We start from the raw sequence: 72089 nt of genomic DNA, 5'->3' as shown, positions 1-72089 counted from the left end.
AGGCAGCTCACAAGACCCGACAATGAAGCACAATTAGGAGAAGACGACCATCTAGCTACTGCTATGGACCCATAGTCCAGGGGTGAACTACTCACTCATCACTCCGGAGGCGACCATGGCGGTGAAGAGTCCTCCGGGAGATGATTCCCCTCTCCGGCAGGGTGCCGGAGGCGATCTCCTGAATCCCCCGAGATGGGATTGGCGGCGGCGGCGTCTCTGGAAGGTTTTCCGTATCGTGGCTCTCGGTAATGGGGGTTTCGCGACGAAGGCTATAAGTAGGCGGAGGAGATAGGTCAGGGGGCCACACGAGGGCCCCACACGCTAGGCCGGCGCGGCCAAGGGCCAGGCCGCGCCGCCCTAGTGTGTCGCCAGCTCGTGGCCCCACTTCGTAAAATCTTCGGTCTTCTAGAAGCTTCGTGTGAAAATAGGCCCCTGGGCGTTGATTTCGTCCAATTCCGAGAATATTTTCTTACTAGGATTTCTGAAACCAAAAACAGCAATAAAACAAAGAATCGGCTCTTCGGCATCTCGTTAATAGGTTAGTGCCAGAAAATGCATAAATATGACATAAAGTATGCATAAAACATGTAGATATCATCAATAATGTGGCATGGAACATAAGAAATTATCGATACGTCGGAGACGTATCAGCATCCCCAAGCTTAGTTTCTGCTCGTCCCGAGCAGGTAAACGATAACATAGATAATTTCTGGAGTGACATGCCATCATGACCTTGATCATACTATTGTAAGCATATGTAATGAATGCAGTGATCAAAATAATGGTAATGCAATGAGTAAACAAATGAATCATATAGCAAAGACTTTTCATGAATAGTACTTTCAAGACAAGCATCAATGAGTCTTGCATAAGAGTTAACTCATAAAGCAATAATTCAAAGTAAAGGTATTGAAGCAACACAAAGGAAGATTAAGTTTCAGCGGTTGCTTTCAACTTGTAACATGTATATCTCATGGATAGTTGTCAATGTAAAGTAATATAACAAGTGCAATATGCAAGTATGTAGGAATCAATGCACAGTTCACACAAGTGTTTGCTTCTTGGGATGGAGAGAAATAGGTGAACTGACTGACATAGGCATCCCAAATGGGCATGCCGAAGATAGTACCCGGGGTTTACTGAAGGCCCATTACCCGAAGAATAAGAAGATTCGGAAGCCCAAGATATTATTAAGGAAAGCTAGAGTTGTAATAGAAAGTCTTATTTGTAATTTTACGGGATGAGTTAGAAACCTTCCCGGACTTTGTAACTTGTACATCACGAATCCCTCGGCTCCGCCTCCTATATAAGGGGGAGTCGAGGGACGCGGAAATCATCGAACTATTGTTTTACAAACCCTAGTTTTCATAATCGTCGAGTACTTTTCGGCTGAAACCTTCGAGATCTACTTGCCCTCTACTTCCAACTAAACCCTAGCCTACAATCCATAGGCATTGACAAGTTAATACCTTGTCAATTGGCGCCGTCTGTGGGAACTAGAGGCGTAAGGATCTGATCTCGATGGCACGTTCAAGATCTTCGACATCATCAACTGCAAGCAACGCAATGGATCGAGGTAAACAGATCGCTGCTGGTCCTGTCGATTTTGTTCCTCACCCACCCTCCCGTTTGGATGCATATGCGTATCTGGCGGAGCCTATGGAGATGACGTTCGGAAGGTTTCGCTTTCGCGTCGAGAAGGAAGGATCGTATCGTGTCGAAATTCCGATTTCGTCGGGATCGTCGGCGGTCGATTCCGATTTTTCAAGCTATACATCGTCAACCGAATCAGGAGAAGAAGAAACTTCGTCGTCACGCTACATCAGCATCAGGGCAAGAGAGAAACTCGCCAAGATCTTCAGCGACATGTCGTTTGAGTCATCTGCGGACTCATATATAAGCGATGGCTCAAGCAGTGTCCACAGTTACGACTTCATCGACAAATCTACTACAGTGGGCGAGGTCTTCACCAATCTCAACGATGGTATCACCAAACCCAACATAGATCTGAACACAAAATATCATCAGATTTATGTCATTGGAGAGCCAAGCAATGACCAAGAGGAAACATCTGAGGCTTTCGACGATCTGGGAAATCCATACGTCGATCCCTCTGATCTGCGATGAGCCCTGGGCAGTAAATACGTCGGGCCACAGCCGCGACACAGAGTTCGACTCCCGCAAGCAGCGTGGGATAGAGCCGCGAGAGCTATGGATGGATCAGAACCAATGGCCACCACAGCCACGCCAGAGGAATTACAAGCATATCAATATAGGCTCGCACGAGCTGCAAGAGAATTGGAAAAACAGGCAGCTGAGTTAAACAGAAGAAAGGAGGCAGCTTCTGCATCCAGCAGGAGAAGGGCAGAGTTGAGTCGACAATCTAGAACTTCGGGTGATAGCCACAGGGAAGCTCGGAACAGAGCAAGATCAACGTTACAACACATACCCGAAGCAGAAAGAGAGCTCCTGGTCCAAAACCTCGACATGTCCTTTATGTCGATAGACACAAGAGGAAACATCATCCCTAAGACACCAGAGGCTGGGTATATGGCGACACATGCTTTTATCCTCGCATCTAAACCACCTCCAGGAGATCCAAGGGAAACACTGTACAACATGGCGATAGCAGGAGTTGGAGCCATGGGGACGGCGTTTGTATCAACACCTCCCGAAGGAACAGCAAGGCAAAATAGTCCACGACCTGCGGCAGCAGCAGCAGCAGCTCCTGAGGGACCAAGTGGAGCAAGAGATACGGCAGCACAAGCAAGGGTCGACAGAGCGTGACAAAGCAGAAGAGAACATCGGCAGTCCCCAGAGTTAAACGACGAGGATATGTGCGGTTTGCCATGCTTCACGAGGAGAGTGCGAAAAACTCGAGTACCTTCGGGATTCAAGTTGCCTGATAATTTCAAAAAATTCGACGGCCTTCAAGATCCAGAAGATTGGCTAGTTGATTATCTCGAGACGGTGAAACTCATAGGAGGAACCAAAGCAACAGCTATGCAAAGCATCCAGGTGCATTTGAGTGGAGCAGCACGGTCTTGGATAAAGAAACTCCCTCCAGGATCTATCGACAGTTGGGAAAGCTTTGAGGACGTGTTCGTCAAGAACTTCAGGTCCACGTGCAAAAAACCTGCGTCGTTAGAGGAGTTGAGAGCATGTCGACAAAAGCCAGACGAGCCAATGAGAAAATATATCCAAAGGTGGAACATCATCAAAAACTCGGCAGAAAATATATCTGACGAGAGAGCGATAGATGCGTTTGTCGCAGGAATCAGGCGTGGAGATTTTGTCGAGGACTTGGGAAGGACCAACCCAAAGACAGTATCCGCGTTAATGGAAATAGCAAACAGATGGGCAGATGGAGAAGATGCTGTCCACAACAAACGGCACAGGTCGCCAGAGGAGGACCGTGGTCGAAATTATCAACCGAGGCGACGATTTCCTCGGCATTACCCGAACTATGATGCTCCAGGACAAATTTCGGCAGGTTTTCGGGCAAACACAGGAGGAAACATCAGAGATGATTATCAGAGAAGCAATGAGCAGCGAGGCGATAATAGAGACGATTCTCGAAACAACAGGCAAAATAGCGGGGCAAGGTTCCCGAGGCCTTTCGTGTCTCCTGAAGAGATGATGAATGGGCCGTGTCAGATGCACTTTTTCCTCGACAAAGAACGGAAAAAGACAACAGACATCTGCGAAAGATTGTCGCAATTTCCACGCAATGTTAAGGTGGGCGAGCACGCTAACGCTCGGGCAGCACAGAGAAATCCTCGAGAACCCAGGAGCGAGATTCACTTGCCACCTCCTCCCGCGATTACGTAAGATAATCGACATCAGCTCGAGAATAGCGGCAGCACCTCCACCACCACCTTACGTTGATCCTAACTCCAACGGAGCGGTGTCGATGATTCGTAAGGGAAGGCCATCCAATAGAGCTCGAAAGTAATCTCACGACAGTGTTCATGGCAGAAAAAATGCCTCCACCAACAGTCGAGTATCTTAATTGGTCGGGGGCAAGATATTGGCTTCACCATAGCAGATCATCCGCAGCAAGTTCCTCGACCAGGGCAGTCAGCACTTATCTTACCAGCAGTTATTACGGGATTTGATGTCTCTCGAGTGTTCATAGATGGCGGCAGCAGCTTAAACCTTATGTATGCAGATACATTGAGGAAGATGAACATATCCCTAGCAAACTTGAAGCCAACAGACACGAGGTTCCATGGTATCACACCGGAGAAACCAAGTTATTCATTGGGGAAGATCAATCTCGACGTTCAGTTTGGAACCCGAGAGAATTATAGAATCGAGAAGCTGGAATTTGAAGTTGTGGATTTTCCATCGCAGTACCACGCTCTGTTGGGACGACCAGCATATGCTAGATTTATGGCGGTACCACACTATACATACCTGTTGTGGAGGATGCCTGGACCGAAGGGACCAATCACAGTCAAAGGAAGCTTCGCCTTAGCCGATAAGTGCGATAAGGATTTTCATCGGATATCAGAAACTTTCGGGATGCAAGCTGAGTATTTGGCGTCAAGGAGTATGATTGACTACGACGTGCTGCCAGACGTTGGAAGACCAAATAAAGAATCAACTTTCAATACCGAGAAAAATTCTAAGGAGGTGCAGATTCACCCGACAGACCCGAAAAAGACGACGTCCATCGCAAACGACATGGACCTCGCATAGGAAAGCGCGCTCGTCGAGTTCCTCCGTGAGAACTGGAAAATCTTCGCATGGTGTCCAGCTGACATGCCAGGAGTACCCAGGGAACTTGCCGAGCACCACCTAAACTTGGATCCATTAGCGAAACCAATCAAACAACCCTTGCGGCGTTTTTCGGAACCAAACCGCAAGACCATGCTATCAGAAATCGATCGACTACGAGAAGCTGGTTTCATCAAGGAGTTGCACACAGAAGCCACATGGGTAGCAAATCCTATGTTGGTGCCGAAGAAAAACACTAAGGTCCTTCGCATGTACGTCGACTTTACGTGTCTCAATAAACATTGTCCAAAGGATCACTTTCCCCTCCCGAGGATCGATCAAATTATCGACTCCACGGCTGGATGTGAACGTCTTTCCTTCCTGGACGTATATTCTGGTTACAACCAGATCAGATTGAAAGAAGAAGATGAAGTAAAGACAGCGTTCATCACACCTTACGGCGTGTTTTGCTACAGAACAATGCCCTTTGGTCTGAAAAACGCGGGAGCAACATATCAGAGGATGATGCAGAAGTGTTTGGCGACACAGATTGGGAAAAACGTGCAAGTATACATCGACGATGTCGTCATAACGTCAAAAAAGGGGGCAACGCTGATCGAGGATCTCAAGGAAACCTTTGACAACCTCGAAAAATTCTGCCTCAAGCTGAACCCGACGAAGTGTTCTTTCGGCGTACCAGCAGGAGAACTTCTGGGGTTTCTAGTTTCAGCAAGAGGGATTGAAGCAAATCCCGACAAAATACAAGCTATCGTAACAATGAGGAAGCCAACAAAGTTGAAAGAAATACAGCAGCTAATCAAGCGAGTCGCAGCTACGAGCAGATTCGTCGCCAGGCTGGGAGAAAAAGCGTTACCATTTTACGCTCTGATAAAGCAAGGGGAGAAATTCCAGTGGAACGAAGAGGCCGACAGAGCTTTCGAGGATCTGAAGCGCACAATCTCGACACCACCAATCTTGGCGGCGCCGAAGGAAAAAGAACCTCTCCTGCTGTACATTGCAGCCACGCCCCAAGTGGTTAGCACGGTGCTAGTTGTTGAAAGAGAAGAAGAAGGAAAACTCCATGGAATGCAAAGGCCAGTATATTTCATCAGTGAAGTTTTATCGCCTTCCAAACAGCGGTACCCGCAGTACCAGAAACTAGCATATGGAGTAATTGCAACGGCAAGAAAGTTGCGCCACTATTTTTCGGCACACCCGATAATAGTAGTCAACGAAGCACCTCTTTCAAATATACTGAACAATCCAGAAGCTACAGGGCGTGTCTCCCTTTGGGGAATAGAACTTTCCCCTCGGGACATCACGTATGAAAAAAGAAAGGCAATCAAGTCGCAAGTTCTCGCGATTTCATTGCGAGTGGATGGAGCTACAAAACACGGGACCCCAGATTTGTCGAGAACTTGGACCATGAACTTCGATGGGTCCAAGAGAGTAGAAGGAGATGGCGCAGGAGTAGTACTTATATCACCTGAAGGCGACAAGTTGAAATACGTCCTTCGGATGACGTTCCCTAACGCATCCAACAATGAAGCAGAATATGAAGCCCTCATACACGGGATGAAGATGGCGAAAGCTTGCGGTGCAACTCGACTAAAAATCTTTGGCGACTCGCAATTGGTGGCTCAGCAAGTTATGAACCAATGTGACGCAGTCAATGATAGCATGATGGCATACAAGGAGGTGTACAATGAGCTTGAGAAGCTGTTTGATGGGTGTGAGGTAAATCACATCAGTAGATTGAGCAATGATGAGGCCGACGTTCTCGCAAACATCGGATCGCAGTGCCTCCCAATCCCGCCAGGAGTATTTTGGGAAGAAATAGCGGAGAGATCCACAAAGCCGAAAAAGGTGCAGAAAAAAGCAAAGGAAGGAAAAACTTCGGCGCCCCTCAAAGAAACCACGGAGGATGAAGAGGACCAAGAACTTGTGATGATGGTAGAAGTTCCTTGGATGCAAGCGTATATATCATATATCCTCAGGAAAGAAATACCCGACGATCCGATTGAGGCCAGGCGAATTATTCGACGATCCAAAGCTTTCACAGTGATCAAGGGGGAGTTATACAAGCGAAGTATTTCAGGCGTTCTGCAAAGGTGTGTCACACCCGAGGAAGGAAGAATAATTCTGAAGGATGTACACGAAGGAATATGTGGCCACCACGCAAGTAGTCGAGCTATTGCAGCCAAAGTTTTTCGGGCAGGATTCTATTGGTTGACAGCAATCGAGGATGCAAAGGAAATAGTAAGAACTTGCGACGCGTGTCAAAGATTTGCCGCAAAACCTCACTCTCCAGCGGCGGAATTAACACCAATACCATTGTCGTGGCCCTTTGCCCAATGGGGACTTGATATGGTGGGCAAGTTGCACAAAGCTTCGCCAGGAGGGTATGAGTACTTGCTGGTCGCTGTCGACAAATTCACCAAGTGGGTAGAAGCGAAGCCAATAAATTCACCAGATGCAGCATTGGCAATAAAGTTTGTGAAAGGCCTCGTTTTTCGGTTTGGAGTGCCTCATAGCATTGTCACAGATAATGGTTCAAACTTCACATCCAAGGAATTCAAGGAATACTGTGCAGAAGTAGGCATTAAATTGCACTTTGCGTCAGTTGGGCACCCGCAAACTAACGGACAAGTCGAGAAAGCCAATGGAATCATCTGCAACGGCCTCAAAAAGCGCCTGCTAGGACCGCTTGAAAAAGCTCGACATACTTGGCCAGAGGAATTGCCAAGTGTTTTGTGGAGCATCCGAACAACACCAAATACGGCGACACAAGAAACTTCGTTTTTTCTCGTCCACGGAGCCGAAGCAGTATTACCAATTGAAATAGAGCATGATTCGCCAAGAGTAACAGAGTATGACGAAGAAACATCACAAAAAGCTCGGGAGGATGATATGGACGCACTCGACGAAGCTCGAGATGAAGTACTTTCACGAGTCACCAAATACCAGCAAGACCTCAAAAACTACCACAGTCGATGGTTAAGGCCAAGATCTTTTCAAGTTGGAGATTTGGTCTTGCGGTTAAATCAAAAAAGTACTGAGAAGCTCGAATCACCATGGTTGGGGCCTTACGTTGTCACGGAAGTCATCGACGGAGGCGCATACAGGATCAAGGACAAGAAGACAGGGGCTCCCGAGAAAAACCCCTGGAACGTGGCGCAGCTCAGGCGGTTCTACGCCTAGAGCTGAAGTATAGTCCTTCTCTGTAAAAATACAATGTACTGAAACGCCCGCGAGTTTTCAGACGCACTCTTTTCCTTTTCGGGGCACCGAGTGGGGCCGGAAAGGTTTTTAATGAGGCGGGCTCGCGGTGCTGCAATATAATAAAGATAGTGGAGATATACTTCTTATTCTTCGACACGTTCGGGGGCTCAACGCCTTCAAGTCTCAAAATACGTACAATATAGACAAACTAGACTTACCGAAATATTTCGCCTTGGTACACTAATACCTCGCCAAATATAAAAATCGGAAGCTAACAATTATAAATATAGTGTACACGTCAAAAATCTTATTGCTTTGGTCTAAGAACCTCGCAATAAAAATATAGAACTTCGACACTAAGATACTCGGGGGCTTGCAACCTATTTTATGAAAAAATAAAGATATCTTCTTACGGCAAGATGAAAAATCTTCGAGATGGAAAAACAGTACAAACTCTAGCCAGAAGGCTCGGGGGCTCCAACAATATAGAGCACTTTACAATATACAACAAATTTCTTCGGAAATAAAAAAGAAATCAAAAAAGATACAGACACAATGTTTTGCAATATGGTACAAATCAGTCAAAGCCTAAAATACTATCTATGGACAAGCCTCTGGTTGTTTTATGTTCAGCATAGGATCCCTTGACGAAGAATTCTGAGTCCATCCGAAGAAGCTCATCTATCATCGACTCGGCCACAGGAGTTACCATCTCATTGATTGTGTCAATATCATTTTTTCGCCGCGATTTCTTGGCCAGGCGATCAGCAACAATCTTCGTCAGGTCTAATTTTGGATGGCAAATATTTATCATAATCATGGCGAACCTTGCTCCAGCAGTCAATTGAGCTCGCACAAAATTATGAATGCGGGGAGCATCTCTGAATATCTCCAGCAATTCAGGAAGAGTTTTGGTAACTTCATTTCGAGGAAACAAAGTCTTGTAAAGAAGGGTTAATGTTGTCGTGCAAAAATTAAGAAATTCGCGCACTTGGCAAGCACGATCTTGGAACCTGACAATTTGCTGGGTTCGTTCAGGGGTGGCCCAGAATAAACAGCCATGGTTAAGGGAAGGATTGACAAGAAGATTTGTTATCTCGTTTACTCTTCGATCTTCGGCGGTAGCATCAAGAACCGAGCCTATTAAGCGACAAGGCAATAAATTTGAAGGGGGGCACAGCAAAATAAAGAGGAGGCATTGTGAGGTTGGACAAACATACCTAACATATCTGTGCTAGCTTCCAACATTAGCTCGAGCATGCTATTTTCTCGGGTAGTGGCTTCCTTTGCTTCCAATACAGCAGTATCCTTGGCAGCCATAGCCTCTTTGGCTTGTTGGAGAGCAAGTTTTTCTTGTTCGGATGCTTTCCGAGATTGTTCCATCATTGCCAGAGTTTGTTTCTTCATGGATTGAAGTTGTTGTCGAAGTTCTTGCAAATCTTCCGACAAATGTTTGCTCGAAGAACCTTCAAGGGGGTCGTCATCAACTAGCATTTTCTTCGAGAAGGAAGAAGCAGGTGAAGCATCGGCAGAGCAAGGATTGGTCGAATAGTTATCAAATATTAACTGGAAAAGAAAGCGCCAGGATCAATGATAGTGCCAGAAGGAATTTCATTAAAAATTTACATAGACTACCAGGATAATTGTCGCCATAGCTAAATTGGCGACAAGGGCAAAAGAGACAGAGAAAGCAAAAAAAACAAAGAGGCATGCAACTAGACCTCCGGCCTCGATGAGCTAGGAGTTGAAGATGGCTTGATCCCGAGATAGGCCAGAATTTTCTTCGTATTGGGCTTGGCTGCCTTGATCAAAGACCGCCATTTTGTTTGCTCTATCTGCTCGGTGTCGCCAACCTTCATCCAGTCAACAGTTTGTTGGCTGTCAGCGACCAAGGCAACAGTGCTCTCGACAGCAATCTTCATGTTCTCTTGGCGCATTTTCAGCCCAAGGTCCTCTGATGGATTGAAGCTCTGGGCAAGGGCAAGGAAAGTCTTGGGCTCCTCTTTCTTCGGGAAGAAGTAGGGGAATAGCTTCGACAATCCTGCGTCAGCATTCACCACGCCTTCACGAATTTCGGATCCATGAAACTCCAAATAAGAAAGTGCGTCAAGGAGAGGATCATTGTCGGGATTCTCCAGATCAAACTCTTGGTTTGTTTGGCCTGCCACAGGAAATAAACGTTGGTCAAAAGCAAGAAAAAGCAGGTCCTATAAAAAATAGAAAGGATCGATAAAATTACCTTGGAAGCGCCGATTTTGCGAATTCAGGCGCTTGAGGATGCCCTTTTCACGAGTAGCCTGTGCGGCTTTGTGCTCGTTTAAAGCAGTTTCAGTATCCTCAAGTCTCTTCTGCAGTTCCTCGACACTAGCAGCTTTTGCCTTGGCTTCATTAGCCTCTGCTTTGGCTTCGCTAGCAACAAGTTCGGCTTTCTTACGGGCCGCTTCACTTTGCTCCAGCTTTTGAGCAAGAGTGTCGGCAAGCTTGTTGGCCTCTGCAAGTTTCTCTGTCGAAATAGAAAAGAAAGGTCAAAATTGCGACAAAAACAGGAGCAAGAAGTCAGAAACAACGACAGCAAAAAAGTTATTACCTTCAGTTCTGCTGGCATACTCACGGTACCCAATGAATTGGGATCCGATGCGAATAAGCTCTTTGATCATGGGCTGTTAAAGAAGAACAAAGAAAGAGAAACATCGGTATGGAAAAAGAATGAAGGCGTAAAAAAGCAAATATAGGAAATATAGATACTGGCAAGAAAATTAAAAAACTTACATCATCCAAGAGCGGAGTAGAAGAGCTACCCAATTGAGGGGCAGGCTCAATGATCGTTTCAATCCTTGTCCTTTTTGGTGAAGGAGCAAGGGGGCTTGAAGGCGGAGTAGTGGTGACGACGTTTTGTTGAGGAGGCGAGGATTCTTCTCCTTCAACTGGCGTATCCGAGACAAGTAAAGTATGTGACGTGCTCGTCCGAGGAGCCACGTCAAAAGTTGGTACTTCTTCCTCATCATCGCTGTGATTAAAAATCGACAGCATAAAAAGCAAGATAAGACAAAAATTTTGAGTACAGAAATAAGGAGAAATAAAAATGACTTACGAGCTGACGAGGGATTCAAGATAAGGATCATAAATTGCCTTCTGACGTGAAGGATCAACTTCTTCGGCTTTGGAAGTGCCGGAATCTTCGACGTCATTCCTCTTCCTTTTGCCTTTTGGAGAAACAAATGGGAGGAGGAGATAGTGCCGACGCAGTGCCTTCGGAAGATCCCGCAGATTTTCGAGAATCCACGGGTTCATTCACAAAAGATGGAGCTTCTTGATTGTCATCAGTGATAATGGCCCTTTCTTCGACTTCTCCACCTTCAGGAAGAGGAGGAAGCGAGACAAGGTCTGGATGATTCTGTGCAAAATAAAACAGGGAGAGATGTCAGAAAAGAAGTTACAAAAAAGATAGCAAAGCAACAACAAGACAATAGACAAAAATTACCTTGGGAAGTGGATTGGCGGCGCTGAATGGTGTCACACGGCAAGAAGAAGGGATAGCATCTTTTTTGCTGAGAGACGAAATTTTTCGGACAAGTTTTTCTAAATCCTTGACCTCCAAATTCACCGACAGCCGATCTACGTCCTTGTCGCCAGCATATTTCCATAGAGGATATTTGCGAGCCTGAAGCGGCTGCACTCTAGTCCTAAGAAAGTATGCAGTGATTTGGACACCCGATAACTCTTTGCCGCGAGTGTTTTGCAACTCGTGGATACGAGCCATCAAGGTTTCTGTCGACGCCCTTTCTTCTTCGGTGGCCTCCGCGTCCCAGGAGCGGCGGCGAAAGATTTTCTTGGCGCCATCAAAAGGAGGGATGTTGTCCTCCGCACATCCATGGTTCTCCTCCTGAATGTACAACCACTTCTTGCGCCATCCTTGAACTGAGTCAGGAAGCTTGACGTCGAAGTAGTCGACAGTGGGCCGAACAGAAATTACAACGCCGCCTATATTATAGGCGACATTGGGCGAGCCATTACGGCGGCAGAAGAAAATGCGCTTCCATAGCGCCCGCTAGGCCGGGACGCCAAGGAAGGCCTCGCACAAAGTGATGAAAATGGAGATATGGAGGATTGAATTTGGCGTGAGGTGGTGGAGTTGCAGACCGTAGATAAAAAGAAGTCCACGGAGAAAAGGATGAATGGGGGCGGAAAGACCGCGGATGAGGTGGTCGACAAAACTTACCCGGTACCCCATTGGAGGGGTTGGGTAGCTTTCCTCACTGGGGAAGCACAGTGCCTTGGGTTTCTTGCTGATCCCCAACTTCTTGAGCATGTTGATATCTTGAGTGGAAATCTTCGATCTTTCCCACTCCGCCGCCCCAAGATCCACGGCGGCCATGGAGGACTCCGGCGTACTGTGCCTTGTCAATCGACGAGGTGGCATCAACAATGGCGCAGGGTTTGCAGCTCGGAGGCGAGGAGCTTAGGTGGCTGTGGATCGCAGGAGGAAATTTGCAGATGGGAGCAGGAGGACGGCGCGAGCGGAGGTGCTCGAGGAGGAAGAAGAAGACCTTATATAGAGGTGCGCTGAAGCGGCGGACCGTTGGATAAGGAAAATGTGTGACAGATGATAGCCACGTAACAACAAGGGTAAAAAAGTAATTCAACATTGGGGAAGTTACGGTGCGTGCGCCAGAAAAAGCGGAGGACGTGTGTCCCCCACTTGCACGACGTGTCAAGATAGTGGATCAATTGGGCCCGCATGGCAGCAAGAAAAGACTTGTCGCAAATTTCTGACTAGCAATCGTGGCTATCGTCAGCAACAACGTCACCTTAGCAGAAGAAAAAATTCGATTCAACAGCTTCATAAAAGGCGACACGGAAAAATAATGCTGAGCCTTTGATCAAATACAAGTTTTTGATCAAATGCTCGGGGGCTACTTTGGAAAAAAGGAAAAGATCCAGAAGGACAAGATAGAAATGGCGTGAGCCTATGACCAAATACAAATATTTGTTCATAGCCTCGGGGGCTACTCCCATCGGGGGCGCTGTTCGCGCACCCGAGAAATTATAAAACTTCAGGAGATAAAAGAAAATATAGCGGCATAAGGCGTGGAGCCTACACCCAAGTACAAGTCCTTGGCTGTAGCCTCGGGGGCTACTCCCATCGGGAACGCTGCTCGCGTGCCCGATGAAATTATAAAAAAGAAAGAAAGAAAAAAAAGATAGAAGAGCAAAAAAGTATATTTCGAGTTATAATTAACTCTACATATACTCCCATCAGGAGGGCAATATAAGTCATTTTTGACTCGATAAAATGTGCCATTGCAACAGCCGAAAAAGCACTCGACAATATATTCTCAGAACGCCGAAGTTGCGATCAATTTCTGAATGCCGCAAATTTGCGAAGGTAAGACCCCAGATCCGTTCTGCTGGGCGTGGCATCGCCGAAGACTGCGCTCTGCTACTTTTATCCATATCAACAGATACGAAGAAAAATCCTAACGGACGTGTTAGGTACCCGATAAATTTTACTGGGACTCGACAGAATGGTAAGACCTTAAGCGGCACCTGTCGAAGTTTACACCAGTATCCCGAGGTCATGTCCAGGGACGTGATCTTGAAGTAGGTTTTTGCGGATTGCCACTAGAGCAGTTAACTAGTACCTGATCCGTCAGATGAACTAGCCCCAACTACCATCATCCCTATACAATATAGATGTTTATGAGAAGAAATATAGAAAAAGTCGAAGCTGTCGAATAAAAATAAACAGTGGAGATTTTCCTTGACCCTACGATTCAAGCAAAATCTCGGGGGCTACTGACATAGGCATCCCAAATGGGCCTGCCGAAGATAGTACCCGGGGTTTACTGAAGGCCCATTACCCAAAGAATAAGAAGATTCGGAAGCCCAAGATATTATTAAGGAAAGCTAGAGTTGTAATAGAAAGTCTTATTTGTAATTTTACGGGATGAGTTAGAAACCTTCCCGGACTTTGTAACTTGTACAACACGAATCCCTCGGCTCCGCCTCCTATATAAGGGGGAGTCGAGGGACGCGGAAATCATCGAATTATTGTTTTACAAACCCTAGTTTTCATAATCATCGAGTACTTTTCGGCTGAAACCTTCGAGGTCTACTTGCCCTCTACTTCCAACTAAACCGTAGCCTACAATCCATAGGCATTGACAAGTTAATACCTTGTCACTGACTCAACATAAAAGTAAAAGAAAGGCCCTTCGCAGAGGGAAGCATTGATTGCTATATTTGTGCTAGAGCTTTGATTATGAAAACATATAGAGAGCATAAAAGTAAAGTTTTGAGAGGTGTTTGTTGTTGTCAACAAATGGTAGTGGGTACTCTAACCCCCTTGCCAGACAAACCTTCAAAGAGCGGCTCCCATTTTATTTTATTTTTGTGTGGCACTCCTTCCAACCTTTCTTTCACAAACCATGGCTAACCGAATCCTTCGGGTGCTTGCCAATAATCTCATACCATGAAGGAGTGCCTTTTTATTTTAGTTTTATTATGATGACACTCCTCCCCACCTTTGCTTTCTCAAGCCATGGCTAACCGAATCCTTCGGGTGCCGTCCAACAATCACATACCATGGAGGAGTGTCTATTTTTTTGTTAATTAATTTGGGACTGGGAATCCCATTGCCAGCTCTTTTTGCAAAATTATTGGATAAGCGGATGAAGCCACTAGTCCATTGGTGAAAGTTGCACAACAAGATTGAAAGATAAACACCACATACTTCCTCATGAGCTATAAAACATTGACACAAATCAGATGTGATAAATTTTGAATTGTTTAAAGGTAGCACTCAAGCAATTTACTTTGGAATGGCGGAGAAATACCAGGTAGTAGGTAGGTATGGTGGACATAAATGGCATAGTGGTTGGCTCAAGGATTTTGGATGCATGAGAAGTATTCCCTCTCGATACAAGGTTTAGGCTAGCAAGGTTATTTGAAACAAACACAAGGATGAAGCGGTGCAGCAAAACTCACATAAAAGACATATTGTAAACATTATAAGACTCTACACCGTCTTCCTTGTTGTTCAAACTCAATACTAGAAATTATCTAGACCTTAGAGAGACCAATTATGCAAACCAAATTTTAGCAAGCTCTATGTATTTCTTCATTAATAGGTGCAAAGTATATGATGCAAGAGCTTAAACATGAGCACAACAATTGCCAAGTATCACATTATCCAAGACATTTTACCAATTACTACATGTATCATTTTCCGATTCCAACCATATAACAATTTAACGAAGAAGAAACTTTCGCCATGAATATTATGAGTAAAGCCTAAGGACATATTTGTCCATATGCAACAGCGGAGCGTGTCTCTCTCCCACACAATGAATGCTGGGATCCATTTTATTCAAACAAAACAAAAACAAAAACAAACCGACGCTCCAAGCAAAGTGCATAAGATGTGATGGAATAAAAATATAGTTTCACTAGAGGAACCTGATGTTGTCGATGAAGAAGGTGTAGGGATTCGTTGCATAGAAAACAAAAAATTTCCTACCGCGAACACGCAATCCAAGCTAAGATGCAATCTAGAAGACGGTAGCAACGAGGGGATTATCGAGTCTCACCCTTGAAGAGATTCCAAAGCCTACAAGATGAGGCTCTTGTTGCTGCGGTAGACGTTCACTTGCCGCTTGCAAAAGCGCGTAGAAGATCTTGATCACGGCGCCACGAACGGGCAGCACCTCCGTACTCGGTCACACGTTCGGTTGTAGATGAAGACGACGTCCACCTCCCCGTTCCAGCGGGCAGCGGAAGTAGTAGCTCCTCTTGAATCCGGCAGCACGACGGCGTGGTGTCGGTGGTGGTGGAGAAACCCGGCGGAGCTTCGCTAAGCGTGCGGGATGTGGTGGAGGAGAGAGGGCCGCTAGGGTTTGGGAGAGGGGGGCGCCGGCCACTAAGGGGTGCGGCCACCTTGTGGTCTTGGGGTGGCCGGCCCCCTCCCCTTGGCCCTCATTATATAGGTGGAACACCCAAGAGTTGGTCTACAAGTCTTCGAATAAGACCCCAAACCAAAACCTTCCATATCACATGAAACCTACCCAAGCTAGGACTCCCACTAGAGGTGGGATTCCCACCCTTCCTTGGGAGGGGGTGGCCGGCCCCTTAGGGAGTCCACTTGGGACTCCTCCCCCTTTAGGGTTGGCCGGCCATGGTGGTGGAGTCCCTTTGGGACTCCGCCTTCCAAAGTGGTTTCTTCCGGACTTTTCTAGAACCTTCTAGAACCTTCCATAGAACCTTCCGGATCATTTTAAATCTTATAAAATGACTTCCTATATATGAATCTTATTCTCCGGACCATTCCGGAACTCCTCGTGATGTTCGGGATCTCATCCGGGACTCCGAACAAATATTCGAACTCCATTCCATATTCAAGTTCTACCATTTCAACATCCAACCTTAAGTGTGTCACCCTACGGTTCGTGAACTATGCGGACATGGTTGAGTAATCTCTCCGACCAATAACCAATAGCGGGATCTGGAGATCCATAATGGCTCCCACATATTCAACGATGACTTTAGTGATCGAATGAACCATTCACATACGATACCAATTCCCTTTGTCACGCGATATTTTACTTGTCCGAGGTTTGATCATCGGTATCACTCTATACCTTGTTCAACCTCGTCTCCTGACAAGTACTCTTTACTCGTACCATGGTATGTGGTCTCTTATGAACTTATTCATATGCTTGCAAGACACTAGACGACATTCCACCGAGAGGGCCCAGAGTATATCTATCCGTCATCGGGATGGACAAATCCCACTGTTGATCCATATGCCTCAACTCATACTTTCCGGATACTTAATCCCACCTTTATAACCACCCATTTACGCAGTGGCGTTTGATGTAATCAAAGTACCTTTCCGGTATAAGTGATTTATATGATCTCATGGTCATAAGGACTAGGTAACTATGTATCGAAAGCTTATAGCAAATAACTTAATGACGTGATCTTATGCTACGCTTAATTGGGTGTGTCCATTACATCATTCATACAATGATATAACCTTGTTATTAATAACATCCAATGTTCATGATTATGAAACTAATCATCCATTAATCAACAAGCTAGTTAAGAGGCATACTAGGGACTCTTTGTTGTTTACATATCACACATGTATCAATGTTTCGGTTAATACAATTATAGCATGGTATATAAACATTTATCATAAACATAAAGATATATAATAACCACTTTTATTATTGCCTCTTGGGCATATCTCCTTCAGTCTCCCACTTGCACTAGAGTCAATAATCTAGATTACATTGTAAGGTACCTAACACCCATGGCATTCTGGTGTTGGTCATGCTTTCCCTAGGGAGAGCTTTAGTCAACGGATCTGCTACATTCAGATCAGTGTGTACTTTGCAAATCTTTACTTCTCCATCTTCGATGTACTCGCGAATCGAGTGGTAACGCAGCTTGATATGCTTCAGCCTCTTGTGTGACCTTGGTTCTTGTGCATTGGCGATGGCACCCATGTTGTCACAGTATATGACTAGTGGGTCCAATGCACTAGGAACCACACCGAGCTCTACAATGAACCTCTTCATCCATACCGCTTCTTTTTTTTGACCAAGAACTGTAGGGCAAAACCCCCACAGCAATTTATTAAAACTTTTAACTGTACACAGAAAAAACTATTTACAAACAGGGAGGAGAAAAAGAAAAAATTACAACAAAGAGTAAGCCTCTGAAGCCGCTATGTACTCTGATTCTGTTGAAGACTTCGCCACCGTGCACTGCTTCGAGCTTGCCCAGCTTACTGCAGCACCATTCAATATAAACACGTACCCAGACTGTGACTTAGAGTCATCAGGATCAGTGTTCCAACTTGCATCGGTGTAACCGTTTACAACGAGCTCTTGGTCACCTCCATAACAAAGAAACATATCCTTAGTTCTTTTCAAGTACTTCAGGATATTCTTGACCGCTGTCCAGTGTTTCATTCCTGGATCACTTTGATATCTGCTAGTCAAACTAACAGCATGTGCTATATCCGGTCTAGTACATAGCATGGCATACATGATAGATCCTACTGCCGAGGCATAGGGGATATTACTCATCCTTTCTCTTTCTTCTGCCGTAGCCGGTCCTTGAGTCTTACTCAAGATCTTGCCTGGTAACATAGGTAAGAACCCTTTCTTGCTTTCGTCCATTCTAAACTTCTTTAGAATCTTGTCCAGGTATGTACTCTGTGATAGCCCTATTAGGCGTCTTGATCTATCTCTATAAATCTTGATGCCTAATATATACGATGCTTCACCAAGGTCTTTCATTGAAAAACGATTATTCAAATAACCTTTTACACTGCTTAATAGTTCTATATCATTCCCAATTAATAATATGTCATCTACATATAATATCAGGAATGCTACAGAGCTCCCACTCACTTTCTTGTAAATACAGGCCTCTCCATGACACTGTATAAACCCGAAGTCTTTGATCACCTTATCAAAGCGTCGGTTCCAACTTCTTGATGCTTGCTTCAGTCCATAGATTGAACGCTGAAGTTTGCATACTTTGTCAGCATTTTTAGGATCGATAAAACCTTTGGGTTGTACCATATACAACTCTTCCTCAATGTCTCCATTAAGGAACGCCGTTTTGACATCCATCTGCCAAATCTCATAATCGAAAAATGCAGCTATTGCTAACAAAATCCTCACAGATTTTAGCTTCGCTACAGGTGAGAAAGTCTCATCGTAGTCAACTCCTTGAATTTGTCGGAAACCCTTTGCGACAAGTCGAGCTTTATAGACAGTAATATTACCATCAGCTTCGGTTTTTCTCTTGAAGATCCATTTATTCTCGACAGCCTTGCGGCTATCAGGTAAGTCTACCAAAGTCCATACTTTGTTATCATACATGGATCCCATTTCGGATTTCATGGCTTCTTGCCATTTGTTGGAATCTGGGCTCATCATTGCTTCTTCATACGTCGCAGGGTCGTCATCATTGTTGTCCACAATCATGACATTTAGACAAGGATCATACCAATCAGGAGTGGTACGTTCCCTTGTCGATCTGCGAGGTTCAGTAGTTTCCTCGTTCGAAGTTTCATGATCATTATCATTAGCTTCCTCTGTTGCCGGTGTAGGCGGTACAGGTACAACTTCCCAGATCACGCTACTCTGATCAACGAGTATAGATTCATCAATCTCATCGAGTTCTACTTTTCTTCCAGTCACTTCTTTAGTGAGAAATTCTTTCTCAAGAAAGGTTCCGTTCTTAGCAACAAAGATTTTGCCTTCGGATCTGTGATAGAAAGTGTACCATATAGTTTCCTTAGGGTATCCTATGAAGACGCATTTCTCCGCTTTGGGTTCTAGCTTGTCCGGTTGTAACTTCTTTACATAGGCTTCGCAACCCCAAACTTTAAGGAACGACAGCTTAGGTTTCTTATTAAACCATAATTCATACGGTGTCGTTTCTACGGATTTTGATGGTGCTCTATTTAAAGTGAATGCGGCTGTCTCTAATGCATAACTCCAAAATGATAACAGCAAATCAGTAAGAGACATCATAGAATGAACCATATCTAAGAGAGTTCGATTACGACGTTCGGATACACCGTTTCGTTGTGGTGTTCCCGGCGGTGTCAATTGTGAAAGTATTCCGCATTTCTTTAAATGCATGCCAAACTCATAACTCAGATATTCACCTCCACGATCAGATCATAGAAATTTAATCTTCTTGTTACGTTGATTTTCTACTTCACTTTGGAATTCCTTAAACTTCTCGAAAGTTTCGGATTTATGTTTCATGAAATAGATATACCCATATCTACTCAGATCATCTGTGAAGGTTAGAACATAACGATAACCACCGCGCGATGCTACACTCATTGGTCCGCACACATCGGTATGTATGATTTCCAATAAGTCAGTAGCTCGCTCCATCATACCAGAAAATGGAGTCTTAGTCATTTTTCCCATTAGACATGCTTCTCATCTATCAAGTGACTCAAAGTCAAGTGATTCAAGTAATCCATTGGTATGGAGTTTCTTCATGCGTTTCACTCCAATATGACCAAGACGACAGTGCCACATATAAGTAGGATTATCATTCAATTTAATTTGCTTAGCATCAATGTTATGTATATGCGTATCACTACTATCGAGATCTAACAGAAATAAGCCATTCTTTTCAGGTGCTTGACCATAAAAGATATTATTCATAAAAATAGAACAACCATTATTCTCAGACTTGAATGAATAACCGTCTTGCATTAAACAAGATCCAGATATAATGTTCATGCTCAACGCGGGTACAAAATAACAATTATTTAGGCTTAAAACTAATCCCGAAGGTAGATGTAGAGGAAGTGTGCCGACAGCGATCACATCGACTTTGGATCCGTTTCCAACGCGCATCGTCACTTCATCTTTCAGTAGTCTTCGTTTATTCTTTAGTTCCTGTTTCGAGTTACAAATATGAGCAACCGAACCAGTATCAAATACCCAGGTACTAGAACGAGAACCAGTGAGATAAACATCTATAACATGTATATCAGATATACCTTCTTTCTTCTTCTTGACAAGGCCGCTCTTTAGATCAGCCAGATACTTGGAGCAATTACGCTTCCAGTGTCCCTTCTCCTTGCAGTAATAGCACTCAGCATCGTGCTTAGGGCCGTTCTTAGGTTTCATAGGAGGCGTGGCAGCTTTCTTGCCACCCTTCTTGAATTTTCCCGTAGACTTGCCCTGTTTCTTGAAACTGGTGGTCTTGTTGACCATCAACACTTGGTGCTCTTTCTTGATCTCAATCTCAGCAGCTTTTAGGATGCCAAAGAGTTCAGGTAACTCCTTGTTCATGTTCTGCATATTGTAGTTCATCACAAAGTTCTTGTAACTTGGTGGCAGTGATTGAAGGACACGATTAATCCCCAGTCTATTAGGAATCACTATTCCCAAGTCACTGAGTTTCTTCGCATGCCCGGTCATAATGAGCATGTGCTCACTAACGGAGCTGCCTTCTTCCATCATACAGCTGAAGAAGTGTTTCGATGCTTCATAGCATTCCACGGCCGCATGAGTCTCAAATATAGCTTTCAGCTCATTGACCAACTCATGAGGATCGTGGTGCTCAAAATGTTTTTGAAGATCGGCTTCCAGACTGCACAGGAGGGCACACTGAACTTGAGAGTACCGAGTTTTCTGAGTTGCGTAAACATTCTTTACTTCCTCGGTTTCAGTTTCTGCAGGAGGGTCACCTAGCGGTGCATCAAGCACAAATTGCAGATTTCCGCCAGCGAGGAAGATCCTCACATGATGGAACTAGTCGGTGAAGTTGCTACCGTTGCTCTTAAGCTTTTCTTTCTCTAGGAACTGGTTAAAATTGATTGGGGACGCCATCTCTACAACATATATTTGCAAAAGTTTAGACTAAGTTTATGAAAAATTGAGTTCAAATTTTAATTCAACATAATTAAAAATCTAGGTGAACTCCCACTCAAAACAATATCCCTCGCATTGTCTTAGTGATCACACGAACCAAATCCATCGCACCTAAGTCCGATCATCACGAGACAAGGTGTGATTTCAATGGCGAACACTCAAAGTGTTCATCATATCAACCATATGATTCATGCTCTACCTTTCGGTATCACGTGTTCCGAGACCATGTCTGTACATGCTAGGCTCGTCAAGGCCACCTTAGTATCCGCATGTGCAAAACTGTCTTGCACCCGTTGTATGCACTTGTTGATTCTATCACACCCGATCATCACGAGATGCTTCGAAACGACAAGTCTTGGCAACGGTGCTACTAAGGATGAACACTTTATTATCTTGAGATTTTAGTGAGGGATCATCTTATAATGCTACCGTCGCGATCTAAGCAAAATAAGATGCATAAAAGGATTAACATCACATGCAGTTCATATGTGATATGATATGGCCCTTTTGTCTTTGCGCCTTTGATCTTCATCTCCAAAGCACGGACATGATCTCCATCATCTTCGGGCATGATCTCCATCATCGTCGGCGTAGCGTCAAGGTCAATGGCGCCGTCTTCATGATTGTCCTCCATGTAGCAACTATTACAACTACTTTGAAATACTACTCAACATGAAATTTAAAGACAACCATAAGGCTACTGCCGGTTGCCACAATACAATAATGATCATCTCATACATATTCATCATCACATTATGGCCATATCACATCACCAAACCCTGCAAAAACAAGTTAGACGTCTCTAATTTGGTTTGCATATTTTACGTGGTTTAGGGTTTTCGAGAGAGATCTAATCTACCTACGAACATGAACCACAACGGTGATACTAGTGTTGTCAATAGAAGAGTAAATTTAATCTTCACTATAGTAGGAGAGACAGACACCCGCAAAGACTCTTATGCAATACAAGTTGCATGTCGAACGAGGAACAAGTCTCATGAACGCGGTCATGTAAAGTTAGTCCGAGCCGCTTCATCCCACTATGCCACAAAGATGCAAAGTACTCAAACTAAAGACAACAAGAGCATCAACACCCACAAAACCATTGTGTTCTACTCGTGCAACCATCTATGCATAGACACGGCTCTGATACCACTGTAGGGATTCGTTGCATAGAAAACAAAAAATTTCCTACCGCGAACACGCAATCCAAGCCAAGATGCAATCTAGAAGACGGTAGCAACGAGGGGATTATCGAGTCTCACCCTTGAAGAGATTCCAAAGCCTACAAGATGAGGCTCTTGTTGCTGCGGTAGACGTTCACTTGCCGCTTGCAAAAGTGCGTAGAAGATCTTGATCACGGCGCCACGAACGGGCAGCACCTCCGTACTCGGTCACACGTTCGGTTGTAGATGAAGACGACGTCCACCTCCCCGTTCCAGCGGGCAGCGGAAGTAGTAGCTCCTCTTGAATCCGGCAGCACGACGGCGTGGTGTCGGTGGTGGTGGAGAAACCCGGTGGAGCTTCGCTAAGCGTGCGGGATGTGGTGGAGGAGAGAGGGCCGCTAGGGTTTGGGAGAGGGGGGCGCCGACCACTAAGGGGTGCGGCCACCTTGTGGTCTTGGGGTGACCGGCCCCCTCCCCTTGGCCCTCATTATATAGGTGGAACACCCAAGAGTTGGTCTACAAGTCTTCGAATAAGACCCCAAACCAAAACCTTCCATATCACATGAAACCTACACAAGCTAGGACTCCCACTAGAGGTGGGATTCCCACCCTTCCTTGGGAGGGGGTGGCCGGCTCCCTTAGGGGAGTCCACTTGGGACTCCTCCCCCTTTAGGGTTGGCCGGCCATGGTGGTGGAGTCCCTTTGGGACTCCGCCTTCCAAAGTGGTTTCTTCCGGACTTTTCTAGAACCTTCTAGAACCTTCCATAGAATCTTCCGGATCATTTTAAATCTTATAAAATGACTTCCTATATATGAATCTTATTCTCCGGACCATTCCGGAACTCCTCGTGATGTCCGAGATCTCATCTGGGACTCCGAACAAATATTCGAACTCCATTCCATATTCAAGTTCTACCATTTCAACATCCAACCTTAAGTGTGTCACCCTACGGTTCGTGAACTATGCGGACATGGTTGAGTACTCTCTCCGACCAATAACCAATAGCGGGATCTGGAGATCCATAATGGCTCCCACATATTCAACGATGACTTTAGTGATCGAATGAACCATTCACATACGATACCAATTCCCTTTGTCACGCGATATTTTACTTGTCCGAGGTTTGATCATCGGTATCACTCTATACCTTGTTCAACCTCGTCTCCTGACAAGTACTCTTTACTCGTACCGTGGTATGTGGTCTCTTATGAACTTATTCATATGCTTGCAAGACACTAGACGACATTCCACTGAGAGGGCCCAGAGTATATCTATCCGTCATCGGGATGGACAAATCCCACTGTTGATCCATATGCCTCAACTCATACTTTCCGGATACTTAATCCCACCTTTATAACCACCCATTTACGCAGTGGCGTTTGATGTAATCAAAGTACCTTTCCGGTATAAGTGATTTATATGATCTCATGGTCATAAGGACTAGGTAACTATGTATCGAAAGCTTATAGCAAATAACTTAATGACGTGATCTTATGCTACGCTTAATTGGGTGTGTCCATTACATCATTCATACAATGATATAACCTTGTTATTAATAACATCCAATGTTCATGATTATGAAACTAATCATCCATTAATCAACAAGCTAGTTAAGAGGCATACTAGGGACTCTTTGTTGTTTACATATCACACATGTATCAATGTTTCGGTTAATACAATTATAGCATGGTATATAAACATTTATCATAAACATAAAGATATATAATAACCACTTTTATTATTGCCTCTTGGGCATATCTCCTTCAGAAGGGGATGCCTTGGGTATCCCCAAGCTTAGACGCTTGAGTCTTCTTGAAATATGCAGGGGTGAACCACCGGGGCATCCCCAAGCTTAGAGCTTTCACTCTCCTTGATCATATTGTATCATCTCCCTCTCTTGATCCTTAAAAACTTCCTCCACACCAAACTCAAAACAACTCATTAGAGGGTTAGTGCACAATTAAAATTTACATGTTCAAAGGTGACATAATCATTCTTAACACTTCTGGACATTGCACAAAGCTACTGAAAGTCAATGGTATCGAAAAATCCATCAAGCATAGCAAAACAGGCAATGCGAAATAAAAAGCAGAATCTGTCAAAACAGAACAGTTCGTAAAGACGAATTTCTAAGAGGCACCATACTTGCTCAAATGAAAATGCTCAAATTGAATGAAAGTTGCGTACATATCTGAGGATCACTCACGTAAATTAACATAATTTTCTGAGTTACCTACAGAGAATTAGGCCCAGATTCGTGACAGCAAGAAATCTGTTTCTGCGCAGTAATCCAAATCTAGTATGAACCTTACTATCAACTACTTTACTTGGCACAACAATGCACAAAACTAAGATAAGGAGAGGTTGCTACAGTAGTAACAACTTCCAAGACTCAAATATAAAATAAAAGTGCAGTAGTAAAAACATGGGTTGTCTCCCATAAGCGCTTTTCTTTAACGCCTTTCAGCTAGGCGCAGAAAGTGTGTATCAAGTATTATCAAGAGACGAAGTATCAACATCATAACTTGTTCTAACAATAGAATCAAAAGGTAACTTCATTCTCTTTCTAGGGAAGTGTTCCATACCTTCCTTGAGAGGAAATTGATATTTAATATTACCTTCCTTCATATCAATGATAGCACCAACAGTTCGAAGAAAAGGTCTTCCCAATATAATGGGACAAGATGCATTGCATTCAATATCCAAGACAACAAAATCAACGGGGACAAGGTTATTGTTAACGGTAATGCGAACATTATCAACTCTCCCCAAAGGTTTCTTTGTAGAATTATCAGCAAGATTAACATCCAAATAACAATTTTTCAATGGTGGCAAGTCAAGCATATTATAGATTTTCTTAGGCATAACGGAAATACTTGCACCAAGATCACATAAAGCATTACAATCAAAGTCATTGACCTTCATCTTAATGATGGTCTCCCAACCATCCTCTAACTTCCTAGGAATAGAAGTTTCGCGTTCTAGTTTCTCTTCTCTAGCTTTTATGAGAGCATTTGTAATATGTTTCGTGAAAGCCAAGTTTATAGCACTAGCATTAGGACTCTTAGCAAGTTTTTGTAAGAACTTTATAACTTCAGAGATATGGCAATCATCAAAATCCAAACCATTATAATCTAAAGCAATGGGATCATTGTCCCCAATGTTGGAAAAAATTTCAGCAGTTTTATCACGCATAGCTTTAGCAGCTTTTAGCAGCTTTGCATGCTTTTTGCGCTTTGCATTAGAAGTGGAAACATTGCCAATACCAATTATTTTACCATTACTAGTAGGAGGTGCAGCAACATGTGAAGCATTAGCATTACTAGTGGTGGTAATAGTCCAAACTTTAGCTATATTGTCTTCTTTTTCATTTTCTTCTTTCTCCCACCTAGCACGCAATTCGGCCATCAATCTTATATTCTCATTAATTCTAACTTGGATGGCATTTGCTGTAGTAACAATTTTATTATTATGATTTTCATTAGGCATAACTTTCGATTTCAAAAGATCAACATCAGCAGCAAGACTATCGACTTTAGAAGCAAGTATATCAATTTTCCCAAGCTTTTCTTCAATAGATTTGTTATAAGCAGTTTGTGTACTAATAAATTCTTTAAGCATAGCTTCAAGTCTAGGGGGTGTGTTCCTATTATTGTTGTAAGAATTCCCATAAGAATTACCATAGCCGTTGCCATTATTATAAGGATATGGCCTATAGTTGTTACTAGAATTGTTCCGATAAGCATTGTTGTTGAAATTATTATTTTTAATGAAATTTACATCAACATGTTCTTCTTGAGCAACCAATGAAGCTAACGGAACATTATTAGGATCAACATTTGTCCTACTATTCACAAGCATAGACATAATAACATCAATCTTATCACTCAAGGAGGAGGTTTCTTCGACAGAATTTACCTTCTTACCTTGTGGAGCTCTTTCCGTGTGTCATTCAGAGTAATTAATCATCATATTATCAAGAAGCTTTGTTGCTTCGCCAAGAGTGATGGACATAAAGGTACCTCCAGCAGCTGAATCCAATAAGTTCCGCGAAGAAAAATTCAGTCCTGCATAAAAGGTTTGGATGATCATCCAAGTAGTCAGTCCATGGGTTGGGCAATTTTTAACCAAAGATTTCATTCTTTCCCATGCTTGTGCAACATGCTCATTATCCAATTGTTTAAAATTCATTATGCTACTCCTTAAAGATATAATTTTAGCAGGGGGATAATATCTACCAATAAAAGCATCCTTGCATTTAGTCCATGAATCAATACTATTCTTAGGCAGAGATAGCAACCAATCTTTAGCTCTTCCTCTTAATGAGAAAGGAAACAATTTTAATTTTATAATGTCACCATCTACATCCTTATACTTTTGCATTTCACATAATTCAAAAAAATTATTAAGATGGGCAGCAGCATCATCAGAACTAACACCCGAAAATTGCTCTCGCATAACAAGATTCAGTAAAGCAGGTTTAATTTCAAAGAATTCTGCTGTAGTAGCAGGTGGAGCAATAGGTGTGCATAAGAAATCATTATTATTTGTGGTTGTGAAGTCACACAACTTAGTATTTTCAGGAGTACCCATTTTAGCAATAGTAAATAAAGCAAACTAGATAAAGTAAATGCAAGTAACTAATTTTTTTGTGTTTTTGATATAGCAAACAAGATAGCAAATAAAGTAAAACTAGCAACTAATTTTTTTGTATTTTGATTTAGTGCAGCAAACAAAGTAGTAAATAAAATAAAGCAAGACAAAAACAAAGTAAAGAGATTGGAATGTGGAGACTCCCCTTGCAGCGTGTCTTGATCTCCCCGGCAACGGCGCCAGAAAATCTGCTTGATACGCGTACAGCACGCGTCCGTTGGGAACCCCAAGAGGAAGGTGTGATGCGTACAACGGCAAGTTTTCCCTCAGTAAGAAACCAAGGGTTATCGAACCAGTAGGAGCCAAGAAGCACGTTGAAGGTTGATGGTGGCGAGATGTAGTGCGACGCAACACCAGGGATTCCGGCGCCAACGTGGAACCTGCACAACACAACCAAAGTACTTTGCCCCAACGAAACAGTGAGGTTGTCAATCTCACCGGCTTGCTGTAACAAAGGATTAGATGTATAGTGTGGATGATGATTGTTTGCAGAAAACAGTAGAACAAGTATTGCAGTAGATTGTATTCGATTAAAAGAATGGACCGGGGTCCACAGTTCACTAGAGGTGTCTCTCCCATAAGATAAATAGCATGTTGGGTGAACAAATTACAGTTGGGCAATTGACAAATAGAGAGGGCATGACCATGCACATACATGATATGATGAGTATTGTGAGATTTAATTGGGCATTATGATAAAGTACATAGACCGCTATCCAGCATGCATCTATGCCTAAAAAGTCCACCTTCAGGTTATCATCCGAACCCCTTCCAGTATTAAGTTGCAAACAACAGACAATTGCATTAAGTATGGTGCGTAATGTAATCAATAACTACATCCTCGAACATAGCATCGATGTTTTATCCCTAGTGGCAACAGCACATCCACAATCTTAGAACTTTGTGTCACTGTCCCAGATTTAATGGAGGCATGAACCCACTATCGAGCATAAGTACTCCCTCTTGGAGTTAAGAGTAAAAACTTGGCCAGAGCCTCTACTAATAACGGAGAGCATGCAAGATCATAAACAACACATAGGTAATAGATTGATAATCAACATAGCATAGTATTCTCTATCCATCGGATCCCAACAAACACAACATATAGCATTACAGATAGATGATCTTGATCATGTTAGGCAGCTCACAAGACCCGACAATGAAGCACAATTAGGAGAAGACGACCATCTAGCTACTGCTATGGACCCATAGTCCAGGGGTGAACTACTCACTCATCACTCCGGAGGCGACCATGGCGGTGAAGAGTCCTCCGGGAGATGATTCCCCTCTCCGGCAGGGTGCCGGAGGCGATCTCCTGAATCCCCCGAGATGGGATTGGCGGCGGCGGCGTCTCTGGAAGGTTTTCCGTATCGTGGCTCTCGGTACTGGGGTTTCGCGACGAAGGCTATAAGTAGGCGGAGGAGATAGGTCAGGGGGCCACACGAGGGCCCCACACGCTAGGCCGGCGCGGCCAAGGGCCAGGCCGCGCCGCCCTAGTGTGTCGCCAGCTCGTGGCCCCACTTCGTATCATCTTCGGTCTTCTGGAAGCTTCGTGTGAAAATAGGCCCCTGGGCGTTGATTTCGTCCAATTCCGAGAATATTTCCTTACTAGGATTTCTGAAACCAAAAACAGCAGAAAACAACAACTGGCTCTTCGGCATCTCGTCAATAGGTTAGTGCCGGAAAATGCATAAATATGACATAAAGTATGCATAAAACATGTAGATATCATCAATAATGTGGCATGGAACATAAGAAATTATCGATACGTCGGAGACGTATCAGCGCTCGTCGGCGCCGTGGTTCCGCTCGGACGTGACCCCCATCGTGAGGGTGTGGAGGAGTTCTGGGCGAAAGCCTAGCCTCGGCCGTTGGTTGGGGCCGACAGCGGCGGCGCCCTGGCGTCGCCTACCTTCTTGGAGGCGTTGTTGTAGAGCTCCGCTTTCACATCGTGGAGTTGTGGCCCTCGGGAGAAATCCCTAGCTTTGGGTTGCTGAGCGGGCGATGGTGACGGTTGCGTCGCTATCTTCTTGAAGGCATCGTCTTGCAGGGTCTACAAGTGTCTGTTTGCTCGTATCTCTCTCGTCGGCGGGTTGGTGGATGTCGGGGTGACGGCCCCGAAAGGTCGTGTTGGTGCGCTGAGGTGGCGGCCTCGGAATCATCGCGGGTGGTGGCCCTTTGAGGTAGGGCTGCGGCTCGTCATGGCTTGGGTGGCAGTGTTGTGCCGTTTGGACGGTGGCTCTGTCGGCCCGGTCGACGCGTCCACGTTGGGGCGGTCGGACTTTATGCCGGGGCGGCGGCCCCGGGTGAGTTGGTGTGATGCCCGTGGTCTGCGGCCGTTTACCCTGTGCAGTTTGGGTTGTGGGTGGATGGTTCGTGCGGCGTTGCAGCTCGAGAGCGAGCGGTGTTACGTCGGGGTGGCGGCCCCAGAAGGTGGTGGTGGTCTTGGTGGACGCGCAGGGCGCGACGGAGCAGCGGTATGTCGGAGCGGCGGCTCCGAATGTTCGTCTTCCTGACAGGGTTGAGGACATCGGCTTTGTGTCGTGAGGGCGACAAGGTCATTTTGGCGCAGTTCTCTGAGCGGTTCGTCTTCTTCAGCTAGGTTGGAGTGTCCCGTGTCTGCTCCTCCCATAGTAGTCATGGCGTCTTCTCTCCGGCTTGGTTGGATGGCTAGCTGGTCTCCGCGAGTGTGTCGTCTGCTTGTATCAGTAGTGGGTTTGAGTGGGCTTGCCCTTGTGACGTGGTGAGTGGGGGCTTGCCTCCGTGGTGTCTTGTTGTATGGTTTTCGCCCGGTTTTCTCCTAAAAACTGTGCACTTTCTGCTTAATTAATGGATGAGGCAAAGCTTTTGCCTCCGTTTCAAAAAAAAACATCATATGCGTATCATTGTCTGTCTTTATAGATATGAAACACAAAATTCACTTGATAAACATGGGTAGATGTCTTTGCGAGGTGTGGATGGTGTGGTACCGGCGTCCAAGATCGCGTGGCGTGGCAGGCCCGATCTTCGATCTGGGTCGCGTGGGTCTCGGATGGTGCGTTCACCGATTCCTCCTTCGTTTTCGCTGGCTAGCAGATGGCGGCGAGGGGGCCTGTTCGTCTGTTTCGCAGTTTGAAGGTGGTGGTCCTAGGGTTTTTCTTGCGCGAAGATGGAGACCTTCCTGAGGTCTGCCCTTCTTGATCTAGCCGGAGTGTTGAGTTCCGGAAAGCGCCATCGACGAATGTAACATTGCTTCTTTTGCCTGAAGTTTGCTGGATCGGGTGGTATTCGGTCGTCCGCACCCATGTTTTTATTCTGCATGGAGCGGCGCGAAGCTCTGTTCTGTGTTGACATCAAGTGACATTTTGGTCCATGGTAAAGTCAGAAGAAGAGAATATCATGAAGGCCGGATCGGAGGTCTAGCTAATGGAGATTTAAGTCTACGCGATGTTGAGGGACTTGCTTGGTGTTCCGGGCTTCGCAGCAGTGGTATGAAAGTAGGGGCGGCAACACAGGTGAAGTTTAGAGTCCTACCTTTCAGGGTGAAAATCCAAGGTCTGGTCTTAACTGGTTGTGCCTGGTAATGACCTTGTTGGAGGCATTGTTTTGAGAGCGGGGACTATCTTCAGGGTGAACACCTAAGATCTTTGATCGGGCGACGACGGTGCTGGTGCACTGTTTCCTTCTTGGAGGTGTCGCTTTTGGAGAGTACTTCAGGTGTTGTCTTGGTGGTGGATGTATTGTTGTTGCTAGGCCTAGAATGCTGTAGCGGGACTTTTGTTTCTTAGTTTTCTTTTTTTCCTTTTTTGGTTGTGTGCATCCGTACTGTCATTAGGGTGTTGCGTTGTTGCAGAGGCTGGATGTAATTGATATCTTTTGTATTAATATATTCCCTTTATCGAAAAATCTAAAAGCAGTGACGCTGAGTTGATTAGAGACATATTCCCATAGGTATACTTCTGCTTGTAGATAATGATCCAAGATTAGATGGAAATCTGAAATGGATTTTAGAAAAATTATTTGCAGTGAGAATTAGTCACCAGAAAGTGAAATTATGCCCATAGGCATGGATGTGTAGGAATATCAATCTTTTGTGAATATCTGTCGGTGTGTGGTGGGAACTTTTTCCGAGCAGGATTCAAAGTTTTTGTGAATATCTGTCGGTGTGTGGTGGGAACTTTTTCCGAGCAGGATTCAAAGTTCCCGTCCTCTGCATCTGTTGATGCATACAACCACTTCTATGGCAAAGTCATCAAATGTTCATGAGTGTGAAACGTAATTCCAGCGCACACAGACTGCGTCACATAGATTTAAGAATACAAAATGCACTTATACATCATTGATCATATTTCTAATGCGACAACCACACCGGTTAAACAAAGCATGTCCAACCATCTCTCAAGTAGGTTGCGCTGAAATTTCTTGGTTTAGATCTAGTACGAAATTTCTTGGTGCATAGGTTTGAGTTTTCCACGGTGATTCGTGAAAGTGAAAGCAAGAAGGTTGTTACTCTTGGGTTCTTGGAACCCTAGACGAATTCTAGGCCTTTGTGGTGATTTGTTGAGAGCCTCCAATTAAGTTGTGGAAGTGTGTCCCAACCTTTGTGTAGGCCCGGTTTCCGTCTCGAAGGAAATCTCTTAGTGGAACCGTGACCTAGGCCTTTGTGGCGAGGGTCACCGGAGAATAAGGTGAGGCGCCCTCGTGGCGTTCGATGTGTGGTGTGAGTACCACATCTTGGGGTGAGGCCTTTGTGGCGTTCGGTGTGTGGTGTGAGTACCACATCTTGGGGTGAGGCCTTTGTGGCGTTGGTGTGCATCGAGCAACCACACCTCAAGGTGATCCTCTTGTGGCGTTCGGGAGCACTAAGCCACCGCACCTCTCCAACGGAGATTACCACTCGCAAGAGTGTGAACTTCGGGATAAATCTTCGTCTCCCGCGTGTCTCGGTTATCTCTATATTCGAGCTCTTTACTTATGCACTTTACTTTGTGATAGCCATCGTGCTTGAAGTTATATATCTTGCTATCACATAGTTGCTTGTATTGCTTAGCATAAGTTGTTGGTGAACATAGGTGAACCATAGTTTATAGGCTTTGGGCTTGACAAAGTAAACACTAGTTTTATTCCGCATTTATTAATCCATCTCGTAAAAGTTTAAATCGCCTATTCACCCCCCTCTAGGCGACATCCGTGTCTTTTCAAATGCGGTCCGCACATCCGTTTTCGTCCGTTTGGGCTGCATGGGCCCTTCTCTCTCCTCCTTTAATCTAGGGTAGGCCCATGTGCTGGTCAACACCACACAAATTGAATCTTTCTCTCTCTCCTCCCTAATCAGTGCATGGTAGGCCCTTGCGGTCAAAAATGCGTCTCTGCCGCTAGAGAAGGGGCAGACGCATGCGGACATTTTTTATGTCCGTGCGCGACACAAACGGACGTAAAAATGCGTCGTTCCGCTGGAGATGCCCTAATATATAGCAACCTAATTCTCAAAAAAAAGAGTCAATTTCAGCAAACTGTACTGAACATCAGCACAACAATGGATATCCAACCACGATAAAGAAACAACTATCTCATAGCTTTGCTTGAAAAATGTCCTTGTCACGTCAGGAAACATTATGTCATTACTCCTAGAAATATGCCTGGGCAACTCGGCTTCCCAGGACCTCTGAAGGGGGGTTTCGATCGTGTCCGTTGAATTCACTTTAGGCAGTATGTTTGCACCCCCGCTTTTCACTGGGGCCGTTGGATGCTGTTACTTTTGGTTTCACTCGTTCATATTCTCAGCGACTCAATGACGCGTGGGATCGGCAAAGTGCGGGGTCCGGCGGTCAGTGGCAGCCAGGCACGCTCATTCATGGTCACCATGCTTCCCCAATCCCCATCCTCTCCTCCTGCCCATCCCGTCCTCCTCTCCTCTCCCTAATCAGCCGCCTCCTCCCCTGCTGTTCATCCAATCCCAGACCGACGCTTCTCTCTCCCCTTTGGCGGGCTCAGCGCGGCGGGGGGTGATGCGGGGCAGCTCAGCGCGGCGGCGGCGGGTGACGCGCTCCGCCACTACTGCATCTCCTCGATGGCGACAGGGCACGGACGGACATCTAGATGCGCTTTGCAACTGCAGTTAGCCACTAGGTGATCTATTCCCCTGAATAAATTTCGTTTTTTCTTGATTTGGTAGAAAGCATGCTCATCCCGATTCTTTGAGAAGCGTTTCTTGTTGGATTTCAGTTGAAGAAAAGCATACGGTTCTCATGACTAGCTGCATACAGACATACGAGCATGCTTGTTTTTAGCGAGTCTAAAAGAAATAGTAGGGTTAGATAGTAGTGTTCTTGTCTAATATGCTGCTAATTGCCTTCAGAAGTAGTATGGACAGGTTGAGGAATGGTGTTGATTTGATGATTTCTGTGTGGTCTCGTTCGTGAAGGATGCCAATGTTGAAAATTAATGTTCCTGTCATCTATGGAAGTCTTCAAAATCTATAATGGGAGATTATTACTCAATATTTAATTTGTTATTCTAATATCCAGGTGCTAATGAGGATATACATTTCATTCCAAAAACTGAATCAGCCCTCTAATATGATACTTTTCTCGCACATTAAATATCTGTTTTCTCTCCATGGACTGTAAAAACTGCTCACAGATTCTTTCTTTGGCCAGTGCATTCTACATTATTATTTTTACTTCTTTTGCAGGGAAACAAAAGAAGACCGTTAAGCCTCATTCTACACTTCAATTGCAAAGGTATAATTCATTTTGGTTTATAAAAAAAATACTTGCTTTGTACACACCCTATGCAGTATAAAATGATTGTTAGCTGCCCTTTTTCATTAAATGTAGTATGTCTACCAGTGGACTGTAAAGCAACAGCAAAGCATATTGACCTTAAGTAGGTTTATCTAAACATACAATATATGATGGTTATTTCTGCTACTGCAGGTTTTGTAATGTATGTGTGTATGGCATATTGACTTTCTAAGGAGTTGCTTTCTGGATTTGCTCGCTGCTCTATGGATCTATTATTTTAAGAAATGATGATATACCGTGACTTATCTCGCACCATCTTTGGCCTTTTAGCCGCTTGATTTAATTTTTTGAATGGAATCAAATAGTGTCCCTCCGTCTTAACATGCCACCTGTTTATCATGTGTGGTGCGTAATTTAAGAGGGCATGAGTGCATGACATGTGCATTCCTGATTACAGGGTGTTGTCAAGAATATCATCCTAGCCATGCAATTATTTCTGCTGCTTGAGCATTGGAAGCTTTGAAGCTCGTCTCTGGCTACAGCAGAAGTGTGTCAAATTATCTCATGTGAGGCACTACGTGGCGCACAATCAACGGTGGGCAACAGCAACCACCAGGTACGGCAATCGAGAGCACGGTTCACCAGTCTAACATATTTTCAGCAGTGTATAATGCTTTTGATGAATTTTCTCTTGATGTGATTGCATCTGCCATTTAGTGTGTGATTGATGCGGGAACATCTATATTCTTAGAAGCTGGATGGGTTTGCAGAGTATGGCTTATTTACTATTCAGTTACGTATGCTGCTGGGAACCTGTTTTGTATTGGGTTTCTGTGCTTATTTAGTGATTATGTTACATTTATAAAGCTTTGTCACTGAACTGTCTTTGCTTGCCTTCCTGAAAGTTTGACATTACTTTTGTTTACAGAAGAGTGATCATCCTACCTCCAGCTGGGCTAAGGTGTCCTTGCCGCCGACTTCGCCGTCTCGAACCCATATGCATGTATACCAAATCCTTCCTGTATCCTCTCTGATTTTGTGTGCAATCATGGATTTCGTTATACTTGGTTGGTGTGTGGTAGATATGTGCCTACGCCAACACACATCGGCTGCGAGTGCGGGCGTATGTGCCTAGAAGGTTTCTTGATTTGGGACGAAAGTGTAGTTCGTGTGGAAAATGTGGAGGCAAATCGGTCGAGCTGGGTTTATACAGGGCTGGCGGTTTGGTCCATTCACAGGGATACAAGAAATATATATTGGCTATATTTATGTAGAATGTACATACGCAGGTTTTCATCAGCTAAATGCCTAATTTTCCATACGAGGTTTCCATTAGTTCGAAAACCTACATTATTTAACCATACCCATTTGTTCTCTGCTTCTCAGTGATGATCCTTGTGTATTTTTATATTGAACTAAATAACACTACTTCATATGTAATTATTGAGTTTGTTGATAGCAGCCAGAAAAAAATACATGATGATGTATTATACAAATTTATTTCTAATCTCTACGAACAAATGGTTGGATAATTTCTTTTATTGTTGCGTTATACATATATTATCGTTATATTATCTTTATATATTATTACTTGAAAGGTTGCCTTTTCTTTAAAAAAACTATGCTTATATAGATTTAAGGTCTCAGAGAGACATACTAAATTCTACGATAACTAAATAAATATCAGTCGATTAAAACTTATGGTTACTATATCCTATCTCGCTTTTGCCTCTGCGCCGGGGCGCACCGGGTCATCTAGTGATGATAACAAATGCACATCTTGAACCACATGGTCGACCTTCTGGTTGGCTCACGAACACAGTTTAACTTGTAGTTCGAAGAGCTAGTTGTCGTGATATTTGCCAATTTTCGATTTCACAAGCCTTATATACAATAGTCATTGTGCAAGTTTACGCGCAAAGTTACTGATGCACGTTGTTTAGGTTTGTCTCGAGAGAAGAATCACAAAATTTAGCTATCCAAGAAGTAGATACATTCTCGGCCTCGCGCCAGAATGGTAATGGTCGCTATGTGGTCTAAGAATTTATTTAAATTATTTATTATTTATTATATTTTAATAGCATATATAATTATTATCTATAGATCCCTGATTTTAACGTTCGGAGACATATTAAACGGATCAAGAGAGATGACACAAGATCCATCTAGGGTTCCGTTCTTCTCGCCAGAGATGCCGGTTGGCTCTACGTCCGGTGGCATTGGGGTCTTGAAGGTGTGATGGAACACGGTCCCTCGCCGGCGGAGTGTTTTTGTTCTTAATTTAGTTTGTTTTTTAGTATTTTTTTGGGATTGTGAGGCGGCGGCTACATCAATAAGGTTCTCTCCATCCTATCCTCGCTTCGGTGGTGCATCTAGCGTTGGCGGAGGGCGCGTGGAGTTGTGTATCCGTCGGATTTCATAGGATACCATCGGTTTTCGTGTTTGTTGGTGTGGTTTTCATGTTAGTCTCTTCCGATTTATGGTTGTCATCATTCACAATGGTTGCTACTCTGGTGCGCTGGTTCTTTGGTGCTTTACCACGACAATCTCCCGTATGTCTACTACAACAAATTTTGTCCGACTCTGGCGATGGAGGGACGAGGACATCAGCGCTTTTTCGCTCGTGCTAGTATTTATGTAGTCGTCGCTAGGTGGTTCGAGTACCACTTTGCATTTTTTTGAAGGCTTGTACTAATCTTGATGATTATGAATAGATTGGTAGAATCCTCGCAACAAATAATGATTTTTTTTGCAAAAGTAACTACTACAATTTTTTGTGGGCTGAGGTAGTCCTCAAAGTAATTAACACTCTATTTTCTTACTACATGCATGCTTCATCGTATCATCAAGGTTGTAAGTGGTTGATCGTGCTTGCCGCACGAGCAAAAAAAAAAAAATTAGGGTGTGTTTGGATTGCTACCAAATTATATCCTACCAATTTTTTGGTCATGACCAAAAGATTGGTTCATGTTTGGATAGTTGCCAATTTTTTGGTTTGCCAATGCTCCACTACCAACTCTAGTTTAATTTTTTAGCCAATGTTGGCCGACTTGTGGGCAACCAAAATATTGGCTAGCCAAAATTTTGATGGGGCAATCTTGAGCACAAACCAAACACACCCTTAATTAACACTCGATAGTACAGGTTGACAGTCACCTGGAGATCAGGATTAGCAGCGATGATTCCTTCTATCCGAACAGAAAAACAAGCAAGCGAGATTCCAGGCCCACATATCCAGGGACAGACCTTCAAAAGAGGAAGCAAAACAAACTCTGCCGTTCATCTCTCTCTCCACCCGATCTTCTAGACCCTTCCTTCCCCTCGCCTCTCCTTCTCGTTCTCCCTATCAATCTACCGTTGCAGCGGGGGCGCGCGATGCTGCCCCAGCAGCAGCAGAACCAGGCCGCTGCGCTGATGCAGCAGGCGGCCGCGCTGCACTCCATGTACCCGATGCCACCGCCGCCGCCGCACCACCACCTCCTCCTGGGCGCCGCGCCGCCGCAGCAGGTCCGTACCTACAACTTACCTACCTACGCCCAGACCGCGCTCCGCACGGCAGCGCCCCGAGGAAGCTCGCCGAATTTCCCGGTGTTTTGTTTGGTCTTGTAGAGGTTGATTGTATGTGTAGATGAGCTCAGTTCTCGAAATTCAGAGTACGTTCTAGGTGATTTCGGAGGTAATTCGAGTTTGCATCAGCGTATAGTAAACGAGGCGATCAATGGGCTTGGGGATTCGTGGAATTTCGCTAGTATTATGTGTGTCTCCATTGTCCGGAACTCCGGATGGACAGGCGACTTGGTCGAAACCAAACCGAGGACAGTGGTGCTCGAAATTTGAAAGAGTGGTCTAGAGGTGAGGCTGAGTCACCCCATGGTGAAGATTCACGAATACTTAGAATGATCAAATTAATCCAGTTTCTTCTTTAGGGCAAAAGTAGCAGAGCGAGTGATCTGAAGGCGATTAGTGTTCGAATCCATGGGAAACAATTTTTTTATGACAAGCCAATTAAGCAACAATTTCCAAGTGATATGGACGTTTTTTTAATATACTTTAGTGAATGATGAGTAGCAAGCAATTGGGAAGTGTCCGGTGCTATGATTGACTTTGATGCTCCGTTTGCTTGTCGTGCTCATTTGGTGGAAGGCCGCTAATTTGTCGACTTCTACTATTGGCCTTTTGGTTGATTAATTAAATATATTCACCCAAATCTGGGTAGGAATCACATCAACCATGGCGCTCTGTTGCATGAATTTTACCAACATGATTTTTTTTTTGGAAAGTATTCACCGCTCATTACTGCCTCTTTGACATAAACACCAGGTGAAGTGCTTATATTGGTACTTGACAATTTCCAATATTTAGCATTCAAGCATACACTTTTGCCCAATAAGTTGCTTACAAATCATGTAGAATTTTTATTTCCAGTGTTGCATTTAACCTATTGTAACCTCCTGGCGGTATCTATAGACCCATGCTCATATACAATGGCCCTTCCTTTCCTTAAATTTGTGTGCATCCATAGATTTGTCCTTTCTTTCTTTCTTCCCTTGTTTTTACCTTTATTCATTTATTTTTGCAGATAGAACCAATTCTTACTGGAAATCTGCCACCTGGTTTTGATACGAGTACATGCCGCAGTGTGTGAGTCCCATTAGTGATTTTTTTTTTTTTTTTTGCATGCTTTGAACTGCAGATCCATTTTGGATTTCTATTGCCTTTTGCTTGCACACGTGTAGTGCTATCTCGCATAGTTTCACTTGCTCTTTCATGGGCATTCCATTTATCTGTGTGGCAAATTCTATTGCAAGCATGGTCACATTGTTTTCTGATCTTACATGTTTGTACAATTTAGGTATGTCGGCAATATTCATGTTCAAGTGACAGAGGCATTTCTCCGGGAGATTTTTCAGAGTGTTGGTTTGGTTGACGGATGCAAGCTTATAAGAAAAGAGAAGGTAGTTTCGTTAATGTTTTCTGTTAGTGCAGTTATGTTGCTTTTATAAGAGGAATATGGTTCAGTTTAGAGAATCACATGATTGACCTTTTGAACATATCCTTTCTGCAGTCCTCTTATGGTTTTGTTGACTACTATGAACGCAGATCAGCTGCCCTAGCAATTTCGACACTTAATGGGAGGCAAATGTGAGAAATGATTTTAGCTACGAACAGCACTGCTGGCTCTATTTTTCTTGAAATTTTGTTTTTTTTCACTTGTTTCCAGTACTATGTGCTTACTGGAGAACATTATTGCAGTTTTGGGCAGCCCATCAGGGTTAATTGGGCATATGCCAGCGGTCAGAGGGAGGATACAACAGGTTAATACTACTGTTTCTTTCAGCCAGTATTTGAGCATCTTTTGCCATATAAATTTTGGCCAATATGGTATTCTTTATTCTTTCTCCAGACCATTTCAATATATTTGTTGGTGATCTTAGCCCTGAGGTTACGGATTCGGCATTATTTGCATTCTTCTCAGGATATTCCTCTAGCTGCTCGTAAGCATTTCCTACTGCATTTTATTCATTAGTTTCTTTTGCTATTGGGTTTAATTAGCTTTCCAGAATTTATACTCCTCACCTATAATATTGCAACAGTGCTGTTATACCTAATATTCGTCGATTGGCAGTGGTGCTTGTGTTGCCACTTTTTTACCTATTTAATTCGTTTTTCAGTAATTTTAATTAATTGAGTGATGGTGTCCAAGATTAATATTGCAATGATTTGTGCTATGTAGTGATGCTCGAGTTATGTGGGACCAAAAGACCGGAAGATCAAGAGGTTATGGTTTTGTTTCCTTTAGGAATCAACAGGTGTGCTGATTCTCAGTCACAACCATCTGAATTTGTGCTTTGTGCGCTCCTTTTTTTTGTTGCTGAAATCACTTCATTTCATCCGCAGGATGCACAGATTGCCATAAATGGCTTAAATGGTATGCCCCTCAAAACTTTTCTTGTTCAACTACGTGCCACCAATATGGATACATGTATTGGTATCGGGCTGATACGGATATAGAAATAAGCATTTTGAAAAAGCTCTAATACGGGTATATATTTTAGCTTTTAAAAATAAGAAATAAATATATCTAGTTGCTAGGAACAATAGACTATCAGATTACCTTGTTCCAAAGCTAGCCCTATAAATTTCTGCGTAGTGAGGATTTCGATTTGTTGTGACTGTAGCCCTATTCATTTGATATTTTCCACGATTGAGAACAGTTATATAATTGACATTGTGAGTAATGCTCTCTTAGTTCTTAGAATGTTTATGGCCAAAAATTTATAAAATAACATCATTTGTAGGTCAATGGCTCGGAAATCGGCAAATTCGTTGCAACTGGGCAACAAAAGGTGCCAACAGTGGCGAGGACCAGCAAACATCAGATTTGAAAAGTATAGCTGATATAACTAACAATTTCACAGGTATCATTGTATAAACCTGTTGCATTTTTATTCTATTGAGATCCTTTAGTTCCTCAAATTTGCTAAGATGTTAGTTTTGAAAGATGGGTTCTGTAGAATATTAGTCCTTTGGTATGTCAAGTAATCTTTTAGTTAACAATAGTTTTCATAAATGTGTCATTGGTTCATGCTGATGTTGAGGTAACATGTGTATTGCCGTTCATTCTTCATGGTAAGTCATACAAAGGCTTTCCACAATCCATATGCTGAGATTTTTTCTATCCATTATTTTTCTTGTTCAGAAAATGGGAAGGACAAAGCAAACATAGATGCTCCAGAGAATAATACGCAGTACAGAACTGTTTATGTTGGGAACCTTGCTCATGAGGTAGTCTCTTCAAGCATACTCCTGTCAATCCACCTCTTATTGCCATTCACTTGTTTGGATCATATACACTATAACTCCGCTGTTACACGAATCACTTTGCATGTTGCATAGTAACCCTGTGGCAAGAACTCTAGTAAGTTTCATGACTTAGATCCCACCTGTCCCAGTTGCCACCCTACTGATTCCTGATATCTTAATAATAGGTTACTCAAGATGTGCTCCATCGTTTTTTCCACGCACTTGGTGCTGGAGCATTGGAGGAGGTGCGTGTCCAGCATGGTAAAGGCTTTGGATTTGTGAAGTACACCAACCATGCAGAAGCTGCCTTAGCAATTCAGATGGGTAATGGCCGTATTTTGGGCGGTAAACCGATCAAGGTGAGCGGCACCTTTCCTACTTAATGTTTCTGTACATATCATCTTTAGCTGGCTTTTCATTTCTTCTTGTAGTTTTCGCTAGTATTTTCAATTGGTTTCCTGATTTCAGCCGCAATACTGATTTCCCCTCTTTTATTCTGCAGTGTTCCTGGGGTAACAAGCCCACACCCGCTGGTACCACCTCTGTGCCTCTGCCTCCTCCCGCTGCTCCTAGCCTCCCTGCTGCAGCCGATCTCCTAGCATATCAACGGGCCATTGCCTTGAACAGGATGGCTTCAACCCAAGCATTGATGCAGGCTCAGCAAACAGCTGTGGGGATGAGCGTCACGAATCAGGCAATGTACGATGGAACTTTTCAGAACGTTGGTGCCTCACAACAGCAGCAGCAACAACTCATGTACTACTAATTCCAGCCTTCTCGTTTTTGTAATTTGTGACCCAGATTTTGTGTTTTTTTCCTCATATATGCTCACACTACTTTCCGGTGTCGCTGTCCGGTTTCATGTTTTTCTTTGACTTGGTAGTATCTCTCGTTCTGTGTAGTGATGCTGATGCAAGCGGACCATTTTTTTTTTTTTTGAGATGAAGCTGACCTAATATCGCATGTTTACGCCATTTTCCCAGATGTATATGGGCCATTTCACTGATTAATGTTATCAATAAGCAAAAGGTGCTCTTTTTTGTTTATGCGAATCCATGTCACTCTTGTAGTCTTAGGTCTTCCCCATACAAGTTTCTTAGCACTTATGAAGGCAAAGTGTTAATGTGACACTATAATTAATGATGAAAGAGAGTAATGCATCTTAGCTTAGAAGTAACATACCACCTCTATACGCTATCATGGGTAATGAACATTACTTCAGGCAAACAATACACTTGTTCTAAATATAAAATATTTGTAGACTTTGAACCAAAAGTCTATTATTTGCAGGGCTCAACTTGAGTTGCTAACTAGCAATTATAGGGAATTGGAAGAAAGTCATAAAAAGCTCTCAAGCTCTCATGATGATCTTCTAATTTCCTATGATGGGCTAAAGTTAGCTCATGAGGCAAGTATCACTAAAGTAGTATCTTGTGAGCCTCATGTGGACATTAGCACAACCTCAACTCAAAATGCTATTTTGCAATGTGCTAGTCCTAGTAGTCCATCTAGTTAAACTAGTGATACACCTTGTGTTGGATTACTTGCTTTGCCTTGTTGCTCTAACAATGAAGCTTCTACTTCCTCTAGTGCTTGTATTTCTACTAACCATGTAGAGGAAATCAAAGAGCTCGAGGCCCAAGTCCTTTCTTTGAAGAAAGACTTGGAAAAGCGTCATGAAGGGAAATCCGCACTTGACAAGATGCTAAGTGTGCAACAATCCCCCAATGACAAGAGTGGACTTGGATTCAACTCCAATAACAAGAACAAGTCCAAGAGTAAGAACATCAAGAAGAAGGGCCAAGACAAAGTCAAGGATTCGGCCAAGTTGGTTTGCTTCAAGTGCAAGGTTGAAGGGCATCATGTTAGATCATGCCCATTGAAGAAGAAGAAGCACTTGAGTGAGAAACAACGAGGGAAACGGCCACAAGGTCAAGGTCAAGCTTATGCTCGACCTCAAGTTGAAGATAGGCCACTTCCCAAGAAGAATCAAGATAGTGTTCCCCAAGAGAAGAAATCAATAAAGAAGAGAAAGGGGAACACTTGCTACTTATGTCGTGAGAAGGGGCACTTTGCTTCTTCTTGCTTAGGTGGTACCTTATCTAACCCTATAATTGTTGATGATGATTATTCTCTAAGGAAGGATAAGGATGGCAATGTGTTTGCTAAGTTTATTGGAACTCAAAGTGGTTTCAAGAAAAGAACCATTTGGGTTAAGAACCATTTGGGTTGCCAAGCCTATTGTGACTAACCTCTTAGGACCCAACTTGGTTGGGGACCAACAAGCTCAAACTTGATCAATAGGTGTAGGTTGAGGGCATTGGAGACTTGGCTACTTCATGAAGAATTAAGGGATCTTCATATATTATATTTTAACCAAGCCAAGTCGTATGGATTATCATCTATATCTTATATCCAATGTTCCTCTTTGCGGTAACTTATACTTCAACTCATCATATTTATTGTAAGTTACTTGCCCCTTTGCATGTTTGGTTTTGTACCAAATACTTGTGTGTATGTGTTGTGTCTTACTTACCTATCTTGTGTATTCAAGTATGTTTGTTTGACTCATCATATACTTGTGTATTGTTTTGAGCCTAATGCATCTTGATGATATCTTATTTGGCTCTCTTTGAGTGATTAATGGAACATCCCATTTTGGGGGAGTGATATATGCATTGTGCATCTCTCTTTCTTTAAAATGTGTGTACATGTGAACCACCACTTAGTATTGATATTGCAAGATTATCTAGTCACTATGTGGTGTGTCATACTCATGACAAATTCAAATTCTAAATGTCCATTAATCATCTCTAGTCGGATTTTAATTGCCTCTTGATTAAGAAGAAATATTTTATCACATTATGGGGGAGTAATATGTTTTGTACATATCACAAACCTAGGAAATGTGAACATATGAGGTTATGCCACTTAGAGTTGATGCTCTTAATTATCTTGCTCCTAGGTGGCATGTTTGCTCAAACAAGCTCCATTCTTATTAAAAATCTTTTATTACTCATCTTATGGGTTCTTGTTTGAGTAAGAAATTCTTGGTGCGATTTTTCCTCAAATACATATCTCTATATCTTATTTGGGACACCGTTTGCTTCAAGTTATTCTAATCATTGCCGTGCGTGATTGTTTGACTAGTTGAAGCTATCAAGAATCTTCATCCGTGCATAGTGCTTAGTTCTATATACTTATCTATGCCTTTTATTGTGAAGATGATCCTTACTATCATTGTCAATACACCACCGGAAATTATTTCCAATATACTCATTGTCTTTGACAATTGATAACTTTGTATGTGGTTGAATCTATGGATCACCTCACCTTGGATTGCTTCTTACTTCCTTATTTTATTTCCAAGAAATCTTTGTTGCTCCCATATCTCTTCCTTGTCCTTTTGATAAATCCTCTTGATTCATATCAAGTGTTTGTTTTGGAATACATACCTTTTCTTTATGGTACATTGTGCCATTGTGAAAAGTGAGGGTTTGGTTTATTTGTTCGAACCTTGCTCTTTTGGGGAGTTTGCTATCTCATTCCTTCTTACATATTTTATTAGCTTGAATGAGATAAATCTTTGAGCATGTTTGCTTTATTTCATCCTCTATGCTCAATGGTTTCTTCTTAGTTCATTTGTTGATCTTTGTTGAACAAATCTTTTGTGATTTGCTTCTTTGATATAATTTGGAAAACAAATTTGTTTTGTGACACTTGTATGCCTTTTTCAATTCATTTGGTGTTTTGTCCAAAGTATATCTTTCTTGGATCTTTAAAATCTTTATACGTGCTTATATGTAATTTGTTTATATTTATAGCATGTTTGCTTTCTTTGATCCATTATATAGGATATACTCCATCAAATCCTAAATGGCTAAGATGTGCATGAAATTCAAATTTCATCTAAATATGCACATATTTATATGGAGTGTGTCCTATATATTGTGGTTAGTCTAACCATGTTGGACCCAATAAGTTTGGGGACCAAGATGTACTTGAATGATGTTTTAGGTACATTGGAGATGCAATGGAAGCTTGTCTCATCTATAAGGAAGGTGTTGTCACCATATGAGAATTGGAGTCAAGTTAGGATGATCGACGAACTCTTATCTACTACATCAAGCCATTGCTATCTCGGTAACAAGTATCTTATTCATGCATTCTCATATAGCATCCAACCTCTTGTAGGTTGTATCTTGGCATGAAATTATTTATTTCGAAAATATTGCGGTTCTTGAAAAATCCTTTTTAAAGTAAAACTTCTTATTGTACGTTTGAGTAATTTGAGAAGATGCATATGTTGAGAATATATATAAATCATGGTTATGATTCACCTACCCAAATATGCCCTCTAGCAATTTATTGCATATCAATTCCTCAAAGAATTCTTATGTGCAATTTTGATAAAAAAAATTGCGAAATAAAACCCTTTTTGTGTCACTTGTTGCCTCTCTCAAAACATTCCAACTAGCTTTACTTCCCTTATCGTTAGTTGTGATGTTTTTGAGATTTTCTTGATTTTCTTGATTTTCTTCGTTAGCTTGAATGAGATATACCATAAGTGAAAATTGGAGTCATAGGCTATATATGCTTTTTAAGCAAACATCCTTTGGTATATTTTATGACTTCATCTTGGATATCCTGTCTTATTTATTTTCTTAACCTCTTGAGTGTGCATGTTTCTTTATGGACCATTTTGTCCACTTTAGAAACTTATATACATAAGAGCGTTAATCCATCACCTTGATATCCTTGTTCTTTGCCGACCATCTTTTATTCTTTTGTTTCTTAGTGGTGTTGGTAAAGAAGATTTATGAGTGCTTGGTTTATTTGTTTTCCTTCTTGCACTCATATCTCGTAATTGTTGGACTCAAGTTATTCTTGATAAGCATATTATCTTTATCTTGGTTGTGTTCTAAATGATATTGAGGGAGTAAGGATTCCATGTTTGTGCATATTGTATTCAAATGCAAACACTATAAATTATGCACGAACCTTGGGGAGCTTCCTTATTTTATTTAGAGCACTATATCTGTCTTATCATGATATCTTTGTTGTCGGATTGGATCTTTGATTGCTTGCTTTATTTGTTAAAGCTTCCTTCACCATGTTATCCTTGTGCAATCTTTGATCCTCAATATAGTTTGACTTCCTTCAAATATTCATCATTGGATATGTGCATTTGATTTCACTCAAATTATGAGAAGTGCACACCTTGGGGAGGAACTCACATTATATTAGCTTTCTAAATTTTTCACCCATTTTGGCACTCGATGCCAATGGGGGAGAAGTTTAGAGGGTTTAAGGGAATGTTTTTATACTTAAGTTTGGTTTGTGCTTAAGTGTTTTGCCTCTCATGCATTCCATATTTATATGTCTTGCATGGTTGTATATATATAGTGGAAACTATCCCAAAGGTTAATCTTGACAATGTATGCAATGAATTCATGTTCATCACACGTGCATACATTGTGGGGGAGTTTTCTCTATATATATTGGTTCTACTCACATTCCTTGCATTTGTTGTAGTTGTTTGAGTAGAGCCGGTTTTGATATGGGCTAGTAGCTTTGTGTTACTTGACCATATCAAATACAACCTCTTGTATACAACTTATTCTCGGATAAGTTGCGTACTTGTCACTAATATTCATTATATAAACCCTCTTATTGTGATTGTCATCAATTACCAAAATGGGGGAGATTGTAAGGGTACATTGCCCCTATATGTGGTTTTGGTAATTAATGACAACCCGTATGGACTAATGTTTTCATTGAGTTTATATGAAGGAATATTCCATAAGTACTACTTGTACTCCATGTGTTGGATTCAAGTATGGATGCCATGAAGATAAAGGTATACCTTGTGTATTGGCATCAAGATCATCGATTTGAAGACATATATGTGATATGATCAAGAAGAAGAAATGAAGATGGAGTTCTTATGTGGAACTCAATATTAGTCATGCTCTATCTTATGAGAGTATGAGAAGATACAAGGTTGAGTTGGGCAAGTTCAAGATGAGCATCTCAAGTGGATCACATGCTTGAAGCTTGCCGTCCATTTGGTGATAATGGACTTGTGAAGATGTGCTTCAATGAAGCTTTCCCATCATAGTGTATGGGGGAGCATTTGTGAGTCTTCACAAAGCAACAATGATCAAGTGAGGCATTCCGGCTTGAGTGGAGCGTGAAGAGCTATCACCAAGATCAAGCGGGATGCACAAGGCAAAGGTATGGCCTTGCTAGGTTTTCCTTTTACCGGTCTCAAGGTGGTTGTTGGGAGACCGGATTATAGGATAGATAGCCGCACTATCAAGAGGGGCTTTCGGTTGGGTAACTTGATCACATCGTCTTAGGGAGCTCAATCCTTTGCATACTTTGCATATCCTTATTGCTTCTTGGTGTTTCTCTGTGTGAGGTTCTTGAGCTTGTTGCTAGCTTTACAACAAGCCCAAGTTCATCGAAAACGGAATCCGCATGCATCTTCTATTGCGTTTTCAAGTTTGGATGTCTTCACCGTTTCTTGACAGTGGGAGACTCCCTCTCTAAAATCATCCAAAAATGTTCTGTGAGGAATCTCCATATTTCCAACAAAATTTTGTTGGGGTTCTATTCGTCGTTATCTTTCCAACAAAATTGGTTTCATGTCAATCAGAGTTCGGGAGCATTAGTTATCACAGTTTTTGTATAACATGTTTTCCTGCTCACCCGGTCAGGGACCCGGTCGGACCGGCCCATGCGCCGGCTGGTTCCGGTCTGCCGCCCGGTCAGCCGGCCTCCCAACCGGCCTGCCCGGCGTGCCGACCGGTCAACCGGGCGCCAATTGGGGGCCAACCGTGCGCCGGACTAGCTCCGGTCGGCCGGCCTCCCAACCGGCTGGCCCGGCGTGCCGACCGGTCAACCGGGCGCCAACCGGGCGCCAACCGGGCGTCAACCGGGCGCCAACCGGATGACCTCCTGGACGACACAAAGTGACCCCGGTCGGGGTCCGGCCTACCGACCGGTTTGGACCGGCTGGTCCGGTCTGTGGCCCGGTCTGACCGGGCCCTGGACCGGACGGCCCGGCCCCAGGCCCGGTTGACCGGCCTCCTCAACGGTTGACTCAGCTCAACCTTTCCCCAACGGTTATATTTGCTCTTGGGCTATAAATAGCCCTTCTTCCACCTTGGGCTGAAGTAGTTCTTCCGATTCTCTCTCCTCCATTGTTGCACTTGAAGAACTTGCTCTCTCTCTTGTTCCCTGACACGCGTACAGCAGGCGACCGTTGGGAACCCCAAGTGGAAGGTGTGATGCGTACAGCAGTAAGTTTCCCTCAGTTAGAAACCAAGGTTTATCGAACCAGTAGGAGTCAAGAAGCACGTTGAAGGTTGATGGCGGCGAGATGTAGTGCGGCGCAACACCAGGGATTCCGGCGCCAACGTGGAACCTGCACAACACAAACCAAGTACTTTGCCCCAACGAAACAGTGAGGTTGTCAATCTCACCGGCTTGCTGTAACAAAGGATTAGATGTATAGTGTGGATGATGTTTGTTTGCAAGAGAACAAGAGAACAATGGCGAGATTGTATTTCAGATGTAAAGAATTGGACCGGGGTCCACAGTTCACTAGTGGTGTCTCTCCCATAAGATAAATAGCATGTTGGGTGAACAAATTACAGTTGGGCAATTGACAAATAGAGAGGGCATGACCATGCACATACATATTATGATGAGTATAGTGAGATTTAATTGGGCATTACGACAAAGTACATAGACCGCTATCCAGCATGCATCTATGCCTAAAAAGTCCACCTTCAGGTTATCATCCGAACCCCCTCCAGTATTAAGTTGCTAACAACAGACAATTGCATTAAGTATTGCGCGTAATGTAATCAATAACTACATCCTCGGACATAGCATCAATGTTTTATCCCTAGTGGCAACAGCACATCCATAACCTTAGGGGTTCTTGTCACTCCCCCAGATTCACGGAGACATGAACCCACTATCGAGCATAAATACTCCCTCTTGGAGTTACAAGCATCAACTTGGCCAGAGCATCTACTAGTAACGGAGAGCATGCAAGATCATAAACAACACATAGATATAAATTGATAATCAACATAACATGGTATTCTCTATTCATCGGATCCCAACAAACACAACATATAGCATTACAGATAGATGATCTTGATCATGTTCGGCAGCTCACAAGATCCGACAATGAAGCACAATGAGGAGAAGACAACCATCTAGCTACTGCTATGGACCCATAGTCCAGGGGTAGACTACTCACTCATCACTCCGGAGGCGACCATGGCGGCGTAGAGTCCTCCGGGAGATGAATCCCCTCTCCGGCAGGGTGCCGGAGGCGATCTCCTGAATCCCCCGAGATGGCATTGGCGGCGGTGGCGTCTCTGGAAGGTTATCCGTATCGTGGCTCTCGGTACTGGGGGTTTCGCGACGAAGGCTATTTGTAGGCGGAAGGGCAGGTCAAGGGGCGTCACGAGGGGCCCAGGAGACAGGTCGGCGCGGCCAGGGCTTGGGCCGCGCCGCCCTATCACCTGGCCGCCTCGTTGCCCCACTTCGTTGACTCTTCGGTCTTCTGGAAGCTTCGTGTGAAAATAGGCCCCTGGGCGTTGATTTCGTCCAATTCCGAGAATATTTCCTTACTAGGATTTCTGAAACCAAAAACAGCAGAAACAAAGAATCGGCTCTTCGGCATCTCGTCAATAGGTTAGTTCCAGAAAATGCATAAATATGACATAAAGTATGCATAAAACATGTAGATATCATCAATAATGTGGCATGGAACATAAGAAATTATCGATACGTCGGAGACGTATCAGCATCCCCAAGCTTAGTTTCTGCTCGTCCTGCGGTGTAAACGATAACAAAGATAATTTCTGGAGTGACATGCCATCATAACCTTGATCATACTATTGTAAAGCATATGAGCTGAGATCAAATCATTCAAAGCAAGTATCTATATTGATATAAGAGATGATAATGCAAGAGTTAGACAAGCTAGAAGTTTTCATGAACTATTGCTTTAAAGACATGCAACCGTACAAAGTTCATTAAGGATGTGTTAAGTATTCAGCATAGAAGTTCTATCCTTCATTCCAAGCATCAAGTAAATTTTCACAACATAAGAAGGATTCAGTCAAGTAAACATAAACATGAACGTCAAGAATCAACTGTTTCGAAGTCTACTCATCCGGTGAGCGCAAGCATTTGGTATTAGCACCAGGATGTTATGGCATAAAGAACGTTAATGGGGGTTTGGAAGGCCAAATGGAAGAAAGGCTTGCAAAGCTGTAAATGACCATTAGACAAGAGGAAGCCTTATGATCGAAGCTATGCAAGGAGTAGTGATTGCCATGCAACGGATGCACATAGAGCTATATGTGTATGAAAGCTCTCCAATGGAACTAGTGGGGGTGCATCCAACTTGGTTGCTCACGAAGACCTAGAGCACTTTTGAGGAGGCTCATCATTGGAATATACAACACAAGTTCTATAGTGTAAATTCCCCACATAGTTATACTAGTAAAACATGAAAACTCTCTCATATGAATGTAGGTGCTAAACATGAGCAGAAATGATGACTATGAATAATGCGGGTGCTAAAACATGAGCACAAGTGTGGATAAAAGATAGTAATGCTGCCCCCTTTTTCTTTATTCTCTTTTTTTTTCCTTCTCTTTTTTTTCTCTTCTTTTTTTTCTCTTTTTTTTTTCTTTCTTTTCTCTTCTTTTTTTTTTTCTTTTTGATGGCCTCCATGGCTCTTTTCATTTTTAGGGGCAACATCCTAATATGACAACACACTTTCTGGTACAAATAACTCATAATGAATGAAACATGATGTATGAAACTGTATGCCTCTGCCAATGTAGCAGGATGTGCAATGATCTAGCGTAACATGGGTAAACCACACATCAGCTGTATATGATCATGCAAAGCAATATATAAATAATAAATGACAACATGGCATGTAATGTAAAATGGATATTGCATGGCAATATATCTCGGAACAGCTATGGAAATGATGTGGTAGGTAGGTATGGTGGCTGTTTTGAGGAGATGTATGGGCTTATGTGTAGGAGAACAAGAGAAAGTCCTCCCACGGGCTTGGATGTACTGGCGAAGTATGCACAATTCTCAATGTGAGAAAAAGGCAATGCACGCATCAAGAGGCTAGCAAATTTGGATGGTGGAAGTGCCAAAAACCGTAGCTTAACATTAGTCAAAAAGAACTCACAAGCTTATTGCAAACAACTAGCAGGTTCATCATTAAGAGCATGATTAAAATTTACTCCAAGGAGGGCCGTTCACGGTGGCACAAGTACCCCGCTAGCTCACTCGACTTTCAGCACAACTTAGTTATTACGATGAACTCTCAGACATGGAAAGCTATCAAGTCCAACTACGCCTTCAACTATTTAAATAGAGTTTGTAGTACGGCACAAGCTTAAAGACAACAATCCACTACTAATTTTAACTTATTTATCCAGCAAGCCTTACCATCTAAATACCTCAAAACATTTGCAAAGAATCAAGTTATCAAAGCTCAATGTTCTACAAGTATTTTATTATACACTACCACATGCAACATTTCCCGTTTCCAACCATACAACAATTTAACGAAGAAGATACTTCGCCATGAATATTATGAGTAAAGCCTAAGGACATACTTGTCCATATGCAACAGCGGAGCGTGTCTCTCTCCCACACAATGAATGCTAGGATCCATTTTATTCAAATAAAAACAAAAACAAAAACAAACCGACGCTCCAAGCAAAGCACATAAGATGTGAATAAAAATATAGTTACAGGGGAGGAACCTGATAATGTTGTCGATGAAGAAGGGGATGCCCTGGGCATCCCCAAGCTTAGACGCTTGAGACTTCTTGATATATGCAGGGGTGAACCACCGGGGCATCCCCAAGCTTAGAGCTTTCACTCTCCTTGATCATGTTGTATCATCTCCCTCTCTTGATCCTTGAAAACTTCCTCCACACCAAACTCAAAACAACTCATTAGAGAGTTAGTGCACAATCAAAATATACATGTTCAGAGGTGACATAATCATTCTTAACACTTCTGGACATTGCTCAAAGCTACTGAAAGTCAATGGAATCGAAAAATCCATCGAACATATCAAAACAGGCAATGCGAAATAAAAGGCAGAATCTGTCAAAACAGAACAGTTCGTAAAGACGAATTTTATTGAGGCACCAGACTTGCTCAAATGAAAATGCTCAAATTGAATGAAAGTTGAGTACATATCTGAGGATCACTCACGTAAATTGGCATAATTTTCTGAGTTACCTACAGAGAATTTTGCCCAGATTCGTGACAGCAAAGAAATCTGTTTCTGCGCAGTAATCCAAATCTAGTATGAACCTTACTATCAACGACTTTACTTGGCACAACAATGCACAAAACTAAGATAAGGAGAGGTTGCTACAGTAGTAACAACTTCCAAGACTCAAATATAAAATAAAGGTGCAGTAGTAAAATAAAAACATGGGTTATCTCCCAAGAAGTGCTTTCTTTATAGCCATTAAGATGGGCTCAGCAATTTTAATGATGCACTCGTGAGAAATAAGAGTTGAAGCAAAAGAGAGCATCAAAAGCAAATAAGAAACACATTTAAGTCTAACCCACTTCCTATGAAAAGGAATCTTGTAAATAAACAAATTCATGAAGAACAAAGTGAGAAGCATAGGAAGATAAAACACAAGTAACTTCAAAATTTTCAGCATGTAGAGAGGTGTTTTAGTAACATGAAAATTTCTACAACCATATTTTCCTCTCTCATAATAATTTCCAGTAGCATCATGAACAAACTCAACAATATAACTATCACATAAAGCATTCTTATCATGAGTCTCATGCATAAAATAATTACTACTCCCAACATAAGCATAATCATTCTTATTAATTGTAGTGGGAGCAAATTCAACAAAGTAGCTATCATTTTTATTCTCATCAAATATAGGAGGCATAGTATAATCATAATAAACTTTATCCTCCATAGTAGGTGGCACCAAAATACCACTATCATCATAAATGGATGGCAAAGTATCATCAAAGTAAATTTTCTCCTCCATGCTTGGGGGACTAAAAATATCATGCTCATCAAAACCAGCTTCCCCAAGCTTAAATTCTTCCATAGCATTAGCAATAATAGTGTTCAAAGAGTTCATGCTAATAACATTGCTACAACTATTTTGCAAACAAAGTTCCATGGGTTTTTTAATTTTCTCTTCAAACACCTCATGTCCTAACTCAAGATAAATACTATAAAGATCTCTAATATTTTTGTTGTTTTCCATTAAGCCTAACTAGTGTAATAAAAACATGCATGGAATTAAGTAAAGTAAAACAAGTAACTAATTTTTTTGTATTTTGATATAATGCAGCAAACAAAGTAGTAAATAAAATAAATCAAGACAAAAACAAAGTAAAGAGATTGCGATGTGGAGACTCCCCTTGCAGCGTGTCTTGATCTCCCCGGCAACGGCGCCAGGAATTTAGCTTGACACGCGTACAGCACGCGACCGTTGGGAACCCCAAGTGGAAGGTGTGATGCGTACAGCAGTAAGTTTCCCTCAGTTAGAAACCAAGGTTTATCGAACCAGTAGGAGTCAAGAAGCACGTTGAAGGTTGATGGCGGCGAGATGTAGTGCGGCGCAACACCAGGGATTCCGGCGCCAACGTGGAACCTGCACAACACAAACCAAGTACTTTGCCCCAACGAAACAGTGAGGTTGTCAATCTCACCGGCTTGCTGTAACAAAGGATTAGATGTATAGTGTGGATGATGTTTGTTTGCAGAGAACAGTAGAACAGTTGCAGTAGATTGTATTTCAGATGTAAAGAATTGGACCGGGGTCCACAGTTCACTAGTGGTGTCTCTCCCATAAGATAAATAGCATGTTGGGTGAACAAATTACAGTTGGGCAATTGACAAATAGAGAGGGCATGACCATGCACATACATATTATGATGAGTATAGTGAGATTTAATTGGGCATTACGACAAAGTACATAGACCGCTATCCAGCATGCATCTATGCCTAAAAAGTCCACCTTCAGGTTATCAACCGAACCCCCCTCCAGTATTAAGTTGCTAACAACAGACAATTGCATTAAGTATTGCGCGTAATGTAATCAATAACTACATCCTCGGACATAGCATCAATGTTTTATCCCTAGTGGCAACAGCACATCCATAACCTTAGGGGTTCTTGTCACTCCCCCAGATTCACGGAGACATGAACCCACTATCGAGCATAAATACTCCCTCTTGGAGTTACAAGCATCAACTTGGCCAAAGCATCTACTAGTAACGAAGAGCATGCAAGATCATAAACAACACATAGATATAAATTGATAATCAACATAACATGGTATTCTCTATTCATCGGATCCCAACAAACACAACATATAGCATTACAGATAGATGATCTTGATCATGTTCGGCAGCTCACAAGATCCGACAATGAAGCACAATGAGGAGAAGACAACCATCTAGCTACTGCTATGGACCCATAGTCCAGGGGTAGACTACTCACTCATCACTCCGGAGGCGACCATGGCGGCGTAGAGTCCTCCGGGAGATGAGTCCCCTCTCCGGCAGGGTGCCGGAGGCGATCTCCTGAATCCCCCAAGATGGGATTGGCGGCGGTGGCGTCTCTGGAAGGTTTTCCGTATCGTGGCTCTCGGTACTGGGGGTTTCGCGACGAAGGCTATTTGTAGGCGGAAGGGCAGGTCAAGGGGCGTCACGAGGGGCCCAGGAGACAGGTCGGCGCGGCCAGGGCTTGGGCCGCGCCGCCCTATCACCTGGCCGCCTCGTGGCCCCACTTCGTTGACTCTTCGGTCTTCTGGAAGCTTCGTGTGAAAATAGGCCCCTGGGCGTTGATTTCGTCCAATTCCGAGAATATTTCCTTACTAGGATTTCTGAAACCAAAAACAGCAGAAAACAGCAACTGGCTCTTCGGCATCTCGTCAATAGGTTAGTTCCATAAAATGCATAAATATGACATAAAGTATGCATGAAACATGTAGATATCATCAATAATGTGGCATGGAACATAAGAAATTATCGATACGTCGGAGACGTATCATTCCCCTCCATGATTCTTGCTCATTCTTGAGGGATCTAATAGAGGAGATCTAGATCTACACTTCCACCAATCCATTTCTCCTCTAAGTGAGGGAAACTCTTGGGATCTAGATCTTGGAGTCTTTTGTTGACTTTCCCCATTGTTCTTCCTCTCCAATCTCATCTTAGCATTTGTTGCTTGGGTGGGATTTGAGAGTGAAGGATTTGAACACCTCTAGTGGTTCTTGCTTTGCATCATTGTATAGTGTTGAGCTCTCCACCACGATTAGTTCGAGTGAGAGACCGTGAGCTTGTTACTCTTGGAGGGAGACATCCTAGTTGGCTTGGCGGTTGGTTCTCCGGTGATCTCTTCAGGAAGATTGTGAAGAGGCCCGGGCTTCTCCTTCGTGGAGCTTGTGAAGTGGTTGTGGAGCTTGCCATCTCCGGAGCGGAGGAAAAGCTAACCATAAGGAAAGGGCCATTATCCTTCGTGGGTGTGGTTCGGAGAATAGGGTGAGCCTTCGTGGCGCGGGGAATCCTTCGTGGGACCTCCACCCCTCCAAACGTGACATCCCTTCTTGCAAAGGAAGGGAACACGGGAATACATCCTCGTCTTCGCGTGCCTCGGTTATTTCTATACCCGAGCTCTCTTTCCTTGTGATAGCCATCGTGCTTGAAGTACATATATCTTGCTATCACTTGTCCTACATATATCTTGTGCCTATCTTGCTTAGCTCTAGTTGATATTGTTACACTTAGTTGAGCTTAGCATATTTAGGGTTTGTGCTTGTAAACTAAACGGTAGTTTAATTCCGCATTCTTACAAGACAAATCCGTAAGAGTTTTTAATTGCCTATTCACCCCCCCTCTAGGCGACATCTCGATCTTTCACATAGGCATCCCCAATGGGCCTGCCAAAGATGGTATCCGGGGTTTACTGAAGGCCCACAAGTCGAAGAATATGAATTTCGGAAGACCAGATTAGTACCAAGGAAAGTTAGAGTTGTATTAGGAAATATAGACTTGTAATTATTACGGGACAAGTCAGAAACCCTCCCGGACTCTGTAACTTGTGTATTACGAATCCCTCGGCTCCGCCTCCTATATAAGGGGGAGTCGAGGGACAAAGAAAGGATCGACTCATTGTTTCACGCAACCCTAGTTTTCATAATTGTCGAGTACTTTTCGGCTGAAACCTTCGAGATCTACTTGCCCTCTACTTCCAACTAAAACCCTAGTCTACAATACGTAGGCATTGATAAGTTAATCCCTTGTCAATTGGCACCGTCTGTGGGAATTAGAGGCGACAAGGAGCTGATCTCGATGGCACGTTCAAGATCGTCGACTTCGTCAACTGCAAGCAACGTGATGGACAGAGGTAAACAGATCGAAATTGGTCTAGTCGATTTTGTTCCTCACCCGCCCTTCCGTTTGGATGCATATGCGTATCTGGAGGAGCCCATGGAGATGACGTTCGGAAAGTTTCACTTCCGCGTCGAGAAGGAAGGGTTGTATCGTCTCGAAATTCCGATCTCGTCTGGATTATCAGTGATCGATCCCGATTTTTCGGGTTCAACATCGCCAATCGAGTCAGGCGACGAGGAGATTTCGCCGCCGCGCTTCATCAGCACTATGGCAAGTGAAAAAATCGCCAAGATCTTCAACGACATGTCCTTCGAGTCATCTGCGGACTCCGATATAAGCGATGACTCGAGCAACATCGACAACTTCAACTTCATCGATAGATCAACTATTGTTGGAGAGGTCTTCACCAATCTCTATGATGGTGTCACCAAACCCGACAAAGTTCAGAACCCAAAATATCATCAGATTTATGCAATTGGAGAACCAAGTCGCCCACAGGAGGAGACATCAGAGAACTTCGACGATGTGGGAAATCCGTATGTCGATCCTGCAAATCTCACGCGAGGTTTAGGAACAAAATATATCGGACCGGAAACACGAGAAATGGTGCGATTTCCGCAGGTAGTATGGGATCGAGTCGCAAGAGCTATTGATGGTACAGAGCCAATGACCATAACAGCGACACCTGAGGAGTTACAAGCGTATCAATATAGGCTTGCACGTACCAGGCGGGATCTCGAGAAACAGAAAATCGAGTTGGATAGGAGGCAGGAAGCAGCTTCAGCGTCAAGCAGGCGAAGAGCTAATTTGAGTCAACAATCTGGCACTTCAGGAGATAGTCACAGAGCAGCTCGAAATAGAGCGAGATCTCGGCTGCAAAATATACCTGAGGCAGATAGGGAGAATCTGGTTCAAAACCTCGACATGTCCTTTATGTCGATAGACACGAGGGGGAACATTATCCCTAAGACACCAGAAGCTGGGTACATGGCGACGCAAGCCTTCATCCTCGCATCCAAGCCACCTCCAGGAGAACCAAGAGAAGCATTGTACAATATGGCCATGGTAGGAGTTGGAGCCATGGGAACGGCGTTTATGAATTCGCCTCCCGAAGGATCAGCAAGGCAAAATAGTCCACGACCTACTGCAGCAGCACCAGGTCCCGAGAGAACAAGTGGGGCAAGAGACACAGAAACTCAAGCACGGGTAGACAGAGCACGACAAAATAGAAGAGAACATTGGCAATCCCCAGAAATAGACGAAGAGGATATGTGTGGGTTACCGTGCTTTACAAGCAGGGTCCGGAAAACTCGAGTTCCTTCAGGGTTTAAATTACCCGATAATTTCAAAAAATTCGATGGCCTGTGATACGCGTACAGCACGCGACCGTTGGGAACCCCAAGAGGAAGGTGTGATGCGTACAGCGGCAAGTTTTTCCTCAGTAAGAAACCAAGGTTTATCGAACCAGTAGGAGCCAAGAAGCACGTTGAAGGTTGATGGCGGCGAGATGTAGTGCGGCGCAACACCAGGGATTCCGGCGCCAACGTGGAACCTGCACAACACAACCAAAGTGCTTTGCCCCAACGAAACAGTGAGGTTGTCAATCTCACCGGCTTGCTGTAACAAAGGATTAGATGTATAGTGTGGATGATGATTGTTTGCAGAGAACAGTAGAACAAGTATTGCAGTAGATTGTATTCGATGTAAAGAATGGACCATGGTCCACAGTTCACTAGAGGTGTCTCTCCCATAAGATAAATAGCATGTTGGGTGAACAAATTACAATTGGGCAATTGACAAATAGAGAGGGCATGACAATGCACATACATGATATGATGAGTATTGTGAGATTTAATTGGGCATTACGACAAAGTACATAGACCGCTATCCAGCATGCATCTATGCCTAAAAAGTCCACCTTCAGGTTATCATCCGAACCCCTTCCAGTATTAAGTTGCAAACAACAGACAATTGCATTAAGTATGGTGCGTAATGTAATCAATAACTACATCCTCGGACATAGCATCAATGTTTTATCCCTAGTGGCAACAGCACATCCATAACCTTAGGGGTTTCTGTCACTCCCCCAGATTCACGGAGACATGAACCCACTATCGAGCATAAGTACTCCCTCTTGGAGTTAAGAGTAAAAACTTGGCCAGAGCCTCTACTAATAACGGAGAGCATGCAAGATCATAAACAACACATAGATATAAATTGATAATCAACATAACATAGTATTCTCTATCCATCGGATCCCAACAAACACAACATATAGCATTACAGATAGATGATCTTGATCATGTTATGCAGCTCACAAGATCCGACAATGAAGCATAATGAGGAGAAGACAACCATCTAGCTACTGCTATGGACCCATAGTCCAGGGGTGAACTACTCACTTATCACTCCGGAGGCGACCATGGCGGCGTAGAGTCCTCCGGGAGATGAATCCCCTCTCCGGCAGGGTGCCGGAGGCGATCTCCTGAATCCCCCGAGATGGGATTGGCGGCGGCGGCGTCTCTGGAAGGTTTTCCGTATCGTGGCTCTCGGTACTGGGGGTTTCGCGACGAAGGCTATTTGTAGGTGGAAGGGCAGGTCAGGGGGCCACACGAGGGCCCCACACAGTAGGTCGGCGCGGCCAAGGGCTGGGCCGCGCCGCCCTAGTGTGTCGCCAGCTCGTGGCCCCACTTCGTCTCCTCTTCGGTCTTCTGGAAGCTTCGTGTAAAAATAGGCCCCTGGGCGTTGATTTCGTCCAATTTCGAGAATATTTCATTACTAGGATTTCTGAAACCAAAAACAGCAGAAAACAGCAACTAGCTCTTCGGCATCTCGTTAATAGGTTAGTGCCGTAAAATGCATAAATATGACATAAAGTATGCATAAAACATGTAGGTATCATCAATAATGTGGCATGGAACATAAGAAATTATCGATACGTCGGAGACGTATCAGCATCTCCAAGCTTAGTTCCTGCTCGTCCTGAGCAGGTAAACGATAACAAAGATAATTTCTGGAGTGACATGCCATCATAACCTTGATCATACTATTGTAAGCATATGTAATGAATGCAGCGATCAAAACAATGTAAATGACATGAGTAAACAAATGAATCATATAGCAAAGACTTTTCATGAATAGTACTTCAAGACAAGCATCAATAAGTCTTGCATAAGAGTTAACTCATAAAGCAATAATTCAAAGTAAAGGCATTGAAGCAACACAAAGGAAGATGAAGTTTCAGCGGTTGCTTTCAACTTATAACATGTATATCTCATGGATATTGTCAATGTAAAGTAATATAACAAGTGCAATGTGCAAGTATGTAGGAATCAATGCACAGTTCACACAAGTGTTTGCTTCTTGAGGTGGAGAGAAATAGGTGAACTGACTCAACAATAAAAGTAGAAGAAAGGCCCTTCGCAGAGGGAAGCATTGATTGCTATATTTGTGCTAGAGCTTTGATTTTGAAAACAAGAAACAATTTTGTCAACGGTAGTAATAAAGCATATGTGTTATGCAAATTATATCTTACAAGTTGCAAGCCTCATGCATAGTATACTAATAGTGCCCGCACCTTGTCCTAATTAGCTCGGATTACCGGGATTATCATCGCAATGCACATGTTTCAACCAAGTGTCACAAAGGGGTACCTCTATGCCGCTTGTACAAAGGTCTAAGGAGAAAGCTCGCATTGGATTTCTCGCTTTTGATTATTCTCAACTTAGACATCCATACCGGGACAACATAGACAACAGATAATGGACTCCTCTTTTATGCATAAGCATGTAGCAACAATTAATGTTCTCATATGAGATTGAGGATATTTGTCCAAAACTGAAACTTCCACCATGGATCATGGCTTTAGTTAGCGGCCCAATGTTCTTCTCTAACATTATGCATGCTCTAACCATTTTAGTGGTAAATCTCCCTTACTTCAGACAAGACGAACATGCATAGCAACTCACATGATATTCAACAAAGAGTAGTTGATGGCGTCCCCAGGAACATGGTTATCGCACAACAAGCAACTTAATAAGAGATAAAGTGCATAAGTACATATTCAATACCACAATAGTTTTTAGGCTATTTGTCCCATGAGCTATATATTGCAAAGGTAAAGGATAGAAATTTTAAAGGTAGCACTCAAGCAATTTACTTTGGAATGGCGGAGAAATACCATGTAGTAGGTAGGTATGGTGGACACAAATGGCATAGTGGTTGGCTCAAGGATTTTGGATGCATGAGAAGTATTCCCTCTCGATACAAGGTTTAGACTAGCAAGGTTATTTGAAACAAACACAAGGATGAAGCGGTGCAGCAAAACTCACATAAAAGACATATTGTAAAAATTATAAGACTCTACACCGTCTTCCTTGTTGTTCAAACACATTACTAGAAATTATCTAGACCTTAGAGAGACCAATTATGCAAACCAAATTTTGGCAAGCTCTATGTATTTCTTCATTAATAGGTGCAAAGTATATGATGCAAGAGCTTAAACATGAGCACAAAAATTGCCTAGTATCACATTATCCAAGACATTTTAGTAATTACTACATGTATCATTTTCCAATTCCAACCATATACCAATTTAACGAAGAAGAAACTTCGCCATGAATACTATGAGTAAAGCCTAAGGACATATTTGTCCATATGCAACAGCAGAGCGTGTCTCTCTCCCACACAAAGAATGCTAGGATCCATTTATACAAACAAAAACAAAAACAAAAACAAACCGACGCTCCAAGCAAAGTGCATAAGATGTGATGGAATAAAAATATAGTTTCAGGGGAGGAACCTGATAATGTTGTCGATGAAGAAGGGGATGCCTTGGGCATCCCCAAGCTTAGACGCTTGAGTCTTCTTAAAATAAGCAGGGGTGAACCACCGGGGCATCCCCAAGCTTAGAGCTTTCACTCTCCTTGATCATGTTGTATCATCTCCCTCTCTTGATCCTTGAAAACTTCCTCCACACCAAACTCAAAACAACTCATTAGAGGGTTAGTGCACAATTAAAATATACATGTTCAGAGGTGAAATAATCATTCTTAACACTTCTGGACATTGCACAAAGCTACTGAAAGTCAATGGAATCGAAAAATCCATCAAGTATAGCAAAACAAGCAATACGAAATAAAAGGCAGAATCTGTCAAAACAGAACAGTTCGTAAAGACGAATTTTATTGAGGCACCAGACCCGCTCAAATGAAAATGCTCAAATTGAATGAAAGTTGCGTACATATCTGAGGATCACTCATGTAAATTGGCATAATTTTCTGAGTTACCTACAGAGAATTAGGCCTAGATTCGTGACAGTAAAGAAATCTGTTTCTGCGCAGTAATCCAAATCTAGTACGAACCTTACTATCAACGACTTTACTTGGCACAACAATGCACAAAACTAAGATAAGGAGAGGTTGCTACAGTAGTAACAACTTCCAAGACTCAAATATAAAATAAAGGTACTGTAGTAAAAACATGGGTTGTCTCCCATAAGCGCTTTTCTTTAACGCCTTTCAGCTAGGCGCAGAAAGTGTATATCAAGTATTATCAAGAGATGGTGCATCTACAGTGGGGTGTGGAGTTTTCTCAACCATGCATAGTATATTGGATACATAAGTTTCAGCGGCTCCCTTTTCATTAGTCTTGGGCTTGCTACTCTCATCAAACAAATTTTCAGAAACAAGCCAAGCATAGTTATTTTCTAGTGCCTCATACATTGCTAGGAGCTTACATGGTATTGGTGCTTTAATCTCCACACCATTATTAACATTATTAGTGTAATTAATTCTATCCATATCCATCTTTTCAAGTGTTCTTTTAAAATCGGTGATTATGCCAAGCCTATCATGCTTACTAAAAACTTTTCTAGCTTCTTTAGCTATATCCGCAAATTCTCGCACTAAGACTTTTAGAACAAAATCTCTCTTCTCTCCCCTCTCCATATCAGAAAGTGTAAGAAATATGTGTTGTATCATGGGGTTGAGACTAATAAATCTAGCTTCCATCATGCGTACCAAACAAACAGAGGCATCTTCATAAGTAGGGACAGCTTTTGCAAGAGGTATATCTTTAAGATCTTCATGCATACTAACGTGGGTGAAAAATTCTTCTATATTATCTCTTCCAATTATAGACCCTTGTCTCACAGGTATATCTTTTACAGTAAAATTAAAAGGAAACATGTTGAAATAAAACAAATGCAAGTAACTAATTTTTTTGTGTTTTTAATATAGCAAACAAGATAGCAAATAAAGTAAAACTAGCAACTAATTTTTTTGTATTTTGATTTAGTGCAGCAAACAAAGTAGTAAATAAAATAAAGCAAGACGAAAACAAAGTAAAGAGATTGAGATGTGGAGACTCCCCTTGCAACGTGTCTTGATCTCCCCGGCAACGGCGCCAGAAAACAGTCTTGATACGCGTACAGCACGCGACCGTTGGGAACCCCAAGAGGAAGGTGTGATGCGTACAGCGGCAAGTTTTCCCTCAGTAAGAAACCAAGATTTATCGAACCAGTAGGAGCCAAGAAGCACGTTGAAGGTTGATGGCGGCGAGATGTAGTGCGGCGCATGATACGTCTCCGACGTATCGATAATTTCTTATGTTTCATGCCACATTATTGATGATATCTACATATTTTATGCATACTTTATGTCATATCTATGCATTTTCCGGCACTAACCTATTAACGAGATGCCGAAGAGCCAGTTGCTGTTTTCTGCTGTTTTTGGTTTCAGAAATCGTAGTAAGGAAATATTCTCGGAATTGGACGAAATCAACGCCCAGGGGCCTATTTTTACACGAAGCTTCCAGAAGACCGGAGGACTAACGAAGTGGGGCCACGAGGCGGCGCCACAGTAGGGCGGCGCGGCCCAAGCCCTGGCCGCGCCACCCTAGCGTGTGGGCCCCTCGTGACTCTCCCGACTCTGCCCTTCTGCCTACAAATAGCCTTCGTCGCGAAACCCCCAGTACCGAGAGCCACGATACGGAAAACCTTCCAGAGACGCCGCCGCCGCCAATCCCATCTCGGGGGATTCAGGAGATCGCCTCCGGTACCCTGCCGGAGAGGGGATTCATCTCCCGGAGGACTCTACGCCGCCATGGTCGCCTCCGGAGTGATGAGTGAGTAGTTCACCCCTGGACTATGGGTCCATAGCAGTAGCTAGATGGTTGTCTTCTCCTCATTATGCTTCATTGTCGGATCTTGTGAGCTGCCTAACATGATCAAGATCATCTATCTGTAATGCTATATGTTGTGTTTGTTGGGATCCGATGGATAGAGAATACTATGTTATGTTGATTATCAATCTATGTGTTGTTTATGATCTTGCATGCTCTCCGTTACTAGTAGATGCTTTGGCCAAGTTGATGCTTGTAACTCCAAGAGGGAGTATTTATGCTCGATAGTGGGTTCATGTCTCCGTGAATCTGGGGGAGTGAGAGAAACCTCTAAGGTTATGGATGTGCTGTTGCCACTAGGGATAAAACATTGATGCTATGTCCGAGGATGTAGTTATTGATTACATTACGCACCATACTTAATGCAATTATTTGTTGTTTGCAACTTAACACTGGAAGGGGTTCGGATGATAACCTGAAGGTGGACTTTTTAGGCATAGATGCATGCTGGATAGCGGTCTATGTAGTTTGTCGTAATGCCCAATTAAATCTCATAATACTCATCATATCATGTATGTGCATGGTCATGCCCTCTCTATTTGTCAATTGCCCAACTATAATTTGTTCACCCAACATGCTATTTATCTTATGGGAGAGACACCACTAGTGAACTGTGGACCCCGGTCCATTCTTTTACATCGAATACAATCTACTGCAATACTCGTTCTTACTGTTCTCTGCAAACAATCGTCATCCACACTATACATCTAATCCTTTGTTACAGCAAGCCGGTGAGATTGACAACCTCACTGTTTCGTTGGGGCAAAGTACTTTGGTTGTGTTGTGCAGGTTCCACGTTGGCGCCGGAATCCCTGGTGTTGCGCCGCACTACATCTCGCCACCATCAACCTTCAACGTGCTTCTTGGCTCCTACTGGTTCGATAAACCTTGGTTTCTTACTGAGGGAAAACTTGCCGCTGTACGCATCACACCTTCCTCTTGGGGTTCCCAACGGACGCGTGCTGTACGCGTATCAAGCTCTTTTTCTGGCGCCGTTGCCGGGGAGATCAAGACACGCTGCAAGGGGAGTCTCCACATCGCAATCTCTTTACTTTGTTTTTGTCTTGCTTTATTTTATTTACTACTTTGTTTGCTGCACTATATCAAAATACAAAAAAATTAGTTGCTAGTTTTACTTTATTTACTGTCTTGTTTGCATACTCTATATTAAAAACACAAAAAAATTAGTTACTTGCATTTAGTTTATCTAGTTTACTTTATTTACTATTGCTAAAATGAGTAATCCTGAAGTTGAAGTTCGTTCGTTTAAGCAACAAGGGGGAGAATGTTTAAGAGATGATTGGTATAGAATTAGTGACACCCATAATAGGTGCACTAAGAAACACTCCACCACTATCTTACTCAGGAATTTTTATGTTGGTATCTCTAGCTGGAATAGGTATGTTCTTGATTGTCTCGCGGGAGGTAAATTTCTAAGTACTCCTGCTTTAGAAGCTAGTTGCATTATTGAGAGTCTATTTGGAATACCACCTGTTAATGAAGTTAAAATTGAAATCTCTCTTGAAGATGTCATGAAAAAATTGGAAATCATAGAGCAAAACCTTCCAAGTATTAATACTAATTTGGGAGCATTACTTGATAGCACTGATAAACTTGATAAATCTCTAGGAGGAATTAATGAGAGAGTTGCCATCTTAAAATCTTGTGCTATTCATGATAATCAAACCCAAAGGATTAGTGAACTTGAAAAGGCTATGGGAACATTGGGTTCAACCTTTTCATCTATAAGGTTTAGAGAGAAAGCTTATGTGGGTAAGGAGCAAAAATTCATGTATGTCTCTAAGGTGCCTAAACCAAAAAGCTATTATAGGCCTAAAATTGATAAAGCTCTTAAAACCACTATAGATAAGGGAGCATCTAAGATACCTAATGGGATAAATTGTGAAAATGATGTTGGTGCTTCATCTCTTGATAATACTTGATACACACTTTCTGCGCCTAGCTGAAAGGCGTTAAAGAAAAGCGCTTATGGGAGACAACCCATGTTTTTACTACAGTACTTTTATTTTATATTTGAGTCTTGGAAGTTGTTTACTACTGTAGCAAACTCTCCTTATCTTAGTTTTGTGCATTGTTGTGCCAAGTAAAGTCGTTGATAGTAAGGTTCATACTAGATTTGGATTACTGCACAGAAACAGATTTCTTTGCTGTCACGAATCTGGGCCTAATTCTCTGTAGGTAACTCAGAAAATTATGCCAATTTACGTGAGTGATCCTCAGATATGTACGCAACTTTCATTCAATTTGAGCATTTTCATTTGATCAAGTCTGGTGCCTCAATAAAATTCGTCTTTACGAACTGTTCTGTTTTGACAGATTCTGCCTTTTATTTCGCATTGCCTGTTTTGCTATGCTTGATGGATTTTTCGATTCCATTGACTTTCAGTAGCTTTGTGCAATGTCCAGAAGTGTTAAGAATGATTATGTCACCTCTGAACATGTAAATTTTAATTGTGCACTAACTCTCTAATGAGTTGTTTTGAGTTTGGTGTGGAGGAAGTTTTCAAGGATCAAGAGAGGGAGATGATACAACATGATCAAGGAGAGTGAAAGCTTGACACGCGTACAGCACGCGACCGTTGGGAACCCCAAGTGGAAGGTGTGATGCGTACAACAGTAAGTTTCCCTCAGTTAGAAACTAAGGTTTATCGAACCAGTAGGAGTCAAGAAGCACGTTGAAAGTTGATGACGGCGAGATGTAGTGTGGCGCAACACCAGGGATTCCGGCGCCAACGTGGAACCTGCACAACACAAACCAAGTACTTTTCCCCAACGAAACAGTGAGGTTGTCAATCTCACCGGCTTGCTGTAACAAAGGATTAGATGTATAGTGTGGATGATGATTGTTTGCAGAGAACAGTAGAACAATTGCAGTAGATTGTATTTCAGATGTAAAAGAATTGGACCGGGGTCCACAGTTCACTAGTGGTGTCTCTCCCATAAGATAAATAGCATGTTGGGTGAACAAATTACAGTTGGGCAATTGACAAATAGAGAGGGCATGACCATGCACATACATGATATGATGAGTATTGTGAGATTTAATTGGGCATTACGACAAAGTACATAGACCGCTATCCAGCATGCATCTATGACTAAAAAGTCCACCTTCAGGTTATCATCCGAACCCCTTCCAGTATTAAGTTGAAAACAACAGACAATTGCATTAAGTATGGTGCGTAATGTAATCAATAACTACATCCTCGGACATAGCATCAATGTTTTATCCCTAGTGGCAACAGCACATCCATAACGTTAGAGGTTTCTGTCACTCCCCCAGATTCACAGAGACATGAACCCACTATCGAGCATAAATACTCCCTCTTGGAGTTACTAGCAAAAACTTGGCCAGAGCCTCTACTAATAACGGAGAGCATGCAAGATCATAAACAACACATAGATATAAATTGATAATCAACATAGCATAGTATTCTCTATTCATCGGATCCCAACAAACACAACATATAGCATTACAGATAGATGATCTTGATCATGTTCGGCAGCTCACAAGATCCGACAATGAAGCATAATGAGGAGAAGACAACCATCTAGCTACTGCTATGGACCCATAGTCCAGGGGTGAACTACTCACTCATCACTCCGGAGGCGACCATGGCGGTGTAGAGTCCTCCGGGAGATGAATCCCCTCTCCGGCAGAGTGCCGGAGGCGATCTCCTGAATCTCCCGAGATGGGATTGGCGGCGGCGGCGTCTCTGGAAGGTTTTCCGTATCGTGGCTCTCGGTACTGGGGGTTTCGCGACGAAGGCTATTTGTAGGCGGAAGGGCAGGTCAAGGGGCGTCACGAGGGGCCCAGGAGACAGGCCGGCGCGGCCAAGGGCTGGGCCGCGCCGCCCTACCTCCTGGCCACCTCGTGGCCCCACTTCGTTGACTCTTCGGTCTTCTGGAAGCTTCGTGTGAAAATAGGCCCCTGGGCGTTGATTTCGTCCAATTCCGAGAATATTTCCTTACTAGGATTTCTGAAACCAAAAACAGCAGAAAACAGCAACTGGCTCTTCGGCATCTTGTTAATAGGTTAGTTCCAGAAAATGCATAAATATGATGTAAAGTATGCATAAAACATGTAGATATCATCAATAATGTGGCATGAAACATAAGAAATTATCGATACGTCGGAGACGTATCAAAGCTCTAAGCTTGGGGATGCCCCGGTGGTTCACCCCTGCATATATCAAGAAGACTCAAGCGTCTAAGCTTGGGGATACCCAAGGCATCTCCTTCTTCATCGACAACATTATCAGGTTCCTCCCCTGAAACTATATTTTTATTCCATCACATCTTATGTACTTTGCTTGGAGCGTCGGTTTGTTTTTGTTTTTGTTTTGTTTGAATAAAATGGATCCTAGCATTCGTTGTGTGGGAGAGAGACACGCTCCGCTGTTGCATATGGACAAATATGTCCTTAGGCTTTACTCATAGTATTCATGGCGAAAGAATCTTCTTCGTTAAATTGTTATATGGTTGGAATTGGAAAATGATACATGTAGTAATTGCTATAATGTCTTGGATAATGTGATACTTGGCAATTGTTGTGCTCATGTTTAAGCTCTTGCATCATATACTTTGCACCTATTAATGAAGAAATACATAGAGCATGCTAAAATTTGGTTTGCATAATTGGTCTCTCTAAGGTCTAGATAATTTCTAGTATGTTGAACAACAAGGAAGACGGTGTAGAGTCTTATAATATTTACAATATGTCTTTTATGTGAGTTTTGCTGCACCGCTTCATCCTTGTGTTTGTTTCAAATAGCCTTGCTAGCCTAAACCTTGTATCGAGAGGGAATACTTCTCATGCATCCAAAATCCTTGAGCCAACCACTATGCCATTTGTGTCCACCATACCTACCTACTACATGGTATTTCTCCGCCATTCCAAAGTAAATTGCTTGAGTGCTACCTTTAAATTTCTATTCTCTACCTTTGCAATATATAGCTCATGGGACAAATAGCCTAAAAACTATTGTGGTATTGAATATGTACTTATGCACTTTATCTCTTATTAAGTTGCTTGTTGACGATAACCATGTTCCTGGGGATGCCATCAACTACTCTTTGTTGAATATCATGTGAGTTGCTATGCATGTCCGTCTTGTCTGAAGTAAGGGCGATTTACCACTCATTTAATGGTTAGAGCATGCATAATGTTAGAGAAGAACATTGGGCCGCTAACTAAAGCCATGAATCATGGTGGAAGTTTCAGTTTTGGAGATATATCCTCAATCTCATATGAGAAAATTAATTGTTGCTACATGCTTATGCATTAAAGAGGAGTCCATTATCTGTTGTCTATGTTGTCCCGGTATGGATGTCTAAGTTGAGAATAATCAATAGCGAAAAATCCGATGCGAGCTTTCTCCTTAGACCTTTGTACAGGCGGCGTAGAGGTACCCCTTTGTGACACTTGGTTAAAACATATGCATTGCGATGATAATCCAGGTAATCCGAGCTAATTAGGACAAGGTGCGGGCACTATTAGTATACTATGCATGAGGCTTGCAACTTGTAGGATATAATTTACATAACACATATGCTTTATTACTACCGTTGACAAAATTGTTTCTTGTTTTCAAAACCAAAGCTCTAGCACAAATATAGCAATCAATGCTTCCCTCTGCGAAGGGTCATTCTTTTACTTTTATTGTTGAGTCAGTTCACCTATCTCTCTCCACCTCAAGAAGCAAACACTTGTGTGAACTGTGCATTGATTCCTACATACTTGCATATTGCACTTGTTATATTACTTTGCATTGACAATATCCATGAGATATACATGTTACAAGTTGAAAGCAACCGCTGAAACTTAATCTTCCTTTGTGTTGCTTCAATACCTCTACTTTGAATTATTGCTTTATGAGTTAACTCTTATGCAAGACTTATTGATGCTTGTCTTGAAGTACTATTCATGAAAAGTCTTTGCTATATGATTCATTTGTTTACTCATGTCATTTACATTGTTTGGATCGTTGCATTCATTACATATGCTTACAATAGTATGATCAAGGTTATGATGGTATGTCACTCCAGAAATTATCTTTGTTATCGTTTACCTGCTCGGGACGAGCAGAAACTAAGCTTGGGGATGCTGATACGTCTCCGACGTATCGATAATTTCTTATGTTCCATGCCACATTATTGATGATATCTACATGTTTTATGCATACTTTATGTCATATTTATGCATTTTCCGGCACTAACCTATTAACGAGATGCCGAAGAGCCGATTCTTTGTTTTCTGCTGTTTTTGGTTTCAGAAATCCTAGTAAGGAAATATTCTCGGAATTGGACGAAATCAACGCCCAGGGGCCTATTTTTACACGAAGCTTCCAGAAGACCGGAGGACTAACGAAGTGGGGCCATGAGGCGGCGCCACAGTAGGGCGGCGCGGCCCAAGCCCTGGCCGCGCCACCCTAGCGTGTGGGCCCCTCGTGACTCTCCCGACTCTGCCCTTCCGCCTACAAATAGCCTTCGTCGCGAAACCCCCAGTACCGAGAGCCACGATACGGAAAACCTTCCAGAGACGCCGCCGCCACCAATCCCATCTCGGGGGATTCAGGAGATCGCCTTCGGCACCCTACCGGAGAGGGGATTCATCTCCCGGAGGACTCTACGCCGCCATGGTCGCCTCCGGAGTGATGAGTGAGTAGTTCACCCCTGGACTATGGGTCCATAGCAGTAGCTAGATGGTTGTCTTCTCCTCATTATGCTTCATTGTCGGATCTTGTGAGATGCCTAACATGATCAAGATCATCTATCTGTAATGCTATATGTTGTGTTTGTTGGGATCCGATGGATAGAGAATACTATGTTATGTTGATTATCAATCTATGTGTTGTTTATGATCTTGCATGCTCTCCGTTACTAGTAGATGCTTTGGCCAAGTTGATGCTTGTAACTCCAAGAGGGAGTATTTATGCTCGATAGTGGGTTCATGTCTCCGTGAATCTGGGGGAGTGAGAGAAACCTCTAAGGTTATGGATGTGCTGTTGCCACTAGGGATAAAACATTGATGCTATGTCCGAGGATGTAGTTATTGATTACATTACGCACCATACTTAATGCAATTGTCTGTTGTTTGCAACTTAATCTTTGGAAGGGGTTCGGATGATAACCTGAAGGTGGACTTTTTAGGCATAGATGCATGCTGGATAGCGGTCTATGTACTTTGTCGTAATGCCCAATTAAATCTCATAATACTCATCATATCATGTATGTGCATGGTCATGCCCTCTCTATTTGTCAATTGCCCAACTGTAATTTGTTCACCCAACATGCTATTTATCTTATGGGAGAGACACCACTAGTGAACTGTGGACCCCGGTCCATTCTTTTACATCGAATACAATCTACTGCAATACTCGTTCTTACTGTTCTCTGCAAACAATCATCATCCACACTATACATCTAATCCTTTGTTACACCAAGCCGGTGAGATTGACAACCTCCTTTGTTTCGTTGGGGCAAAGTACTTTGGTTGTGTTGTGCAGTTCCACGTTGGCGCCGGAATCCCTGGTGTTGCGCCGCACTACATCTCGCCGCCATCAACCTTCAACGTGCTTCTTGGCTCCTACTGGTTCGATAAACCTTGGTTTCTTACTGAGGGAAAACTTGCCGCTGTACGCATCACACCTTCCTCTTGGGGTTCCCAACGGACGCGTGCTGTACGCGTATCAGCGCAACACCAGGGATTCCGGCGCCAACGTGGAACCTGCACAACACAACCAAAGTACTTTGCCCCAACGAAACAGTGAGGTTGTCAATCTCACCGGCTTGCTGTAACAAAGGATTAGATGTATAGTGTGGATGATGATTGTTTGCAGAGAACAGTAGAACAAGTATTGCAGTAGATTGTATTCGATGTAAAGAATGGACCGGGGTCCACAGTTCACTAGAGGTGTCTCTCCCATAAGATAAATAGCATGTTGGGTGAACAAATTACAGTTGGGCAATTGACAAATAGAGAGGGCATGACAATGCACATACATGATATGATGAGTATTGTGAGATTTAATTGGGCATTACGACAAAGTACATAGACCGCTATCCAGCATGCATCTATGCCTAAAAAGTCCACCTTCAGGTTATCATCCGAACCCCTTCCAGTATTAAGTTGCAAACAACAGACAATTGCATTAAGTATGGTGCGTAATGTAATCAATAACTACATCCTCGGACATAGCATCAATGTTTTATCCCTAGTGGCAACAACACATCCATAACCTTAGGGGTTTCTGTCACTCCCCCAGATTCACGGAGACATGAACCCACTATCGAGCATAAGTACTCCCTCTTGGAGTTAAGAGTAAAAACTTGGCCAGAGCCTCTACTAATAACGGAGAGCATGCAAGATCATAAACAACACATAGATATAAATTGATAATCAACATAACATAGTATTCTCTATCCATCGGATCCCAACAAACACAACATATAGCATTACAGATAGATGATCTTGATCATGTTAGGCAGCTCACAAGATCCGACAATGAAGCATAATGAGGAGAAGACAACCATCTAGCTACTGCTATGGACCCATAGTCCAGGGGTGAACTACTCACTCATCACTCCGGAGGCGACCATGGCGCTGTAGAGTCCTCCGGGAGATGAATCCCCTCTCCGGCAGGGTGCCGGAGGCGATCTCCTGAATCCCCCGAGATGGGATTGGCGGCGGCGGCGTCTC

At 43.0% G+C, this 72089-nt stretch overlaps 1 protein-coding gene and 1 long non-coding RNA gene across 4 annotated transcripts; both read left to right on the top strand.

Moving 5' to 3' along the window:
- The first annotated feature begins 32800 nt into the window (after nt 1–32800).
- On the top strand, nt 32801–35393 carry LOC127330025 (uncharacterized). 3 transcript variants are annotated; one of them, XR_011750882.1, is made up of 3 exons: nt 32801–33299; nt 33865–33913; nt 34374–35393. It is a non-coding gene; the product is annotated as an uncharacterized lncRNA (long non-coding RNA). The 3 variants fall into 3 exon arrangements; XR_011750883.1 differs by lacking the exon at nt 32801–33299 and having other exon boundaries at nt 33790–33913; nt 34374–34532; nt 34634–35393; XR_007869093.2 differs by lacking the exon at nt 32801–33299 and having other exon boundaries at nt 33790–33913.
- Nucleotides 35394–37131: 1738 nt separating this feature from the next.
- On the top strand, nt 37132–41766 carry LOC127332679 (oligouridylate-binding protein 1). Its single transcript, XM_051359000.2, has 12 exons — nt 37132–37423; nt 38496–38557; nt 38769–38871; nt 38982–39058; nt 39170–39231; nt 39321–39411; nt 39651–39726; nt 39815–39845; nt 40216–40335; nt 40617–40702; nt 40906–41079; nt 41223–41766. Exons 1-12 carry the CDS (start codon nt 37292–37294, stop codon nt 41484–41486), a joined length of 1278 nt encoding a protein of 425 aa, XP_051214960.1. The 5' UTR covers nt 37132–37291; the 3' UTR covers nt 41487–41766.
- The last annotated feature ends 30323 nt before the right edge of the window (nt 41767–72089 follow it).

This window comes from Lolium perenne, chromosome 2 (genome assembly GCF_019359855.2).
Source record: "Lolium perenne isolate Kyuss_39 chromosome 2, Kyuss_2.0, whole genome shotgun sequence".
Classification (NCBI taxonomy): domain Eukaryota; kingdom Viridiplantae; phylum Streptophyta; class Magnoliopsida; order Poales; family Poaceae; genus Lolium; species Lolium perenne.
This window is presented reverse-complemented; position numbering and strand designations above follow the sequence as displayed.

Excerpts from the sequence above, each read along its gene's own strand:
- LOC127332679 (XM_051359000.2), top strand. The coding sequence starts at position 37,292 with ATGCTGCCCCAGCAGCAGCAGAACCAGGCCGCTGCGCTGATGCAGCAG. Across the intron at positions 37,424-38,495 it reads GCGCCGCGCCGCCGCAGCAG|ATAGAACCAATTCTTACTGG; the intron begins GTCCGTACCTAC and ends TTATTTTTGCAG. Across the intron at positions 38,558-38,768 it reads ACGAGTACATGCCGCAGTGT|GTATGTCGGCAATATTCATG; the intron begins GTGAGTCCCATT and ends TGTACAATTTAG.